Raw genomic sequence first — 60,948 nt, forward strand, 5'->3', positions numbered from 1 at the left:
AGAATCTTTTTCAATAAAAGACTGCAAAAAAAAATCCTGGAACTGTATACTCAGATTTATAAATGAAACAGTGAAATGTGTCTGTCGTGCACCCAAGGATATTTTGAGGACAGACTGCAAGAGTCACCAATTAAATGCAGGCCACTTTGTTTATCTGACCTAGTGAAGCTTCAAGAAACAACAATCCAAAACAAAATTAAATACAACTTGGATATGCTGAATTAATAGAAAACACTTCATAATTTGTAAAGACAAATCATATTTTACAAAAGCAATGGCTTCTCTACTTGAGGTAATGGATGCTTAATCCAGGTTGCTGCCACTAATAGCATTATGCTAACTTCTATGGTACTATGCCATCCATTACCATGTTAAGTGGATAGATGAAATTAAAACAAATGGATGCTGCCTATATGGACTTTAATAAGGCCTTTGACAAACTCACACCTGGCAGGCTGATCTGCAAGGTCAGGTCGCATGGGATTTAGAGAGCTATGTAAGTGAGGTGGATTCAGAATTGGCTCAATGACAGGAAGCAGAGGGTGATGGATGAAGACTGGAGGCTTGTGATGAGTGGGGTGCCCCAGGGGTCAGTGTTGGAACCTCATTCATATTGAAAATGGTCATAAATGACCATTACTAAATTTGCTGTTGATACTCAATCAGGGTCTTGTTGATAATGAAGCAAGTTTCAAAGAATTGTAAAGAGATGTTGATCATTTCAGGCAGGGGTTCCCAACCAAGGTCCACAAACACCTTGCTTAATGTAATTGGTCCATGGCATAAGGTTGAGAACCCCTAAATTTAAGGGAGATGGGCTGAGAAAAAAAAAAGGATTTCAACTATGTATGTTAGTGATGTATTTTGGAAGGACTCCTACAGTGAGTAGCAGGGCACAAGTGTTGTGGAACAAAGAGACCTGGAAGTACAAGTTCATAGTTTGCTGGAAGTGGATAGAGTGGTGAAGGCAGCCCTCAGCATTCAGGCCTTCATCAAACTTAGGAATAGGGACAGTTATCAGTGAGGACGCACTTGGGAGTATTGTGTATTGTCAGAAGGTTCAGACTTTAGGTTGCTGAGTTATAGAAAACAGTTGGCCATGCTGGAGTGCAGAGAATGAGGGGTGACCTCATAAGTTTATTAAAATGGATAAGGCTCAGATATGAGATTAAAGGTAAGAGATTCAAGAAAGACCATAAGACAAAGGAGAAAAATTATGCAATTTGGCCAATCAAGTCTGCCCTGCCATTCTGTCATGGCTTATTTATTATGCCTCTCAACCCCATTTTCCTCCTTCTCCCCATTTCCTTTGACAGCCTTACAAATCAAGAACCTAGCAACCTCTGCTTTAAATATACCCAACTGACTTAGCTTCCATTGCTATCTACGGCAATGAATTCCACAGACTAACCAGCTGATAAGTAACTTCTTTACAAAGAAGGGAGTGAGTAACCACAATGAGGAAGCAGCTGAGCATCTATAACAGCATTTATTTATTTAGAGATAGAGCAGGGAATAAGCCCTTCTGGCCCATCCAGTTGCACCCCCAGCAACCTGATTTAACCCAGGGACAATTTAAACTGGGATTGAATTCTCAACTCCCCACTCCCAAATTGCTTCACTGCACTGTATTCTCCATGCACATGTTTGTGCTCCCAACTATTTTTAACCTCTTTTCCTTGCTTGAAAAAAATATCAGGCAAAGATTTAAGTTCACAAACCTTAGCTAAATCACATTGGCTGATTGCTCAGAAAATTCCAGCAAATTTTGATTTTGTTTTCAAGGGCAACACTGAGACACATTGAAATCAATGACAACTAATTTGCTGTCCTCTTCCTGAAGTTTGGTGGTGACCTCATCCTTGTTGCCAGGTTTGAGCACAGCCATGGGTTTTCCTCATCTTTCCCCTTGCTGCTATTTATACAAAGCTTGCCAGGAGTTCTAACATTTAGAGGCATTTGGATAGAGCTGATTGCAGACAACCGGGGATAGCAGGGAGATTGTTGTGGATCTGTGGTGCTGAAAGGCCTGTTTCTATGCTGTATTACTAACTCCATGTAGGATGATGTGAAAGGACTCAGTGGACTGAAGTACCCGTTTCTATCCTGTATTTATCTCTGGCTCAGACTTAGATGTACACAAGCTCACATCTTTGATGGTGTCAGGGTGGGCTGAGAAAGGTAAGGGGGAAGCCTGGACTTGGAGGCAGAGTGGATACTTCTGATGCTGTACTTACAAATAGTAGTAAAGCATGCATTCTGCTCACAGGACTTCAGAAAGGATATGATCAGGGTGCAGAGGAGAAAGGATCTGGAAATAAGTAGTGTTGTGTGGATTTTCCTCTGCAAAGAGTAGGCTGGAAGTAGACGCAGTAAGGTGCAGAAAAGCTGTTCCTATTGGTGAAAGGGTCAAGAAGAGAGTCAGTAAAATAACCAGAGTGGAGACTATTTGGAATGCCTCAGAATACCAGACAGGGTGGTGGGTGTAGATTTAACTGGTACTTCACAATTTGAATTGCAGGGCTTCAGTGAAAGTGTAGAAGTGACTCTATACAGAAAAAATGTAAAGGACCAGCAGCTACACTGGCAAAGAGTTTATACTCTTACCATTTCATCATTTTGCATCTAGATACCCATCAGGTGCTCCATAGCCAGAGGACCATGCATCAGGTCCACTCCAGTGCAAGGATTGCTCTTTACTCCAGTTAACCAGCACGTGCTAGTCCACTAAACTATGATTATAAGGTTAGTAACTGCAGCCTACACATTCCCCAAAGGCAAATGCATCAACTACTAGAAAATACAAGGCAACAGAAACACTGAGCAGAACAGATGACATCTGTGGAAGATGGAACAAGTGTGTTGGATAATACACAAAGGAGGGCCTTTGTTTCAAGGAAGGCAACTAATATTTCTTCCTAGCTGAAGCACCCTAGTCCTGGCATACCCTTGTAAATTTCACTTGCCCCCTCATCTTTTCAGTAACAATGCCAGAAATCTAACTGTGGCTCAGCTGATATTATACAATTATCTTCCATGCATTCTGAAATGTTTTATTTACTGTTATGACTGAATCCATATTTCAACTTTCCGAAAGCCTTTGACAAGATGCCACACATGAGGCTGCTTACCAAGTTAAGAGCCCATGGTATTACAGGAAAAGTTACTGGCATGTTTAGAGCATTGACTGATTGGTAGGAGACAGTGAGTGGAAATAAAAGGAACCTTTTCTGGTTGGCTGCCAGTGACTAGTGGTGTTACATGGGGGGGGGGGGGGGGGTCCAGTGTTGGGACTGCTTCCTTTTATGCTGTATATAAATTATTTAGATGATGGAATAGATGGCTTTGTCGCCAAGTTTGAAGGTGATATGAAGATCGGTGGAGGCAGGTAGTGTTGAGGAAACAGGTAGGCTGCAGAAGGACTAGATTTAGAAGAATGGGCATGAAAGTGGCAAATGTTGGAAAAAGCAGAGCCAAGCACCTTGGTAGTAGAAATAAATGTGCAGACTATTTCCTAAACAGGGAGAAAAATTCAAAAATCTGAGATGCAAAGGCCGTGAGAGTCCTTCGCAGAACACCCTAAGGGTTAACTTGCAGGCTAAGTCAGTGGTGAGGAAGGCAAATGCAATGCTAGCATTCATTTCAAGAGGTCTAGGATACAAGAGCAGGGATGTGATGCTGAGGCCTTATAAGGCACTGGTGAGGGTTCAGAGAAGGTTCATAAGGATTATTCTGGGAATGAAAGGGTCATCATATGAAGAATATTTGATGGCTCTGGCCTGCACTCTGCCTTCAGAGCAGGTAACAAGGAAGCTCCAACAACAGCAAGGGCCAAACTGTCCCCAGCCATCAGAGGGGCAAAGTGTGCACACACCCAGCTAATCCACAGCCACTTCCAGGACAGCGGCGACACGAGGCGCATGTGGAAGGGCATCCAGGACATCACCTGACTGTGCAGGTGATGCCTCCCTCCCAGAAGCGCTGAATAACTTCTATGCCCGGTTTGAGGCAGAAAATGATGTGGCGGCGAGGAAGTCCACCGCTCCTACAAATGACCAGGTGCTGTGTCTCACCGTGGCCAACGTGAGAAGAACCCTGTGCAGGGTCAACCCACGGAAGGCTGCTGAACCAGACAACATCCCTGGTAGAGTGCTCAGAGGATGTGCAGACCAGCTAGCAGATGTTCTCACTGACATCTTCAACATCTCCCTGAGCAGCGCCACAGTTCCAATGTGCTTCAAGGCCGCCATCATCGTCCCCGTGTCGAAGAAGTCTTCAGTGTCCTGCCTAAATGACTACTGTCCCATTGCACTTACATCCATCATCAAGAAGTGTTTCGAGACGCTCGTCACATCAAGACCCTGCTGCCCCCCTCACTGGACCCCCTTCAGTTTGCGTACCGTCCCAACCACTCAACAGATGACGCCATTGCCACCACCCTCCACCTGGCCCCAACCCACCTGGACAAAAAAAGACACATACATTTGGATGCTGTTCATAGACTTCAGCACCGCTTGTACAATCTCTTCTCCCTCCTGCCATTTGGGAAAAGGCTCTGAAGCATTTGGGCTCTCACAGCCAGACTTTGTAACAGTTTCTTCCCCGAAACTATCAGACTCCTCAATACCCGAAGCCTGGACTGACACCTTGCCCTATTGTCCTGTTTATTATTTATTGTAATGCCTGCACTGTTTTGTGCACTTTATATAGTCCTGTGTAGGTCTGTAGTCTAGTGTAGCTTTCTCTGTGTTGTTTTTTTTTAACATAGTGCAGTCTAGTTTTTGTCACACCATAGTCCTGAAAAAAGTTGTCTCATTTTTACTATGTACTGTACCAGCAGTTATGGTCGAAATGACAATAAAAGTGACAACTTGGAATTTAGAAGGATTGGGGGGGGGGGGGGGATCTCATTGAAACCTTTTCAATGTTAAAAGGCCTGAACAGAGTAGATGTGGAAAGGATGGTTGTCTAGGACGAGAGGACACAGCCTCAGGATAGAGGGGCATCCATTTAAAACAGAAAAGTGGAGAAATTTCTTTAGCCAGTAGGTGGTGAACTTGTGGATTTTGTTACCACAGGCAGTTGTGGAGGCCAAGTCGTTGGGTGTATTTAAGGCAGAAATTGATAGGTTTTTGATTGGCCAAGGCATCAAAGGTTATGGGGAGAAGGCTGGGTTGTGGGGCTGAGGAGGGGAAAAAAGAGCAGCCATAATTGAATGGCACAGCAGACTTGATGGGCTGAATTGCCAACTCAAATTCCAGACAAGGATCTGCTGCAGATCAGAGGCAGTGACATTCTTGCATTAGGTCAGGTCTCAGATTTTAATGGTGGCCCTTGGTTTTCACAGGAACCAAATTATATGAAAAACTCAGACTTAAATTTATTGATCATGCATATATCAAAACAACGAAATACATCATTTACATTAACCACCACCACAAAAGACGTGCTGGAGGCAGCTTGCAAGTACTGCCACACATTCCTTTAGAACTAAGTTAAGGAGGGATTTCTTTAGCCAGAAGATGATCAGTCTGTGGAATTCATGGCCGTAGACAGCTATGAAGGCTAAGTCATTGGGCATATTTAAAACTGAGGTTGTTTCATTCTTGATTAGTCAGGGAGTCAAAGGTTATGGGGCTGAGGAGGAAAATAAGTCAGCCGTGGTTAAATGGCAGTGCAGTCTCAATGGGCCTAATGGCCTAACTCTGTTTCTCTATCTTAAATGCACCAGCTGGACAAATGTCCAGACCCAGGTTCCCTCAGTTTTTGGAAGGGATCTTGAATGTCTTATGGAAATAGTGCTGCTCATATCCAAGGCCAGTGAGTGTGGACATGCAGTGACAATATCAATCAGCGAACAAAGTGTGGACACTCAGATCTAAGTGAACTATGTTAGACCAGTAGAATTTACAAACTGATCACGTTAACCTGAAGAATACAAGAAATAGAAACAAGAATAAGCCAGTCAGTCCATTAAAACCTCAAGTTACAAAAAGAAATTTAATAAATTAAAGCAAAAGGAAAGATAGTGTTCATAGATCATTGAAAAATCTGAAGACAGAAGGGAAGAAACCCTTTGCAAGACACTGAATGTCAGTTTTCAGACTCCTATACTACCCCCCCCAATGATAGTAATGGGAAGGGGGCATGTGTCCTTAATGATGGATGCCATTTTCTTGAGGCAACACCTCTTGAACATCATTTTCCAGAAAGCAATTGATCTGCTTTGAATTCAGTGACTGAATTTTTACAACCTTCTGGGAGGTAAACTTTGCAATGAAATTCCTCCACATTTCAGTCTTAACAGCCTAACTCTTAAGAATCAATAACCCTGTGGAAATAGCCTCCCTCCACCTATAGTCAGGCCTATCAACCTGTTCTCATTAAGGCAGAGCCATCATACCTCGAAAAAAATCTAGTACATTCCATCATTAACAAGTAAAAATATTTTAGGCTTAAACTCCAAAGAAGCACAACTAATAAAGCCTTTGCCTCACAGTACCAGACAGCCAGGTTCTACCAGAATTAAGATCAGGTTTATCATCACAGACATATGTTGTGAAATTTATTGTTTTGTTGTGTGGAGTTTCCACATTCTCCCTATGACCAAAGTTTCTCTTCGTCCTCTGGCTCCCTCCCACATCCCAAAGACCAGATGGCTGGCCATTGTAAATAGACGATAGGCAGGTTACAGAATCAGGAGGAGAATGATCAGGTGAACAGGATCAGTGCTGATGGACAATGTATAACTATAATTCTATAAAATATCCCAGTTGATTGAAAATGATTTACTTCAAGCATATTAAAAAAGCCGTATGAGCCCGTACCACCCAATGTGTCAATAAACCTACTAACCCACACATCTTCTGGAATGTGAGCACCCGGAGGAAACCCACATGGTCACACACTTTTTTTTTACAACAACTACTTGCCCACTTTGATAAATTATTTTTGTTCAATAAAGTTCCTGGATATTACATCCGTCAGATCCAACATTTACTCGCCTTAATTAGCATGTCCATGCTGACTACATCGGGCTAATGGGTGTCTGGAACACAATCTATAGTTGTTATACCTTGGAGTAGATGTTATATTTACAAGTTTGCTGATGGCTTTAAACAAATAGAGATGATAACTATTTAGGAAAAACCCAACTTGCTGGAGGATCTCAACCCGAAATGTCTATTCCCCTTCAGATACTTCCTGCCTGCCGAGGCCCTCCAGCATTTTGTGTGTGCATGTGTTGTTCTGGATTTCCAGCTTCTGCAAAATTGCTTGTTTATGATAGCTATCAAGGATGCAGGGGTCCAAGAGAATATGAACAGGCTAAATTTGCAGGCACTAACATTAGAGAACGTGGAAAATTGCTAATTATCCATTTTGACACACTATGCAACCACTATACAGTGACAAAGTGGGATGTAAACTATTTATCATCATTTTTAATTAAAATATACACACATTAGCTAACAACCTAATTGTTAAATTCTATTTACATATAAATGGCCCTAAATGTTTTGAACTATTTGTAATGATGTTATTATTGAATTAGTTTCATCTTATTTCAATCCAATCATTTAGAACTAATATATACTAAAGTCTAAACTATTAAACATTTATAAGTATATGCTCAAGTTTTAAAATATTTTATATTAAATACCTAACATTATAACGCATTAAGCGCTGCTAGCTGTTTTTTTTAAAGGTAGTGTTTTGGAAAGTGGACATTTTAATTTGTAGTCAAAAATAAAGTTCTGCTTTAAGTAAACTTGCCAATTAAAAAGCTTCAAAAAAAATGCGATTTTGCTCCTCCCGAAAAGATGAGTAGCTTGATTTAAACGCATGTCGAAAACAATTTAAACAGAAAGGTATAAAAAGCTACGCCACAGCCACATTTTACTTGGAGGCATTTGTAGAGTTCCGATGATCGTTTCAGGGGGAGAAAAGAGACTTGGCCGTTAAAGAGTTTTGAAACTTGTAAATATTAACTTAGTATAAAAATAGCGTTTTATATCGGTTTAAAACTCGAAGACAAGACCTGCCTGTCCATTGTTGGTCAACGGCTACCAAACAACTTGCCACCATTTTCTCTACATGATCACAACCGGGGCCTTAACTAACAAATCACCCACCAAACCTTCTTCAAACGCGAATTTAATGGGGTTTTCATAATCTAATAGTTCGGTAAGTCAACTCCTTCACGTAAAGCCAGTTTTTTTCTCTTGGCTTCCATCCCTCCCATCAAAATAACTCACCGGTAGGCTCTCAGCGGACTTTCTTGATAACCACATACCGACTGGAGACAACAGGGATGCGGGTACCCGGGTAGGATAGACCGGGGCTCGGCTGAGATATGAGAATTTCGACGGAAATAGCACACAAGAGATACCGACCAACGGAAAATCAGAATTGGGCTTGATTCGATCCAATTTAACATCAAAATTTCTCTTTAGGAGTGTGAATTGGCGATAAAAACATAGCAAGTAAACGGCGCTTCCGGTGAAAAGAACCTAGGCCGCAAGCACTACAACGCCTCAGAACAGCCAAGCGTCGTCGCTTTCTCCCGTCTCTGGGTCCGCCAAAAAAAATCCCTTTCCCTATACTTCGGTAATTGTCGGGCATTTCCGTAGCAACCACGGAGGCGGGGTTCCGAAAATTAAAATATGCAATGATCCGAACGGCACGAGTGGAGCCAAATCCCACCCAGCTTCCCGTAGCTGGACCAATCGGCTACCCGCTGGCCTCGTTCGGCCGAGCTTATTTCCATATGGTGGGGTTCGAGTCCCTGCCGCAAAAGTTTGGTAACCCCGTAGCCATCTGAAATCTATATAATACGGCGCACAAGCCCGAGAGTCTTCAGATGCGCTTCGAGCGCATTCGATGCGGGAGGGAAAAAGGGGGCGAGTAGGGAGGTGTTGGTAGGGGTACTAGTTGAACGCGGAATCGCGGTTTCCTGATTCTTGCATTCAATGTGAGTGTTACTGTCGCGTTACCCAGTGGTTGTTTTATACGATTTTATACAATTTCCTCAAAGGAGAGTGAGAGTTATTTCTTACCCACCCCCTAACGAGACGTCGCTAGACTGCTGGGAGTTTGAACCATGCAAGGACCTCCTTCCGGAGACAGCGCATGCCCACTGCGCTCCATCAAAAGGGTTCAGTTTGGTATCCTGAGCCCAGATGAAATGGTATGTCCTTAGACTTGTATTTTGTTTTGTAGGGTTGGGCGATTCAATTTTAATCTGTATAAACGATGAAAGTGTGGTATTTATTAGTCGCACTTTGATTTCATTCTCTTAAGCTTTTTTCACTACATTGTGACACTTTGCGAACTTTTACCTAATTTTATATTTTTTTATATACTTGACCAAATTGTGTAAACAGAAATGACTAAATGGGTATGCTTTTAAGCTCCAGTTCTGCAAAGTGAATGATACTTTTATAACTCGTTAAATTCTACAAAGTATTTTCAGTATTTATTGAGGGAGCCTTGTATGCTGCATTTAAGATTTAAAGAAACAAATTCTTTTTTTCTTAAGACTTTTTCTTGGCATGTGTCCTAAATTTTTACCGTGAATTTAATGTGAAGTTTTTAAACCTGTGACATAGGCAGGACAACTCTTGTTATTTAAACTTTCTTGCAGGTGTTGAATGTAAGCAGAATAAACCTATTTGGCTTACTGTATACAAAACTGCTCCCCCTCACCATCCCTGTCTGCTGTGTTCCAGTATATTCTTCATAAATGGGTGGATTTCCACTCCCTCTTTTAATTCCCAGATATCTCCTAGGCTTCAATTTTTCCTGCCCCACTTCACCCACTTTGATTGTCAACCAATCAGATATTGATTTTAATCCATTTCAGTAATGCCAACAAATTGCTCTTCCAGTCTCGTGTGGATGTCCCATTCACTGCAGTAGGTTCTGTGCTCTTTAATCCAAGAGTTGTACTAAAAGTTTGTTCATCTGGGAAAGAGGGTGTCTTGAAAGCACAGTTGTGATTAGAGCTACACTACTTTATTATGAAAGATCGCTGCAGTTGGTGATTGGTTTTGGATTATTCATGAGCCTCTGTGTCACAGTAGTCCAATAAGGGAGACAAGCTGATGGATAATGAATACTAAGCCAAACATTGGCCTGCCTGCTTTAATGATGCCTCTGGTTTGAGTAGATTCAAGTGCCACCAAGGCTTTTCACGCAGATTAAAAGAGGTGAACCATCTGCAGTTGTTTAAGTATTGCAATCTAGGAACTGGCTTTGTTAGATTATTTGCTGCTTCCTGCTGTGATATTCTCCTTGGGGCAATTGGCCTTGTCATGCTGAACTACAGTGGGGCATGGGGCCACTCTACAGCTGCCCAGGATGGGATGTGCTTAAACACTTATTGGAATACTGGAAATGTTGAGCATTCTTCCAGGGGATTTGAGATGACTGCAATTGGCTTCATTTTTTTTCTTGTATTAAGGACTGCTTCACCTCCATCCCAGCTAATTACCTGCAGCACCTCAGACCTGCTGACAACAGCCTCTCCTGTGCAATTCCAGCCATAAAGATCAGGTCAGGAGGCATCAGTCCAGGACCACCTCATTTGAACTTGAGTTGACATTAACTGTAACATGGGAGTGATGAAATTGTTGTAACACATTCCAGCAAAGGCTTGTTTGCCCATGCAGTGATCATCTTGTACAATGCCGTAGGTATGGGTTTAGCTCTGGCACCATTTTTTATGTGACTGTTGATTTGGCATGTATGTTAGCATTTAAAGATTGTTTGCAATAAAAACAAATTGCCAATAAAACTTTCTGCTGTGAGTTTCTCCTGTTATTTTCCAGTTCCCCTGCCCACATCCCAAAATCAGCCACTGCTCATTAACATCTGCCAGTCAGTTGTAATAACACAAATGTAGGCTTTAGCCCATTGCCCAAAATGCCTCCTTAAAGTTCATGGCTGATGACCCTGGCCTCCACTTTCCTGCCTGTTTACTCCCCTAAGTGGCACCTCCTGAAGATCCTCAAATCCCTGCTTTTTTTTTTAAAGAAAAGCTGTCCATTTCAGCATTGACTATGTCACTCCATGGCTTGATAGATGATAAAGATTTGTGATCCATCAGTGAAGTGCCTTCTTGAAGGGGTCTGTCTGGAGAAAGCTTTGCAGTACTGAAGGGCACCATCGTAATGGGAATTCAGTAGGTGTGGTATTTGAGAATGCAGGGTTTTTAACCAGATATGAGACTATCAAGTGTCAAATTTTTAGTTTGGGCTTGAGTACTGCACGAGAGGCCCTTCATGCCTATTTACTCTGGTGTCTGTTTGGCCTCTCCCCTGTCAACTGGTAAATATTTCCCCTTGGAGTGCAGCCCTGCTTAGAAATCCAATCAAATAAATTCTATTTGCAAACAATTACAGTAATGAATGAGTCATTTGCAAAGGATGTGCACCAGCCTTTCTGGAGTTCTTTTCAGCTCCAATTCACAACAGTCTATAAGGTCTGCCCTGTGAATGTTTGCTTCTGGAGAGGACTGCCACACTGTATTGTGCAACGGATTACAATTGTGAACCCCTCAGCAGAAAAAGTTGGGAAATTTCCAAGTGGTTTCATGGCAGTAGGGTTGGTGGCTGAGAATAGCAAAGGAGTGATCCTTGTGGTGGGGGGCGGGGGGGGGGGGGTGGCAGAGCTCTGTATCATAAGGTAGCTTTGAGCATGGATCCAACAGTAATGTTTTCTATGTCCTTGAATTTTCCCTGTGGTTACATTTCCATTGAAAATGAGCACAGTGCCTCAAAACCTGGAACAACTTCCTAAAAATACTAAGTTTCCTGTGAATTGACTCAACTGGCATATCATACACAGCAAGAAGAGAATGGTCTAGTTGGGAGGAATGAGTAATTGTACAGATATAATTGGCTTAACTTTAACGATTACTAATGGTGGATGTCCATGTGAATGTTACCCAGTAGAGAGTCTTAACAGAGGTAGGGGCAGTAGAATCTAAACTAAGGATAAGTGTAACTGCCCTAATCACATTCTGGCCGCAAATGTCTTGATTTAGTGAGGAGGAGTGGATAATGGTGCTGCTGAGTATGGAAGTTATTTGGTAAAATTCCACTGAGTGTGGGGTCATAATTGGACAATGCTTCTAAGCAGAAGCACAGTGGGTTTCTTCCTACTAGAGGCAGCTGGAGTTGAGACCACTATGTTCCATCAAACTAAGACCAAAGTCCAGGCTGTGGAAAATGGGACGCAGTGAATTAAACAGTATAGGGTATAGTAGGATGGGTGATGGGTGTGGTGAGATTGATTGCCCTCACCTGATGAAGATAGTTCATTTACTGTGCATACATAGAAATGTATGGTGAAATTCCTTATTTATGTTGACAACCAACACCTAATCATGTGCTTGGGGTATCCTACAAGTCTTGCCACTTTCCAATAGCATAGTATGCCCACCCTGGCAGCACAACTTCTGCTTTCTGCCTGTCTAGAATTTGGCTTCCCCTATTGAAGAATCGTGCTACAGGAGACTGCTCCCATGTGTCTGACACCCAGGAATCATGTTGCCAGGTCTGTGAATCCATATGAAACCACAAATTGAAGTTTCAGCAGCACGCTTTACAAGATACTAATGTTTGATATGACTGCTCCTTGTGGAAAATGTACCTCTGTGCAGTGCTGTTAGTGGGTGTAGGATGCTGGCTGGTGGTTAACTGCCTCTACTGTCTCCTAATCTATAGGTATAACTTTGTGATACATCTTTTGTCAGTACTTGTGCCATCCACCGCAAAGCCCGATGCTGATCTTTTGCCCCTTGCCTGTTACGGTGTGATGGGGTCCAGTGGAAATCTGCAGCTGTTGAGGTGCTAATGCACCTGCTGCTCCACAGTAGATGGGGAGAAACAGCCAAAACAACTTGTATGATCTTATTCACTCAGGGAGTGACTGTGATATCTTTATTGCGATTCCTTGCCCAACTTGAGCAGTCAGCCTCACCAAAAGTAAATGGCATTGATGAAGATTATGCTTGAAAGTACATTACCATGTCTTGGCATGTATATTTGCACAAGAGTTTGTAAATCTGGCGGGAGCAGAGGTTGCTGGCAATGGCAAGAGTGGAGTGCTGCAGGAGGGCTGTTAGACAGGTGGCAGAGGAATGCCAGCCAGTGGGTGGTGCAGGTCTGCACCTGGAACACCAGAGGGGGTCATTTGATTCCAAACAGTTGGTTTATTGATCATTACAGAACGTCTCTCTGGTGCTTCCCACTACCTCCCCTCTCCTGCCCCCTTCCCACTCTCAGTCCACAATGGACCCATATCAGAATAATGTGTCATCACGCACCTGTATCATGAAATTGTTCTTTTGTGGAAACAATACATAAAATTACTATAGTAATGTAGTATACATCTTGGGAGAGGTGGAGTGTAAGTAATAATTGGATAATGAAGCAATAAGTTATGACAACCTCTGCTGAGTAGCATGATAGCTTAGCAGTTAGCCTCACACTTTACAGTGCCAGCATCCTGGGTTCAATCCTGCCTCTGTACAATATACAGTCGGCCCTCTTTATCCGTGAATTCTGCATCCAGGAATTCAACCAACTGCGAATAGTGAAAACCTGGAAGTGCTCTTCCAGCACTTGTTGTTTGAGCATGTACAGACTTTTTTTCTTGTCATTATTCCCTAAACTATGTAGTATAACAACCATTTTATATAGCATTTACATTGTATTTGGTATTATAAGTAATCTGGAGATGATTTAAAGTATACAGGAGGATGTGTGGGGGTTATCGTGGATCGGGATCGAAAAAAATTGGAAGTTCTCTTACTCATTAAGTCCAAACAGGTACTTCTGGTATTATTTAGCGTCAGTTAGTCAAACGTTTGTCTTGGTATATAGTATATATTTTACCTTTCTATGCATATAAAACACTTAAGAACATATGTTTCAGCGCCGAACTTGGGAACTTCTTCCTGAGTTCGATCCAGTGACAGACCACTATCGAGTGCACTCTCCACCATGCTGGGTTGATGTGAGGATCAAAAACCCAATAATTAAACCACTGTGTTGCTCAGTAATTGTAGCTTTCATCAGGGCACAGCCTTTCTCACTTTATCCATTAAAATTGCTCCTGTCGTTGACTGACTGTAGCCTAACGCTTTTGCAATGACCGACGGCGTTTTGCCTCTTTCCTATCGCTTTATTATTTCCATTTCATTTTTAATCGCGATCGTAATTATTTTCAAGAACTGAAACACTGCTGATTCACATCTCTGCCGCTGGGTCCTAATGTCCACTGCACTGAGACAGGTTAAGTCAGGTCTGGGGTTCCGCTGGGTCCTAAGGTCCACCGCATTGAGACAGGTTGAATAAGGGACTTGAGCATCCGTGAATTTTGGTATCTGCAAGGGGAGGTCCCAGAACCAATCCCTCACGGATAAGGAGGGCCGACTGTATAATGAATTTGTACCTTGTGATCGCATGGGTTTCCTCTGGGTGGTCCAGTTTCTTCCCATATTCTAGCTTCGAGTTAGTAAGTTGTGGGTATGGTACATCAGTGCTGGAAGTGTTGTGACCTTTGCGGGCTGCCTCCAGCACATCCTCAGACAACGCATTACACTTTGTAACTAATAAAGATCCTTATTGCGCCCAGGGGAGGTGTAAAGTCCAATGCAAAGCCTGCTGTTGGATGTACTGCTTCTCATCAGAAGAGTCTGAAGGCTCCAGACTACCTTTATTCCAAGGACTGTTAGTCTTGTCTTGTCCATACTGCACCAACAGCTGCCACTAGGCTATAAACATGCAAGAGCAGTGTGTGGTTACGTCTTGCTCAAGGACACACACTCTGCCTCGGCTGAGGCTCGAACTAACGACCTTAAGATCGCTGGTCCAAAGCCTTAACCACTTAGCACGAAGCTCACTCCTGCATGAAGTGAGGAAGTTGTCACATGAAGAGTGTTTGATGGCTCCGGGCTTGTATTCATTATAGAATTCAGAAGAATTGGGTTACCTCATTGAACCCTTGTGAAAGGCCTTGATACGAGTGAATGTGGAGAGAATCTTTCCAATGGTGGGGAGTCTAAGACCAGAGGACACAGCTTCAGAATAGAGGGCAGTCATTTTAGAACGGAGATGAGAGGAATGTCTTTATCCAGAGAGTGGTGAATCTGTGGAATTCATTGCTGTGGCGGCTGAGTCACTGGGTATATTTCAGGCAGAGGTTGATAGATTCTTGATTGGTCAGGGCATGAAGGGATACAGGGAGGAGACAGGAGATTGGGGCTGAGAGGAACAATGGATCAGTCATGATGAAGAGGCAAAACAAACTCAATGAGCCAAATGGCCTAATTCTGCTCATATATTGTATGGTCTTATGTTTTCTGTCATTCCCAGAAACGGATGTCTGTAACTGAAGGTGGAATCAAGTACTCAGAGACAACGGAGGGTGGCCGCCCAAAGCTGGGTGGGCTGATGGACCCCAGGCAAGGTGTAATTGAGAGGACTGGAAGGTGCCAGACTTGCGCAGGTAAGTGACTTGCTTAGAGAAGGAATATGGTAGTGTAGCGGTTAGCATAACACTGTTACAGCACCTGCAACACACTTTGAATTTCCACCACTGTCTAAGGATATTCATTCTCTTCATGACCGTGTAGGTTTCCTCTGGGTACTCAGGTTTTCTCCCACATTCCAAGACTGAGGGGTTAGTAGACTAATCATTCATATGGATGTAATTAGGTGGTGTAATTAGGCTCACTGGGTTAGTAGGGTCTGTTACCGTGCTGGATCTCGAAATAATTAATAACTGCACCATACTTGACTACTCTGTATATATAAAAAAAAACAAGGCTCAAACCCACATGATTTCCCTGCTTCCCATCCCTAATTGATCTGTTCGAAGCCTGGAGTCACTTTTCTGCTTATGGGATGGGATCTAATTAGTCTCTGTTTATGTTACGTAACTAGAGGGATTCCAGTTTAAATATAGTTGGTATCTTACTCTGGCAAGGCTGGGTCTCCAGGGATGCATGGCAATCTGTTGTTATTCTGAGCCAGATTTTCAGTCTAATCCCACCTCTGTATAATGGGGTAGTGAGATTGTAAACAGCAGTAATGAAGGGTTGGCAAGAGAAAAGTAAAAGTTTAGCAATATTGTGTTGGCAAGAGATTTACAGTCTGCATTTACACTCAGTGACCACTTTATTAGGTAAAAGAGTGGAGTCCTGAGCAGTCTTCTGTTGCTGTACGGTTTGATGTGCTGTGTGTTCAGAGAAGCTCTTATACGCAATGCTGTTGTATTCCCTTCTTATTTGAGTTACTGTTGCCTTCCTATCAGCTTGAACCAGTCTGGCTATTCTCCTCCGACCTCTCATTAACAATGCGTTTTCACTCACAGAAATGCCACTTTTTTAAAATGGTTCTTTGGATCATTCTCTGTAAACTCTAGAGCCTGTTGTGTGTTAAAATCCCAGGAGATCAGCACTTTGAGATACTCAAACCACCCTGTCTGACACTAACATTCCACAGTCAAAGGCATCTGGATCACATTTCGATGTTTGGTCCGAACAACAACTGAACCTCTTGACCATGTTGCATGCTTTTATGCAGTGAGTTTCTGCCACATGATTAGCTGATCTTTGAATTAATAAGCAGGTGTGCATAGTGAACTGGCCACTGAGTGTATGTAGCAAAGTTAATGTCATTGAACATTCCTAGGTACTTCATGGAAACAAAGCAACACCCAGATCAGATAACAGGCATTTTCGGAAGCATCTTGAAGGAAAAGATTGAAGAAGTTCCAGGGCTCAGGGTATAAATCGGGTATGTGAGAGAAGTCTGTCTTGGGGAATTCCAGTGTCCAGGAACTTGCTAGACAGAAAGTCAGAGGATGTTTGAATATAAGGTGTCCAAAATTCAACCTTCTGGTGTGGGTCAACTCATTGCAGAGTTGGTGGGTGAGCAGTGCCTGATGGAAGCTGGTCCTGTCTGGGTGCTGTGATGTGAGCTTTGATCTTGTTTGTGTTTGCAGGTAATATGACCGAGTGCCCAGGTCACTTCGGCCACATCGAGCTGGCAAAGCCTGTTTTTCATGTTGGTTTTCTGACAAAGACGATGAAAGTTCTGCGCTGCGTCTGTTTCTTCTGCTCCAAACTGCTGGTGGATTCAGTAAGTGGTGGTTTGCACCTCTATTTGTAAGTCTGGAGCACAGAGTATAAATCCTTTCAACTTCAGCTTCCCATAATTCCATACTTCCATATCTCCTTGCTCAGTGCTCTCCCATTCTGTCTAGTTTTACCTGAGAGTTTTTCTTCCAGCATCCTCCACCTCTCCTCACTTTCTCAACCCCTTCCCCAAAGCTGAAACACTTCAGGCAGTCATTAAACCCCCTGACCCTGTATGTCTTTGTTGGGGGAAAAATCTGGAGCACCCGGGATCATAGAGAATGCACAGACTCCCCACAGACAATACCAGTTTGGGAGGTGTTGAACCTGGGTCCCTGGAACTGAGAGGCAGCAGCATGACCAGCTAAGCCAATGTGCAACGCACAAGTGCTTCTGTGTTTACTTAGCAGTGTTGGATGAGGACTAACTGTTGGCCACAGAGCTAATGAGGGAAGTTTGAATGTACAACATAGATTAGTATGGTACAGGCCCTTCAGTCCAACCTTTTAACCTACTCTTGGATTGATCTGACTCAAACCTCCCACGTAGCCCTCCACTTTTCTTTCAACCATGTGTCTATCTGGTTAGTTGGCATCCGTCTGGCTCGGAGAACAATGGGTGATCATCATCCCAACCTGGGCAGAAGGTATGGAGATCCTGAGATACCCAGTTACCTCACCAGTGTAGTCCAAAGGAAACCTTATCAAGCAAGGTTCATACGTTTTGCACCAGGTTCGCTGCAAGATCTGCTGGAAGAATGTCCAATAATGTACAGCTGCCTTGGGGAATCCACCCCAGATTTGCTCTATGGGTTTACTCCTGTCGCCTTCGTCTCTCCCGAGGCTACCCACGAGGCAGTGGGCATCAGTGACTATCTCAGATTGTCGTGCCCTTAATGTTTTGCCTCTACCACCACACCTTGGCAGGGTGTTCCACGCATCTCCCATTCTGTTTCAAAGAAAACATTTCCTATGACATCACCCCCCACCCACCCCAGCAAGAGAGTTTCCTCCAATCACCTTAAAATTATGCCCCTTTGTATTAGCCATTTCTGCCCTGGGAAAAAGTCTCTGGCTGTCCACTCTCTGCCTCTTATCATATTGTACACCTCTATCAAGTCGCCTCATCCTCTTTTCCTCCAAAGAGAAAATCCCTAGAGCTTCACTCCAGTCTTTAAGTCGATGTGTCCTCTGTTCCAGCTCAGTTCCCCACAGCCATCAGATTCTTTCCCCTCTTCTCCGAAATGTTGGACAGCAGCCAATGCCTATGCTCCCGCCAGGTGGCTGGTCTGTGCACGTAGGCCTGGGCAATTAGTGTTGTTAGAGCCTTGTATTTTTCTTCCACAGAAGCAATGCCTCAAATCTGCAAGGTTCAGATAGAGACCAATGTCAAATTGTATTTCTAGTTCAATTCCCATGTAACGACGAGGCCACCCTACGCCATGGCAATGCTCAAACGCAGATGTGTGTGACTGATGGGCTGTGTATTCACTTGGCAATCTATAATAATCCCAGGTCATGAGCATTTGTCCCTGGGTCTGTACTTGAAGAGTTCAGAAGGATGCGTGAGGCAGATGTGTGTGGAACCTCATTGAAACCTAGATATTGAAAGCGCAAGATAGTCTGGATTTTAAATCCAGGGAAGCCCAGGATCTGAGGGGCCTCAGGAACATAAATGATTGTATACAGATTGGATTTGATAGGACATATGACTTAATTATGTTCCGCTGGTCTTGTGACTCTAGTCTGCAACCTGTAGCTAACCTGGAGGCTGTAGCCTTAATTATGGTGTGAAAACTCGGCATTCCTATTCGAGAATCGATATGCTGTAGAAGTCTGTTCAGCCCATCCTGCCTGTGTCTGCTGCATCTCTGTAGTTTATTTAGAGAAATTTTTCCACTCTCCCCATGTAGAATAATCCTAAAATCAAAGACATCTTGATCAAGTCGAAAGGACAGCCACGCAAACGTCTGACCCATGTGTACGACCTGTGCAAGGGCAAGAACATTTGTGAAGGAGGAGAGGAGATGGACAACAAGTTTGGAGTGGAGCAACCAGAGGGCGATGAGGACCTCAGCAAGGAGAAGGTAATGGGATTGGGTGGTTGTAACGCCTCCCTCCTTTTAACGCTAATCTTATCAGGTGCATGCAGAATCTACGTGTTGATACCTTGCTGAAGAAGTTCAGATAGTCCCAAGTTTTCCTGTCCAATACCCCCTTTTGAAATTTGCTGTTGACTTTGAGTGTGACTTCCAGACACTCCTTGTAGAAAAAGAGTCTGGGTTTACACTTGGATTAAACATTCTCTTTATTACAAGCTGGTGTCATCCTAGGGCAAAGCTTTCATCATTATTAATTATTTTCTTTTCCCCCCACTATCTCTATCCTGCATATGCTGTTTGCACTCAGTGGAAGGTATGCCTTTTGCAGTGTCAAGCTGCAGCACCTCTGTTCTGTGTGAGCTGTGTGCAGTTCCTCTTTTACCTTGCATGTGCAGTGGCAAGCTTCTGTCCTTTATGAACCTGTTGCCAGGCCAGTATTGAGCCATGTGTTTCCTGTAGTTCACCTTAGCCCAACAGTTTGTGGGTCAGGTTGGTTGAGCCTGTTACAGTTGTTCACTGCCTGGAATCAATCCTTTTATCTAAATAGTGCATGGTCATCCTGTATCTTTCACTGCTGTGCTGTAGAAATGTTCCCTGCTATGACTTTACTATTCACTATTACATTGTGGTAACAAGTTCCCCAACTTGCTGAGTGAAGAATTGGCCCTAAATTCCCAATTGAATTTCTTGGTGACCAATCTGATGGCCATTTGGCCTTCCCACGTCCAAATGTGTTTCCATAGAGAGCCACGGGTCTTTGCTGTGTTTTGATGCTCATCGTCTGTTTTCTTTCATCCTGTCTCCCCAGGGCCACGGGGGCTGCGGCCGGTACCAGCCTCGCATTCGGAGGGTGGGCTTGGAGCTGTATGCCGAGTGGAAACATGTGAATGAGGACTCGCAGGAGAAGAAGATCCTACTGAACCCAGAGCGCGTCTATGAGATCTTCAAGCGCATCACCGATGAGGAATGCGTTATCCTGGGCATGGACCCCAAGTATGCCAAGCCTGAGTGGATGATCCTGACCGTCCTCCCGGTGCCGCCTCTCTCTGTGCGTCCAGCTGTCGTCATGCAGGGCTCAGCGAGAAACCAGGTGCCAATCTGTGGGGTGAGGTGGGGTCAGGAAACTGAAGCACTAGACACTGGTAACTCAATACTATAGGTACTGGGGGCAAGAAGGAACAGCTACTCCGTTCAGAGCACAGAACCTAGCAATTCTCTTTTACTTCAGTCCTTAATTGGTGGGAAAAGATCTGGAGGAGAGGGCACATTCCAATCGGAGCCTGTTACACCAATCCCTCAGTAAAGCCTGTGCAGTCCAATTATGCCATGTGACTTACTAATCTTCGTAAGAGAGAGGAAACCCACACATTCACAGGGAGAACGCACAGACAGTGGGGGGAAAATTGCTGGTGCTGTAATGTTGCACCTAGTAGCCTCCAACTTTCTTGTGAGCTCTAAACTCTGTTCTGGGTGATTATCAACCAGCTTCCCCCTCTGCTAGATGCTAGTTCTATCATTTCCTACAGTTATGACTTTATTAAATTAGTAATGCTGCAGGTATTATTTATTTGCCCTCCTAATTCCTGCACCAGCCACCCCTTCCTCTATCAGTCTGTGTTAGAGGAGGGGGATTAGCCATGGTTAACAGGCATGTGGTGCCGCCCACAGACAGTTGGCTGTAGAGGCATCTGCAGACCTGCCCTGCCATTTAAGATCAGGAGATATTGGAGCAGAATTAGGGCCACTCAGCTCACTGAGTTTGCTCTGCCCTTCTATCATGGCTGATTTTTCTTCCCTCTCAACTCCATCTTTCTGCTTTTCCCTGTAACTTTTGAAGCCCTTACTAATAAAGAACATATCAACCTCTGCTTTAAGTATACCCGATAACCTGGCCTTCACGGCCATCTGTGCAAATGAATTCCACAGATTCACCACCTTCTGGCTAAAGAAATTCTTCCTTATCTCTCCACTCCTATTTTGTGGCTCTCTGAACCTAGCCTCTCCCACTATAGGAAACATCCTCTCAATGTCCAATCTGTCCAGGCCTTTCAATATTCAGTAGGTTTCGGTGGGAATCTCTTGTGGGGCCCCCCTTTATTCTATACTCCAGAGAGTAGACGCATATGCTTCTGTTAACCCTTTTATTCCTGGAGTCATTATTGTGCATGTCCTCTGAACCCTCTCCAATGCCTGCATGACCCACAATTGCCGATGTCTGGTAGATCCTCAACATTACATCCTTGCTTTTTATTCTAGGCCTCTTGAAATAAATGCTAACATTGCATTTGTTTTCCTTACTACCGACTCAACCTGTAAGTTCACTTTTAGAGAATCCTTTCAAGGACTCTCTCAAGTCCCTTTGCACTTCTGATTTCTGAATTTACTCCCTGTTTAGGAAAGTCTGTAGCTTTATTTCTTTACTGAAGTTTGGGCAAGGTATTGAGACTTGGCATCTCAAGAGCAGAAGGCAGTGGATTGGATGCACCAAGGTTGGAGCCTGGGAAGGGGTTGTTGGCTTTTGAGGTGCTGTAAACCCGTCCTGCATCTTGCTCACAGGATGACCTGACACACAAGCTGGCTGACATTGTGAAGATCAACAACCAGCTGCGACGCAATGAGCAGAATGGGGCAGCAGCTCACGTCATTGCGGAGGATGTCAAGCTACTGCAGTTCCATGTGGCTACCATGGTGGACAATGAGCTGCCCGGTCTACCCAGGGTGAGTGGAGCCAGGTCTGGTGGGTGTCTTTGTTCCAACTATTCTCAAGCAGTGGGATGGATTCAGATTCATTTAAGTACGTTGAAACAATTCCCCCCTCCCCCATGAAAGGGCAAGAGTTGGCCCTTCAAAGCTAAACTCCAACCCAAGGTATTTTGAGGTGTACATAATGGGCAAACCAATCGGGTTCAGTAAAGTTTTCTGGAAGCTAACCTTTAATATTTAAATGGGGAGATGCAGGAGATTTGGATTCATTTATCATGTGCAAAAGTTTTAGGCACATATAGCTAAGACTCTTGAGATGTTTGTTTGCTACTGTACTTCAAAACACAAGGCAAATGTTTGTGTTAATCATCTTCACAACCCAATGATGTACTGGGATGCCCCCAAGTGTCACCAATATAGCATGTCCACAAGCAACAAGACAACAGCAATTCAAAACAAGTCTTCCCTCCCCCTCACTCTCACGCAGCCATGAAACACTGTCAGCTGCTTGCTTGGACATTACTGCCTGTAGCATTATGGATTGCAGTAACTCAGCTGGGACATTGCTTTAAAGGAAAGTGCTTCAAATGCCCTGCTAATTGTGCTGCCAGGTGCAGGTGCGTGGGACCTGGTCATTTGTGGGAGCCTCGTCTCATCGCTTGTTGGAGTGTGGGTCTTTGCCCTATCAGCTGTGCAATTCTCAATTTCATCTTCTGATCAAAATGTTTCAGGCGATGCAGAAGTCAGGCCGTCCCCTGAAGTCCCTCAAACAGAGGCTTAAGGGGAAGGAAGGCCGGGTCCGTGGAAACCTGATGGGCAAGCGTGTGGATTTCTCGGCCCGTACTGTCATCACACCTGACCCCAACCTCTCCATCGATCAGGTCGGCGTGCCTCGATCGATTGCCGCCAACATGACCTTCCCCGAAATAGTCACTCCCTTCAATATTGACAGGTGGGTATACTGAGGCTTGTCCTCTACTTGTAGCTGAACTACTTGGGGTTGCAGTGTCCCTCATAACTGAAACAGCAATCGCGCTTCATTTTTGTTTAAAGAATGTACTGTCAGTGTTCAATGTTGATATTGCAGTGCAGTGTGATAAGTTCCAGCATAGACCTTGCTAGGTGGGGCTGGCAAAGGCTGTCTCTGTTTTCACTGCTTACTCGGGGCAGTCAGGTTACTGATGATAAGACCATCAGATATAGGAGCAGAGTTAGGCTGTTCAGCCCATTGAGTCTGCTCCGCCATTCCATCATGGCTAATCCCAATCCTTCTCGACCCATACACCACCTTCACGCCATATCCTTTGATACCTTGATTGATCAGGAAGCTATCAATTTCTGCTTTAAATAGACCCACAGAGTTGGCCTCCACCACGGCCTGTGGCAGAGCATTCCACAGATTCACTACTCACTGGTTATAAAGTTCCTCCTTACCTCTGTTCAAAAAGGTCACCCCCTCAATTTTGAGGCTGTGCTGTCTAGTTCTGTATACGCCCACCATAGGAAACATCCTCTCCACATTCACCCTATCTAGTCCTTTCAACATTCGGTAGGTTTCAATGAGGTCCCCACGCATTCTTCTAAGTTCCAGCGAGTACAGGTCCAAAGCTGCCAAACACTCCTCTGTTAACACAGCTTGGTACTAGCCAAGGGGGAAGAGCTAGGTGAGATTATGAACATTAAAGAAAAGATAAAGATGAGATTTATCTGGCACATGTACATTGAAAACATAACATGAAATCTGTTATTTGTGTCAAATCAAATCAGAATAGCACTGAGCAGCCCACAAACATCACCAAGCTTTTGGTGCCAACATTGTATGTACACAACTCAATAACTCTAACCGTACCTCTTGAATGTGGGAGGAAACCAGAGCACCTGGAGGAAACCCACATGGGCATAGGGAGAATGTTCTAGCTCCATACAGATGACAGTGGGAATTGGATCCTGATCTTCTAGCAAGTGCTGTAGAAGTGTTAGGGTGACCATCGCACTACAATTCACCATGGAAGGACCAATGGAGAGGGAAAGAAAGATTCAACAGAAGGAAAGAAAATAAATTTTGATGGAAATCTTGAGTAACACACAAAATTTGGAGAAATTCAGCAAATCAGGCAGCATCTGTGGAGGGGAATAAACAAACAGTCAATGTTTTGAGGGTTACAGCTCAGAGTTTGAACAATTTTTTTCCCCTAGAGCCTAATTGACTGTTGGAATTCAAATCCATCTTGGTGAGGGGCGCAAGTGTTTCAGTGGGCTTTGTAACAAGATTATCTCTTGATGTTTGTGCAGACTCCAAGAACTGGTGAGGAGAGGCAACAACCAGTATCCTGGTGCCAAATACATCATCCGGGACAATGGTGACAGAATCGACCTGCGCTTCCACCCCAAACCCAGTGACCTCCATCTCCAAATTGGATACAAGGTCAGTGAAGTTCTGGTTGGCAGCTTGCTTCACAGTGAAGCTGAGAATGTGGTTGTACTGCTACAAGTCAGCTTTCGTGTCCCATCTGAACCACAGTTTGACACTTGTGGGCTCCCTAGCACATCGTCAGACAATGTTGGTCACTGATGCAACAACATATTTCATTGTATAACCCTCGTCTGTAACTTTCCCTACTCCTGATTCAGTGCTCGTTCATCCCTGATTTCACCATGCCCTATCCGGGGGGAGAGGAGAAGATGCAGTGGTGGGTCCTGGGCTGATGAGGGAGAATTTCTGTGCTACTGGTTGGATAATCTGTTGGCTGACCTGTTGAACCAGCGACTCTTGTTGTGGCTTCAGTGGGTATCAACAGTGTCATAATCTGTTGTGAGCTACGATCTTCTCTCAGGCAGTCCTGAACCAATGACTTTCTCTTGATCAACATCAGTCTCCCCCCTCCCTCTTTCTGCTGTCTGAGACTCTACTGTGCACAAATAATTTGGCTGCAAGATAGTTTTGGACATCGTGAGTTTATTACGTGGAAACATCTTGGCTTGGTGTAGTTGAGCCAGTTTCCCCTGGAACTTAATAAGTATGATTGTTCTAAGAAAGTAGTCTATCTATCATTCCATACTCTTTTGTGACACGTATATCAAAACATTCAGTGAAATGCATCACTCTGCGTCAACAACCAACACAGTCCGAGAATGTGCTGGGGACATTCCTGTGATTCTGGCACCAACATAGCATGCCCATAACCTATTGCAATATGGGAAGAAACCAGTGCTTCTGGAGGAAACCCACGTAAGGAAGACGTGGAAGCTCCTAACAGAGAGCTGTGGTAATTGATACTCCATCACTGACACTATAAAGCATTAGACTAACTAGTGCACTAATAAGTTGCCCCTCCCAGCCCATGCATTCCACCCCTGAGTGTGTGAAGCTTCTCATGGCTGACATGGGTGTGGAGGTTGCTGTGTTTGAGGTGACACGTGGTTCTGTTTCCACTCTCTCCTGCCACTTACACTATAGCTTCTGTCCATTCATTGCAGGTGGAGAGGCACATGTGTGATGGTGACATTGTCATCTTCAACCGGCAGCCCACGCTGCACAAAATGTCCATGATGGGGCACAAGGTGCGCATCCTACCCTGGTCCACTTTTCGACTCAACCTCAGGTGAGTGTCTGACTCTCACTGAGGCGAGGGTTTCACAATTCCTCACGGAGATCTGCTTGCCTTTCTAGTTTACAAGCTCGGCACCACTAAACAATCAAGATGCTTGTCTATCCCATTGAATAGGTTCTGAGGGGCTGAATGGTCTCTCCAGTTCCATGTAACACTTAAGTGGCTGCCTGACATTCTGTTTGTGCGTGAAATTGGGAGGCAAATGTTTGAAATGTCTGTTTATCTGCTTGGGTGTATCTGAATCGGGTTTATTTCCACCATTTCTTAAATGAGACATTTGTTTTGTGGCCAAAGTACAGTGCAAAGGCAAAATTTTTATGAATTACAAAATAAATAATGCAAAAAAAAAGGGACTAATTGACTGAAAGGACTGATGTTCATGGACCATTCAAAAATCTAATGAAGAGGCAGAAGCTGTTTCAGAATTGAGTGTGGGTTTTCAGACTTCTGTAACTCTTCCCTGAAGGTAGTAAAAGAAAAGGGTATGCCCCTAATGTTGAGGGTCCTTAATGCTGCCTTCTTGTCACCCCATTACTTAACGGTATCCTTGATGGTAGAGGGTTGTGGCTGTGATGAAGCTGATTGAGTTCACAAATTCTGCAGCCTCTTGTAACCCTCCTTAGCGGATGCCCTGCACGGACACCCTCCGTAGCGGATGGTGATATTACTAGTCAGAATGCTCTATACCCATAGAGATTTGAAGGAGACTTTGATATACCAGATTCAGTTGTACCAACGGCTAAAATGTGTCATTGGAATAAGTGGTCAGAGTGCACCCTGTTACTTAAGAATTGGCATTGCAGTGGTGAACTTTACAATTTGAAAAGCGCGAATCAGTTGGTGGGAGCTGGACTGAACAGTCTGAGTATGGGGTGCTAAGCTGGGTCTGGTCTACACCACGGTCAGTCAGCACCATGTGACAGTGCTGATGGTAGAATCAGGCATGGTGCTTGGAAGAAGCAGCCCTTTCACCCTCGAACATAATGGTTTTCAATTACTGCAGTGTGACAACTCCATACAATGCGGATTTTGATGGTGATGAGATGAATCTCCACTTGCCTCAGTCACTGGAGACACGAGCAGAGATTCAGGAGCTGGCCATGGTACCCAGGATGATTGTCACGCCACAATCCAACAGGCCTGTCATGGGCATTGTGCAGGACACACTGACAGCTGTGCGCAAGTTCACCAAACGAGATGTTTTTATGAGCCGGGTAAGACTAGCTTATTTTTGGAAATGTTAATGTTTTGGGTTGATTTAGCTTTAAGCCTTCTCTATTAATTTCTCTTCTTGCTCAGTCTGTTTCCTGATTAGCAAAATTGGACAGCACGGTAGCATAATTTTTAGTGTAACAGTATCATGGTGCCAGCAACCCGAGTTCAATTCCCACCACTCTGTACAGACATTATATGTTCTGCCATGACAACGTGGGTTTTCTGTGAGTGCTCAAGTTTCCTCTGGCATTCCAATGACATACAGGTTTGTAGGTTAATGGTCATTGGGGTGTGAAGGGCTGTGACCCAACTATTTAAACAATCACTGAGATTATGGTGGTTATAGGGTGTTGATAAGGCATTGGGAGCTGGATCATTCAGTGTTGGGGGGGTGGGGGAGAGATAGTAAGGTTCCAGGCGTTGTGGAATTGAGGTATACTGCCCTCACCCCTCACCACCACCACCCTAGTGTCACCGGAGAGAGCATTTATCCCAAGCATTGTCACACCCCAGGTACAGAGGAGATTTACAGACAGACATACTTTATTGATCCCGAGGGAATCAATAAAGAATAATACCAATAAATTGATTATCAATAAATAATCAATTAGTTCCTGTGACCAACTAATTTACTTACCTGTGTGTCTTGGACAGTGGGAGGAAACGAACACCTGGAGGAAATTCAGTTATTGGCAGAACATACAAACTCTTATAAACAGCAGTGAGAATTGAACCCAGTCGCTGGTGTGTCCTGCTATTGCACTGCTACGCTACTGTGCTATTAAGTTGGGGTGATGTATTCAGCTTCTCTTTATGCACAGTCAGGTGTCTTGAGGGGAGTAATTGTTGACCCTGTGGTCTGTTCCAGGGTGAGGTGATGAACCTGTTGATGCATCTCTCGACCTGGGATGGCAAGGTGCCTCAGCCGTCCATCCTGAAACCTCGGCCCCTGTGGACGGGCAAGCAGATCTTCACACTGGTCATCCCAGGGCACATCAACTGCATCCGGACGCACAGCACTCACCCAGATGACGAGGACAATGGTCCTTACAAGCACATCTCGCCAGGAGACACCAAGGTCAGTATAAATTAAGTGAAGGGCCCTGCAGGCTTATAAAGTGTCTGTGTTGACCTCTTTACTTCCCCCTACTTTGTGTGCAGGTGATTGTGGAGAATGGGGAGCTGATCATGGGAATTCTGTGCAAGAAGTCGTTGGGTACCTCAGCTGGATCCCTGGTACACATCACCTTCCTGGAGATGGGCCATGACATCACGAGGCTGTTCTACAGCAACATCCAGACCGTCATCAACAACTGGCTGCTGATTGAAGGTGAGATGCAGGAGAATCTGCAAATGCTGGAAGTCTTGGAACTCAGCAGGTTAGGCAGCATCTAGTAAGAGAAATAGGCCATGCATGTGAGTGGTAGGGCATGGAAACTGTGGTAGAACTGAGGGATTTGGGAAAGCAGGTCCATAATTCCTTGAAATTGGCATCATAGGAAGATGGAGTTGTAAAGAGAGCTTTTGGCACAATTGCCTTCATAAATTGGGAATTGGGGTGTTAAATTGGCTGTTGGGATGTTTCATTGAAGTTGCAGAAGACATTGAGGCAAAATTTGGAATATTGTGTAGAGTTCTGGTCACCTACTACAGGAAAGATACCTATAAGATTGAAAGGGTGCAGGGGCAATTTACAAGAATGTTGCCAGGACTTGAGGGCCTGAGTAGGAGGGGAAGGTTGAGTAGGGTCAGGATTATAGGTCTTGGGATTGGAAGTGTAGAGAATGAGGGGAGATTTGATTGAGCAATATAGATAGGGTAAATGCAAGCAGGCATTTTCCACTGAAGTTGTGTCAGAGTAGAATTAAAGGTCATAAGTTTAGGGTGAAAGGTAAAATATTTAAGGGGAACTTGAGTGGGAATCTTCTTTACTCAGTGGGTGGTGTGAGTGAAGCAAGCTGCAAATGGATGACAGTTTGATTGCACCATTTAAGAGAAGTTTGGATAAATATATGATGGGGATATTAAGGGCTGTGGTCCAAGTACAATGGAACTAGGCAGAATTAGTTTGCCATGGACTAGATGGGCTGAAGGGCCTGTTTCTGTGCTATAGTAGTCTGACTCTTTGGAGGGAAATGGGCAGTTGACATTTCAGCCCAAGTCCAGATAAAGTATCTTGTCCCAAAGTGTTGACCATTTCCCACAATAGATGCTGCCTGACCTGCTAAATTCCTCTAGCATTTTGTAGTGCTCACTAAGTTGTGGCTGAGATACTTTACCTGCACTGCAGGCATTTTCTGCTGGAGATACTCATGATTTGGAGGAAAAAGGGCACTCCACCAACACCAAAACCTCATTCCAACTGTGAAGCATGATGGGAGGAGCATCATGGATTTGGGCTGCTTTGCTGCCTCAGGGCCTGGACAACTTGCAATCATTGAGGGAACAATGAATTCAAAATTGTTTCAAGACATCTTACAGGAGAATGTCAGGGTAGTGGTCCGTCACCTGAAGCTTATAGAAGTAGCAGAATTCAACAAGAAATACGAGTAAATCAACAACAGAATGGTTTAAAAAAAGAAAATGTGTTTTGTAATGGCCAAGTCAGAGTCCAGACCTTAACCCAATTGAGATGCTATGGCATGACCTGAAGAGAGCTGCTCATGCAAGGTATAGCAAAAATATTGATGAACTGAAATAGTTTTGCATAGAGGAATCATCTAAATTCCTCCTCATTGGTCAAGTTTATCAGCAGCTTCAGGAATCTTTTGGTAGAATCTTTTATTACTGTTAAAGGAGGTTCTACCAGTTATTAAATATAAGCATTCATGTACTTTTTCTATCCTGGATTGTGAATAATTCAACAATAAAGACATGAAAAGTTCAATAAAGATGTGAAAAGTGCAATTATTTGTGACATTTAGGTAGATTGTGTTTATCTATTATTGTGACTCAGAGGAAGATCAGACCACATTTTATGAGTAATACTATAAACCAGGTAATTGCAAAGGGGTCACATGCTTTTTTTTTTGCAACTGTAGGTAAATATAAGAGTTCATGGTCTGTTCTATAATCTGATAGCGGAGGAGAAGAAGCTGTTAAAACATTGACTGTGTCTTCAGTCCTCTTCCTCCTGCTAATGGTAGTCACCAAGTTCTGCCTCTCCACTACAGTCTCTCTGGTCTCTCCTCATAGCTGAGGCACACCATCCCAGTGTATCTCCTCTACACCTTCCCCAACACTACCTCATTCCTGGCTGCCACACTTAGAGGAGGGAGGTGGTAGAGTTCATGTGTTGACAGAATTTATAGGTGGTGTTGGAGCTGCACCTAGCCACAATCATAAGTATAGGGTGAGTGGAGCAGCAGTCTAAGCGCACATCCTTGACGTGTGCCTGTGAGGATTGTCAGAGAGGAGAAGACATTTCCGATCTGCACTGACTGCTTCTGTTGATGATAGCTGGCCTCCGCTGCAAGCTCACAGACTAAAGATAGTGGAATTGGGGCAGGGAGACCGGAGCAGTGTTTCGTTTTGCAAAGTTCTGATCTAGAATGGAGAACCTGAAAGTGGATTTCAGAAGTATTGTTTTCAGAAGCAGATTAAGCAAGTAGGTGGGAGGATAGTTACAGAGCTGAGGATGGGAGCTTCAAACTCGGGTGAGTAAGTCTCGTGTGCTGAGACATGGTGTCTCCCCACACCCCTCCTTCCCTCACATGGTTGTGCTTCTATCGCAGCTGTGTAGAATCACTCTGGAGGTACAGCAATACAGGAAGTAGATTTTGCTGCTGGCTTGGGATTCCGACCCATACCAGCGTTTCGCTTGCTTGACATGACCTGTAATTATGCTGATTGTGTCCTGGCAATGGAGCATGCTTTCCAGTCTGTGGGCCAAGGCCGTGAGATCTTCCCTGGATCAATAGCTTTGCTGCGTCTATTCTGACTAAAGCCATGATGCAGCATGGAATTGAATGCTGCTTCAGAATCTTTTTTATTCTCACTTACATTTGGTCATTAAGTTTGTTGTTTTATGGCAGCAGTACATAAAAAGTTACCATGTTACAATATATTTAAATAAAAATAGTGGAAAGCAGGAGAAATCTGATGGCATAGGGGAGGAAGCTGTTCCTTAAAATATTGACTGTGTACCACCTGTCTGGTGGCAAAAAGAAGAGGGCATGTGCCAGATGGTGAGGCTAGTGAGTGATCAGTCAAAAGGAGAGCCTTGAAGGGTGAATGTGGTCTTCCTGTTTTGCTCTCTGTAATACACTGATACTGTATGCACAGGCAGCACGAAGGTGGTGATACAAGTGGACAGGTTGCTGAGCCAGGATTTTGTTATTGGTTTATTGTTGCCTGAAAAGCTTTCCTTGCATATTGTTCATACAGATCTGATCATTATACAGTGCAGTGACCTAGAACGAGTTAAAACAATAACAACACAGAATAGTGTAGCAGCTACAGAGGAAGTGCAGTGTAGTCAACAGTAAAGTGCAAGATCATAACACAGTAGACTGGGAGGTCGTCCATTTTATCGTACATAAGGTCCATATCTGGGATAGAAGCTTCCCGTGGCCCTGGTGGGACACGCTTTGAGGTTCTTGTATCTTCTGGCCCAGAGGGAGGGAAAAGAGAATGTCTGGAGTGGCTGGGGTCTTTGATTGTGCTGCCTGCTTTACTGAGGCAGCCAGAAGATGGACAGTCCATGGCAGGGAGGCTGGTGCTGGTTTCTGTAACGTGCTGAGCCATGTCCACCAGTTACTGTGATACTTGTGGTCACATGCAGAGCCAGTGTCATACCAAGCCATTAGTCATCCAGATAGGGTGGTGCATCGGGGAAAAAATTGGTCGGTGTCAATGGCGATGTGCCAGATTTCTCTGGCCTCCTGAGGAAGCAGGGGCATTAGTGAGCTTTCTTTGTAGTGACTTTAGCATGGTTTCTTTAGCCATTTAGCACTGAGTATAGACATTGGGAGGTTATGTTGATGTTGTACAAAACAAGAGTGAGGCCACTTGCGGAATATTGTGTTCAGCTTTGGTCACCCTGCTATGGAAAGTTGTCAGTAGGCTGGAGTGAATATCAAAAAGATTTGAGGATGTTGCTGGGACTAAAAGGGATGAGTTAGATTGAACAAGCTTGAACTTTATTCATTGGAATTCAGGAGAGGTGTGATTGTATAGAGCTGGAGGGCACAGGTTTAAGATGGATAGAAACTTCATTGATCCCAAAGGAAATAAGTGTCACACAGCATTACAAATGCACACATTTACAAATGTTAGAAGAGAAGTACAAAAAATTTTTTTAAAGTAAGTTACTCTAACAGGAGGGGGTCATCACTTACCCAGCTTATAGGTTGACTCATAGAGCCTAATGGCCGAGGGTAAGAATGTTCTCGTAGTGCTGTTTGGAGCAGCACATTTGTTTTAGTCTATTAGTAGAAGTGCTCCTCTGTTCGGCCAAGAGGGTGAAAAACATTGTCTAGAGTTGCCAGGATTTTCCATAGGGTCCTTTGTTCTACCACAGCCTCCAGTGTGTCCAGTTTGACTCCTAAAACAGTCAGCCTTTGTAATCAGTTTATTGAGCCTGTTGGCATCTCCCGTGTCACCACTGCATAGAAGATTGTACTGGCAACAACAGACTGATAGAACGTGTGAAGGAGAGGCCTGCATACTCCAAAGGACCTCAATTTCCTTAAGAGGTAGAGGCAACTCTGACCCTTTTCATCCAGGCTTATCCAGGTGGCCCCCCCCCCCCCCCCCAGCTGCTTGTAGGTTCTCACCATCAATAGTAAAAGGGAGTGGTGCAGGCTTAGTCTTCCCAAAGTCCATCACCATCTCCTTTGTCTAAAGTTGAGCTGTATATAATTCAGCTTGCACGATTTGACAAAGTCTTCCACCAGGGCCCTGTATATATCCTTCCGACTTACCTTTACACACCCAACTATTGCTGAGTCATCAGAGAATTCCTGCAGATGATACGACTGTTGTGTCTAAAGTCCGAGGTATACAGGGTAAGCAGGAAAGGAGCCAACATAGTCCCCTGAGGGGCCCCAGTGCTGCTCATAACCATGTCTGACACACAGCTCTGAAGCTGCAAACTGTGCTATACTGGTCAGGTGGTTATTATCCAGGATACAATGAATGTGCCAACCAATTTTGAATGGAGCTTTTCCCCCAGCAGTGAAGACTGTATGGTATTGAAGGTATGATCCTCAGTTCTGCCCAGGGCAGCTTTCCTTTTCTTTCCTTTTTTGGAAAAGTATAGAAATGTTGAAGCAGGACAAGATTGTTCAATCCTTTGACTTCGGCTCTTCAGCATGATCCAGGCTGACCCTTCACCTGTTGTTTTGTGGCAGGTCACACCATTGGTATTGGTGACTCTATTGCTGATGCTAAGACCTACCAAGACATTCAGAATACCATCAAGAAGGCCAAGCAAGATGTCATAGAGGTGAGCCCTTTGAGTTTGCTGTGTATTGGATGGCAGTGACCTTTCTATTCCCAGTCCAGGTGTGTTAACCACTTTCCTCCAACCACAGGTCATCGAGAAAGCTCACAACAATGAGCTGGAGCCCACGCCAGGCAACACCCTGCGACAGACCTTTGAGAACCAGGTAAACCGAATCCTGAATGATGCTCGTGATAAGACTGGCTCATCTGCCCAGAAATCCCTTTCTGAGTACAACAACTTCAAGTCCATGGTGGTCGCTGGCTCCAAAGGATCAAAGATCAACATCTCACAGGTGAGCTTTAACCAGGCTACGAGTTGGGGGCTGGGTGTGTCCTGTACAGTCAATTCCTTGCTGCCTGTCAGTGCCTAATGTTTGGATGAAGATCCCTAGGGGTGGAGCTGTAGAATTCTGTGGTGGTTATTCAAATTCCATTTATCACATGTAACCCCCTGGGTCGCCTCAGGATCGCTCAGCTCGTTCTCGTCTAGGGGGAGCAGCCTTCGGCCCCGCCAAACTGGGTAATCAGCTGGTGTGGATGCTGTGTGATGTCCCCGCCTCGCCCGAAAACAGATAGTACACCATAAGCGATTAAAGGAGTACAATTTATAAAGGTTACTATAACTAAGTGATTAATAACGATACAGTATATATGAAGAGAAAATTAAAGAAAAGGCGCCAAACTTATCAAAGTCCAAACCACTACGTGCACAGCCGTTGGAGCTCAATTACTGAAGTCCTCTGGCCACCATTCGATCCCCTCCGAACTCCTCGACTCGCAGCTCAGGACCCTCCGAACTCCTCGGACTCTCCAAACAGCTCAGGACCCTCCGAGTGGTCAACCAAGCACATCTAGCTTCATCCCCCCCCCCCCCTCGGAGTACCTCCCCGCCTCGGACCCCCCCTTTGGGGTCCGATCCTCGCCCAGCTTAGAGCATTGCGTCCTCTCTCTCGACCCCCTCACGCCGATCTGCCCAAAAGCCCGTCAACAAAAGCTTACAGACTCAGAAGAAAGAACATTAATCCCCATTTGGTTTACAAAGGAATACCATTTTCGTTATCAGTAAATTAGCATTCCTGCTAGTTAACAAAAAAGAAGAAACCCTCTTTACACACATGTACATCGAAACATACAGTGAAATATGCCATTTGCGTCAATAGCCAACGCAACCTTAGTTTGTGCTGGGGGGTGCTCAGAAATATCACCATACATTCTGACACCAAAATAACATGCCTATGATGTTCAGTAAAATAACACAACAACAAAACAACGGCCAAACAAGCCCATTCTTCATTCTGTCAGCCACATTCACGCATAGACAGGCTGCCAACATCCAATCTCTGGATCAAGCTTTCAGATATCAGACCTCTAACTTCCAAATACCCTGACCCAGGACTTGGAATCCTGACTCAAACCTGGATATGGAAGGACTCATTGACTTTCATCTTCAGTGCCTACCAACCCAACGCTAAGATTGCTGGCCTCAACCGCAGAATACTCTAATCGGTCTCTGACCTTCATCTCCTGCCCCAACCTCTAGCTCCCCTTCGTCTCTGTAATTAAACACGATCCTGTTCCCAAATTCCAATCATACAGTGTGTTAGAAACACAGCAAAGGTCCCTGTGAGTAGTCCAGGAGGTGGGCAACTTGGGTTAGATGCAGAATAAAGCTCTGCATTGTCCTGTCACACTGCCTGAGTAAGTATAGACATGTTAAATTCAGTGAAGCTTCTTCAGTACTGTCCCGTCATCCACTACTGGAATGGGTCAGCAAACATAACTGGACCTTGTTTCTCCATCCCAGGTTATCGCCGTGGTGGGGCAGCAGAATGTGGAGGGGAAGCGGATTCCTTTCGGCTTTAAGCACCGCACTCTGCCGCACTTCATCAAGGATGACTACGGTCCGGAGAGCAGAGGTTTTGTGGAGAACTCTTACCTGGCTGGCCTGACCCCCACTGAATTCTTCTTCCATGCCATGGGAGGCAGAGAGGGGCTGATTGATACTGCTGTCAAGACTGCTGAGACAGGTAACTCTCCCATTCACTCTTAGTGCTCACGGGGACACATGAAATCTAAGATTTCCACTCTGCATTGATATAAAGAGATCTCAGTCCAGACTCCCTGAAACTGGCAACACAAGTAGATAAGGTAATGAAGAAAGTATACGGCTTGCTCATCTTCATCAATCACGGCATTAAGTTGTGTTACAACTGCATAAGACTTCGGTCATGCCACATTTGGAGTATTTTATGCAATTCTGGTCACTGAATTACAAGAAGGATATAGAGGGGGAGAAGAGGCTTGTGAGACCCTTGGGACTGAAAGGGAAGGGAGCAGAAGCTGAAATAAAGTGAGGGGAGGGGGCGGAGTCGAAGTTGGTAGGTGACAGGTTAAACCAGGTGAGGGCGCCTGGAGTGGGTGCGGAGGAGGAATAGAGAAAGAATCTGAGAGATGATTTGTGGAAGAGGTAGAGTGCTGAAGGAGGAATCCAATAGAGACAGTGGACCATGGGAGAAAGGGAAGGAGTAGAAGAACCAGAGGGTGGTGATCAGCTGAGGTTCAAGATGGTGCCGGGGTTGGAGAGTGTTAGCTGAAGATGGAGGTTGGGCAAACTTGTATCTTTTTCTCTGATTATTGAAGGCTGCGGAACAACTTGTTAGAGGATTTGAACTGAACTGATTATGAATTGACTTCCTTTCTTATATCCTTCACATACATGTGCAATTTATAGTAACTTGTAATAAATATTATGTACAACAGGGCGGTCAGTATAGCATAGAAATACAATTGTATCAGTGAGAATTAATAAGTCTGATGGCCTGGTGGAAGAAGCTGCCCCAGGTCCTGGCTTTTATGCTGTGCTATCATTTTCCGGATGGAAGCAGTTGTAACAGTTTCTGGTTGGGGTGACTTGGGTCCCGAGTGATCCTTTTTGTCTCTATAAATGTCCTGAATCATGGGAAGTTCACATCTACAGATGCGCTGCAGTGTCCTGCAATGGAGGGAAGTACAATTCCCAATCTGGTTGCCTCACTATAGGAAGGATGTGGAAGCATTGGAAAGGGTACAGAGGAGATTTACCAGGATGCTTCCTGGTTTAGAGTATGGATTATGATCAGAGATTAAGGGAGCTAGGGCTTCTCTCTTTGGAGAGGAGGATAAGAGGAGAGATGATAGAGGTGTACAAGATATTAAGAGGAATAGACAGAGTGGACAGCCAGTGCCTCTTCCCCAGGGCACCACTGCACAGTACAAGAGGACATGGCTTTAAGGTAAGGGGAGGGAAGCTAAAGGGGGATATTAGAGGAAGGTTTTTTACTCAATGGTTGGTGTGTGGAATGCACTGCCTGAGTCAGTGGTGGAGGCAGATACACTAGTGAAGTTTAAGAGACTACTAGACAGGTATATGGAGGAATTTAAGGCGGGGGGGGGGGTTATATGGGAGGCAGGGTTTGAGTGTCGGCACAACATTGTGGGCCAAAGGGCCTGTAATGTGCTGTACTATTCTATGTTCTATACCAGTCAGGATGCTCTCAATTGTGCCCCTGTAGAAAGTCCTCGGGATTTGGGGGCCCATATCAAACAACTTCAGCTGTCTGAGGTGAAAGAAGCACTATTGTGCTTCTTTCACCACACAGCCGGTGTGTACAGACCATGTGAGATCCTCAGTGATGTTTATACCAAGGAACTTGCTGTTCATCCTCTCAACCCCAGATTCATTGATGTCAATAGGGGCTAGTCTGTCTCCATTCCTCCTGTAATCCACAACCAGCTCCTTTGTTTTTGCAATGTTAAGGGAGAGGTTGTTTTCTTGACACTGTCAGGGTAATGACTTCTCTGTAGGCTGTCTTGTTATAAGACCAATAAATGTAGTATCGTCTGCAAATTTTATTAGCAGATTGGAGCTGTGGGTGGCGTCACAGACATGGATATACAGAGAGTAAAGGAGGGTGTTTGGGGCACAGCCCTGAGTGGCACCTGTGTTGAGGGGCAGAGGTGAGGGAGCCCACTCTTGCCACCGAGCAGTGATCTGACAGTAAGTCCAGGATCCAGCTGCATAAGGCAGGGTCAGGCTGAGGTCTCTGAGCTTCTTGTCAAGCCTGGAAGAAATTATGGTGTTGACTGCTGAACTGTAGTACAAGAACAGCTTCTCACATAAGCATCCCTCTTCTCCAGATGTGCAAGCAATGTGGAGCAATGGCTATTGCGTCATCTGTCAATTGGTTGTGTCAGGTGAATTGTAGAGAGTCCAGTGTGGGTGGCAGCACGCTGCAGATATAGTCCTTGACCTGGCCCTCAAAGCATCTGCTTAGTGTGACAGGAGGCCAGTTGTTCAGACATGTTACCTTGGTCTTTTTAGGTACAGGAATAACGGTGGATGTATTGAAGCAGGAGGGCACTCTCCACTGGGAGAGGGAGAGATTAAAAATGTCGGTAAACACACCTGCCATTTGTGCTGCACACATCCTGAGTACCCAGCCTGGGATGCCGTCTGGTCCCACAGCCTTGTGACTGTCTACTTGTTGGAAACACATGCAAACTTCAGCCTCAGAGATGACCAGGCTGCAGGTCACATCAGCAGCTCTCCTCAGGGGCTCAGTGTTGGCGACATTGAACCAAGCATATTTTTTTTAAAAAAACAGATTTAGCTGATCTGGGAGAGAGGTAGTGATGTTGGCAGCACCACTGCACTTAGCTTTGAGGTCTGTGATGGTGTGTAGACCTTGCCATAAGCTGCATGTGTTGTTGGTGGAGAGTTGTGTCTGGATCTTGTTCCTGTATTGTCGTTTTGCTGCCTTGATGACCTTGCATAGATCATAGCTGCATTTCTTGAGATTTATGAAATTCAAAATGTATTTATAGAGTAGTCGGTGTTTTTCAATGTAGAAATTTTAAATACTAAAGGTTTAAGATGATGGGGAAGGCTTGAAGGGGGTGTGCAGAAGTTTTTTAACAGATCAATCTGGGGAGGTGGTGGAAGCACATGTTTAAGAGGCATTTGGACAGGCAGGAAATGGAAGATAGGGCCATGTGCAAATAATGAGTTTATATTGACACGAGAGTTTCTGCAGGTGCTGGAAATCTTGAGCAACTCAAAATGCGGGAGGAGTTCAGCAGGTCGGGCGGCACCTTTGGAGGGGAATATTTTGTGCCGAGATTCTTCTTGTCATCTCCTATTCCCCTCCATAGATGCTGTCTGACCTGAGTTTCTCCGGCATTGAGTTTAGATTAACACAAGGTTGGTGCAGTCATGGCATGCCAATTGGCCTATTGTGGTACAGGGTCACACAACATCCCCTCTCACAGCTGATACCACAGCCTGGAGTTCAGCTGCCAGTTTCCAGATGGAAGTGTTGACCGTGGGTTTCCACCTCCTCACCAGGTTACATCCAGAGACGTCTGATCAAGTCCATGGAGTCTGTGATGGTGAAGTACGATGCAACCGTGCGGAACTCTATTAATCAGGTGATCCAGCTGCGGTATGGCGAGGATGGGCTGGCAGGAGAGAATGTGGAATTCCAGAACCTGGCATCAGTGAAGCCATCCAACAAAGCCTTTGAGAAGAAGTAAGCAAATTCATTTCTTTCTTGGAATCAAAGAAAACTACAGCAGAGAAACAGGCCCTTCAGCCCATCTAGTCCATGCCAGCCTGATCTTCTGCCTCGTCCCATTCACATGCACCTGGATCACAGCCTTATGTACTCCTATTTACTTATCCACACTTTATCTACATGTTGAAACCAAACCCATGTCCACCACTTCTCCTGGCAGCTCGTTCTACAATCACCGCTCTCTAAAGAAATTCACCCTCAGGTTCCCCTGAAGTTATACCCATTAAACATTTCACCTTTCACCCTTAACCTATGACATCTAGTTCTAGTCTCACCCAATCTCAGAGGCTAAAACCAATATGCATCTACCTTATCTATACCGTCATAATTTTGTATACCTCTATCAAATCTCCCCTCATTTTCCTACACTCTATGGAATAAAGTCCTAATGCATTCAACCTTTACCTAAACTTAGGTTCTCAAGTCCAGGCAACATCCTTGTAATTTTTATCTGTACTACTGCTACTTCTCCTGTAGTAGAATCAGAATCCTGTTTATTATTACAGACATGAGTTGTGAAATTTGTAGCAGCAGTAGTAGATTTTGGAACAAAGGGTTGAGAGTAAAGTTGTTGGAATACCTGACATTGAAGACCAGGTATCAACAAGAAATCTGCACTTGATTAAAAAGTACTGGGGATCCTGAGGGAGGCTGAAGAGTTAAAACCGAACCAGTCTGAGTCTGTGTGCAGCCTCTTCCATGCCAATTCTCTGAGGACACTGGGCAAAGCACTTGGCCTCTCACCATCTTGTTCTCTGACAGGTTCAAGCTGGAGTACACTAATGAGCGAAGTCTGCGCAGGACCCTGCAGGAGGACATTGTCAAGGAGATCCTCAGCAATGCTGCCATCCAGAATGAGCTGGAAGTGGAGTTTGAGAAAATGAAGGAAGACAGGGAAGTTCTGAGAGCAGTCTTCCCCACTGGAGACAGCAAGGTAGGCTGTGTGTGGTTCCACTGCATTCTCCTGGAATCTCAAAGTATTACATACAGTGAAATGCAGACCATCCTGATGAGATGATAAACATCTTGTTTCAGTTCTTGTCCTGAGCTGCACTGGAAGTGTGGCTTGCTCAGACAGCTGAAGCTTGAGCTACAGGGCCATAGGCATCTGAAACAAGGCAGTATTTCATTCATATGAAAAGCCATTGGGATCGTTTATTGCATCCGGCTCTCCTGATGCAGCCTCTATTGGTGAGATCCATTACAGATTGGAGGACTACTCCGTCCACTCTAATAGATGGGATCTCCCTATGATCAGCATTAAAATTCCACTTTCTTATTCCTACACTGACATGTCTGTCCAGAATCTCTTCTACTGCTATGTTGAGGCAGATTGAAGAAGCAACACCTCGAATTCAGTCTGGGGAGTCTCAAACCTGATGGCATTGAACATTGATTTCTCTAACTTCCAGTAAACCACCCTGCCTACCCTGTTTTCCCTTGTACGTCTGCTGCCTTACCTCCCCTTTATTCCGTGGTCTTTACTGTCCTCTCCTATCAGACTTGTCCTTCAGCCCTCATCCTCTCACTATTCACTTCCCAGCTTCTCGTAAAATTTCCTGCTCACCTGGATTCACCTGTCACCTGCCAGCTTGTGCTCTTCCCCCACCCACTTCTGGTATCTGTCCTCTTCTTTCCAGCCCAAAATGTGTACTATTCATGACCTGCAGCGTTTACTGTGAGATTTGCCGTTGACCTCTCCCCCTTCTGGCCTTCAGCGTTTACTGTGAGATTTGCCATTGACCTCTCCTCCCTCTGCCCTGCAGCGTTTACTGTGAGATTTTCTATTGACCTCCCTCTGCCCTGCAGCATTTACTGTGAGATTTGCCATTGACCTCTCCTCCCTCTGCCCTGCAGCATTTACTGTGAGATTTGTCATTGACCTCTCCTCCCTCTGCCCTGCAGCGTTTAGTGTGAGATTTTCTATTGACCTCCCTCTGCCCTGCAGCATTTACTGTGAGATTTGCCATTGACCTCTCCTCCCTCTGCCCTGCAGCATTTACTGTGAGATTTGTCATTGACCTCTCCTCCCTCTGCCCTGCAGCGTTTAGTGTGAGATTTGATGTTGACCTCTCTTCCCTCTGGCCTTCAGGTGGTTCTTCCCTGCAACCTGCTGCGGATGATCTGGAATGCCCAGAAAATCTTCCACATTAACACAAGAACGGCAACCGACCTGCACCCCATCCGTGTGATTGAAGGTAAGTTCTGGCTGAGTGACAGGAATTACTCACCTGTACTCTGGGCTTCACATTCCCCCACACCCAGAATAGAATTCAAAACAGTATAACAGTCAAGGTCCTTTGCCCCATAATGTTGTGCTGACCTTCCCCATACTTCAACCACCTTAAAATGATCTCCTTCGTATTAGCCACAGCCTCCCTGGGGGGTGGGGTGGGGCAGGGAGATGAAATCTGGCTATCCATTCAATTTATCCCACTAATCATCTGGCACTCATTTATCAAATCACCTCACATCCTCCTTCCTTTACAAAGAGAAAAGTCCTAGTTCACTCAGCCTGTCCTCGTAGGATGCACTCTCTAATCCAGGGAGCATCCTGTTAAATCTCATCAGCATCCTCTGTAAAGCTTTTACATCCGTACTATAATGAGGTGACCAGAACTGAACACAATATTCCAAATGTGGTCTAACCAGCATTTTATAGAGCTGCAACATTACCTCGTGGCTCTTGAACTCAATCCTCTAACAAATGAAAGCCAACACACCATATGCCTTCCCAACAGCACTATCTACTTGTGTGGCATTTTTGAGGGATCTGTGGACATGGACCCAAGATCCCTCTTCACACTGCTAAGAATCCTGCCATTAGCCCTGTATTCTGCCTTGACATTTAAACTTTCAAAGTGAATCACTTCACACTTTTCTGATTGAACTCCTTCTGCTACTTCTCAGCCCAGCTCTGCCTCCTAACAATGTCTCATTGTAATCTACAACAACCTTCACTATCCACAAGATCAAAAATCATCTGCCAACTTGCCACTTCTGCATCCAAGTCATTTATAAAAATCACAAAGAACAGTAGCTCAGAGCGGCCTCTGCAGAACAGCTCTATTTATTGACCTCAGGGCATTAACCTTCACAGTCTCTCTGTTCAAAGTTTGGGTCTGAGTTTATGGATGTTGGCTCTTTATTAGCCAAGACTCAGAACTCAGCCACAGGAATACACGCAACCACACTCGAGTTCTGGTCAACATACTGCAGGGCTCATAACAGTGTGAGTGACAATGCAGAGGATAGGGCAGGAGTGGGCATGGCTTCCCTTGGAATTAAGCTGGCTGGTGGGAGATTTAACCAGTAATTACAATGGAGAAAAATTATCCCAGACATCACAGGGTAACCAATGTGGACTTACCCTGACATTGGGTCACTGGGGACAAAGATTATCTGACATGGTACGATTGGAGCTTCTAATCGTATGGCGCTCGCTGCCTGTAGGGTTACAACCGAGAGTTTTTCTCTTTATAAAATAAATAAAACTGCAGATGCTGGAAGAACTCACCTAGCATCTGTGGCAAGGAACCAGCTGTATATTTTGGGTTGACCTCACTATCCCAGTACATTAGTTGCTTTATCTTGTCACAGATTGGTTCCTCCTATCCTGTTTCTTTCTCCCGCTTATCGAGTGCCTGAATAAGTCATGACTTGCAGGCGATGGGAAGTAGCCCAGGTTTTGGCCAGTGCGGGGAAGGGTGCGCCCTAAATTTAATGAAAAAACAAACTGCCGAGGATACGGAAACTTGCAGAGGGATATAGGTAGATTGAGTGGGCAAGGGCGCAACATTGGTAAATGCAAGAACATCCATTTTGTAAGGAAAAACAGAAGATTAGATTATTTAAATGAAAGATTACAGCATACTCTTGTGCAGAACATCTCGTGCTTATGCATGAATCGCAAAAGATCGGTTTGCAGGTGCAACAGGTTATAGAGAAGGCAAATGGAATGGTGCCTTTTGTTGCTAGACAGAATTAATTTAAATGAAGAGATTCTCCTGCAAGGTAATGACTGTACAAGGTATTGGTGAAGTTGGACCTGGTGTACTGTGTGCAGATCAGCCTTCCTTAAGGAAAAATGTACTGGCTTTGGAGGCAATGCAAAAGTAGTTCACCAGGTTAATTCTGGAGGTCAGGGTGTTAACCTTTGAGAAGAGATTAAGTTGCCTGGGACAATACTCACTGGAATTCAGAAGAATGAGAGGAAATGTTATTCCTGTTCTTGTGCCTAGTCTGCATTTTGGGAAGTCTGATCACTGGCTGTCTTGCTCCTACCTGCATACAGACAAGCTAAAGAGCAAGGCTCCAGAGATGAGGGCACCAGAGAGGTGGTCACAGGAGGTAGAGGAGTAGCTACGGGATTGCTATGAGTCGATGGATTGGGTCATGTTCAAGGACTCATCAGAAGATTTGAACCAATCACGGACTTAATAAAGAACAGTTGGCGAAAAGTGTTCCCTGCAATATCATTCAGTCTTAACAAGATCCAGCTCAACCATGAGATGTGCAATCTGCTAAGGGTCAGGTCAGTGGCATTCAGATCTGGTGACCAAATGCAAAGTCCTGATGGATCTCCAGAAAGCCACCTCACATGCAATGTGGCAATTCTAGAACAAACTTGAAAGACCGAAGGATGCTTGACTGCTGTTTTAGGGCTTGAATGTTATCACCACCTGCAGAGTGAACCAAGCAATGTATGTGACAACAAGGTTTCGCTCCCAGATGAAATCAATGCCTTTATGCTCACTTTGTCAGTCAAAGCATGGAGGCACCTTTACCAACTCCAACAACCCCTGATGAATCTGATTTCAGTTTCTGAGGTCAAGGTGAAAGCATCCTTCTTGCTGGTGAACCCACGGAAAGCATCCAGCCTAGGCATGGTGACTGGCTGGCGTGTTCACCGATATCTTTAACCTCTCTTTGGCAGTCTGAGGTACCCACCTGCTTCGAAGCAGGCTTCAATTATACCAGTGCCAACGAAGAAAGTGGTAGCCTGTTTTAATGACTGTTGTCCAGTTGCACTCACATCCACTGTAACGAATTGCTTTGAGAGGTTGGTGATATCAACTCCTGAGAAGCAACTTGGGTCCCTTGAGTTTGCCTTCAGTTGCAACAGGTCAAAAGCAGATGCCACTTCATTGGCTCTTCACTCAACTCTGGAACATCTAGACAGCAAAGATTGGCATTCTGTACTATCATCCCCTCAAAACTAGTTGATGTGGCTTCAATACCTGGTGGATTCTAGATTTCCTCACTTGTAGGCCCTTGTCAGTTTGTATTGGCAATATCTTGACAATCTCCATCAGCACAGGAACCACCTTAGTCCCCTGCTTTGTCACTTTATGCTTCGCACAACTCTAGTGCCATATTCAAATTTGTTTAACAACACCACTCAAGTTGTCAAATCAAAGGTGGTGATGAATCAGCATATTGGAGAGAGGTGGAAGATCTGGCTGAGTGGTGCCATAACAACCTCTCACTCCTGGTCAACAAGCTGATTATTGATGTCAAGAGGAGGAAAACAGTTCTCATCAAGAATCTGAGGCGGACAGGGTGAGCAATTTTAAATTCCATTCCTGAGGATCTGTCCTGGGCCCAGCACACAAGTGCCATTATGAAGAAAGCACAGCAGCACCTCTACTTAGAAGTTTGTGAAGACTTAGCACGTCAGAGTTTTAGATGACAGCTTGTGTAGATGTATATCTGAGAGTATACTGACTGGTTGCTTCACGGCCTAATATGGGTCCTCCAATGCCCTTGAAAGGAAAATCCCACAAAAAAAGTAGTGGATACAGCCCAGTCCATCACAGGTAAAGCCCTCCCCACCATTAACCACATCTACACAAAGTGCTATCACAGGAAAAGAGCATCAATCAGGGATCTCCACCACACAGGACACATACTGTTCTGACTGCTACCATCAGGAAGGTGGTACAGGAGCCTTGGGACTCACCACCTGGTTTGTCAACAGTTACTACCCCTCAGTCATCAGGCTCTTGAACGAGAGGGGATAACTTCACTCAAATTCACTCGCCCCATCACTGAACTGTTCCCATAACCTATTGACTCCTCATTTTGTGTTCTTTATTGCTTATTTATTATTATTTTCTTTTTGTATTTGCACAGTTTGTCTTTTACACGTTGTGTTTTGTGTATTTACTGTGAATGTTCACAAGAAAATAAATCTTGGGTTTGTGTGTGGTGACGTATATGTACTTTATAATGAATTTACTGAAAGGAAAGCTGTAAAATTATGAAAGGAACTGATGAGGCAGGAAAGTTGTTTTACTGGTGGGTAAGACCAGAACTAGGGGACATAGCCTCAAGATTCAGGGGAGTAGATTTAGTTTGGAGATGAAGATAAACTGTTTTCCCAGGGTAGTGAATCTGGAATTCTCTGCTAACCTTATTAAATGTGTTTAAGGCAGAGTTTGTAGATCTTTGTATTACAGGGGAATTAAGGGTTCTGCAAAAAGGCAGGAAGGTGGAGTCAGATCAGCCATGATCTTATAGACCGGTGGAGCAGGCTCAACAGCCCAGATGGCTGACTCCTACTCCTACTTGTGTTCTTAGCTGTGCTGCACAATCCCAGAAGCTGCTCTTTGTCTCCCCAGGGGTGAAGGAGCTGAGTAAGAAGCTGATCATTGTTAATGGCGATGACCCCCTCAGCCGGCAGGCCCAGGAAAATGCAACACTGCTCTTCAACATCCACTTGCGCTCCACCCTCTGCAGCCGCCGCATGACTGAGGAATTCCGCCTCACTAGCGAGGCCTTCGAGTGGCTGCTGGGGGAAATAGAGGCCAAGTTCAACCAGTCCATTGTAAGTACCTTGCCTGTCCCTGGCATCTTTCTTCCTGTGCTTCAGAGTAAGGGATGAGTGTGGTCAGATCTCCTCTCCACTTGTTCCCACCTCAGCAGAAAGTGAGAGCAGCCCATGTCATCTCTAATGTATCCTACCTCAACGTGCCCAAGCTGTGGTTTATTTTTCTGTTCTTTCATACATCAGAAATGTTCCCAATAGCAGGAGAGTTTAGGACCAGAAGGCACGGCCTCAGAATAAGAGTGTGCCTTTAGAACAGATGAGGAAGAATGTCTTTAGCCAGAGGGTAGTGCATTTGGTATTCATTGCCACCAACAACTGTGGCAGACATTGGTTATATTTAAAGTGGAAGTTTGTGATTAGTAAGGTTATGGGAGAAGGAAGGAGACTGGGGTGAGAGGGATAATAAATCAGCCATGATTAAACAGTGGAGCAGACTCGATGAGCCAAATTAACTAATTCTGCTCCTCTTATCTTCTGGCTTTAAATGCACCAGTTGGAGGGTCACTCACAAATGTTTAGGCCCAAGTTGCATTGGTTTTTTTTGAGAAGGAAGGATTTCAAGGTTCCTACTGCCCTCCTGTCAGAAAAATGCCATGCACCAGCAGGGTTTCAGTCTCGCGGCTGTGGATTCCTTATTCTGGTTCCACTCTCCCCTGCATTCCTCTTCCTCCCCCATCGCCCCCTTTGGTCTCCTCCTCTGTCTTGAACACTTTAATCACCAGAACACCTCAAAAGTTCATCCATAAATCATGTCTGCTCAGTAATGTGTTGGAATACTCAGCACAAGTTTGTATTCCACCCAGTCTGTCTGTGTAGCCTTCAGTGACTGAATTCCTTGCACTTCCCTTTGCTTAATTTCATTCTGTCAAACCCACCAGAGTCAATTTGGTGGCCAGCCTGTTACTCCTTTCTCCTCCTACACCAATGCCTCTAATATACAACATAGTCCATTTTGTATCAATAACTTCCACCGTGCTGTTCTAAAGCCGGAAGGTATTCTCCCTGGGGGAAGTAGGGCATGTCTGTTTCTGAAAGAGTTAAGGGGACAGATAACTGCAGACATGTTCTCTCTTGCCTTTGCTGTCTGTCTCCGTCTTCCCCTTGAACTGGATTTTCCATTACCTGTGTTCCATTGGTGAAATACCTCACCGGTACTTGTAAAAGCCCACATGTAAGGGCTGGTGGATTGGTTGGGGCAGGAACATGATTGAGGTATGGGCCAATGCTGTGTGGCTCTGGTTTGTGTAGGATCGTTTGCAGTGAATCACTGTCCTTGACTGGCAATAGCAGGGTTTATGCATGTAGAATGCTAATGTTTCTCACTGCCCTCCAGGCCCACCCTGGGGAGATGGTGGGTGCTCTAGCTGCCCAGTCACTGGGAGAGCCTGCCACTCAGATGACCTTGAACACCTTCCACTATGCCGGTGTGTCAGCCAAGAACGTCACCCTGGGTGTTCCACGTCTGAAGGAGCTGATCAACATTTCAAAGAAGCCCAAGACGCCCTCACTCACTGTCTTCCTGCTGGGACAGTCTGCCAGGGACGCTGAGCGTGCCAAGGTATGTGACGCAGTGGGGTTAGGGAGGAGAAAACTCTTTGGTGTTGTGAACCTTTGGTAATATTTTCCCCAGTAGCCCGTGGAGACCAGCTCAATGTGGACACTCAGTGGAAAAGCAGGAGGGTGAATACAGAGTCAATGGCAGAATTCTCAGTGTGGAGAACAGGAATATTGGGGTCCAAGTCCATAGATCCCTCAAAGGTGCCTTACAGTTAACTGGGTGGTTAAGAAGGCTTTAGGCATGTTGGGCTTCATTAGTTGAGGGATTGAGCTCAAGAACCGTGAAGTAACGTTGTAGCTCTGTAAAACCCTGTTGAACCTCACTTGGAGTATTGTGTTCAGTTCTGGTTGCCTCATTGTAGGAAGGATGTGGAAGCTTTAAGGATGGTGTAGAGGATATTTCCCAGGATGCTGCCTGGATTAGAGAGCATGGCTTATAAAGATGGGCTGAGTGAGCTAGGGCTTCTCTCTTTGGAGTGAAGGAGAATGAGAGGTGACTGGGGGTGTACAAGATGATGTATGTGCCAGTGATATTAAGCTTGATTCTGATAATGAACTGCCAGACTTTTTCCCCAGGGCAGAAAAGGCTAATACAAGGAGCATAACTTTGGCGAGTACTGGGAGGAAATCAGAACTTTTTTTTTACAGTGGTGCATGTGTGGATTGTGCTGCCAGAGGTGTTGATAGATTAGGGACATTTAAGAAACTCTTAGATAGGCACGTGGAGGGTAGTGTAGGAAGGAGAAGTTGGAGTAGATTAAAAAGTCAGCACAGCATTGCAGACCATGTTCTCTGTGCTGTAGGTACAGGATTAGGTAGAGTGCGTGAGGTAAGGGTTGAGTCAAGATCATGTTGAATGGGATGGAGCAGTTTCAATCGGCTGTACATGGTTAATTAAAGCCTCCAGGGTTGGGGAAGGTTTGCCTGTGTGAGGCACCAGTGTGCTGGGGGTGTGCTGCATGGCTCGAGACAGAAAACTACTACTTCATCAGGGAATGTCGTTCCAATTAACTGGACTCCTTCCTCATACTTTATTTAGTAGTGCACAAAGAGAACAGCCTGACCCTGTCACCAAACTGCTCTTAAGCCTGAACAAAATGCCAGTTTTATACAGAAATTGACCAACTGGTAATCTTATATATGTTCAAATTCCTTATTTGCATATTCAGTCTCTAATCACACTAATAGCCCATAGGATCTCCACTTTAAAGGATTAGTGAAATAACTGTCCTTTAGTATCACTTTGGTTTGCGTCCTTCCCTTGTCTCGATATGCTGAGTGGCTCCGGTCCCCTGTGTTTTGAAGCTATGCTTTTCAAACACACATGAGAAAGTCTGCAGATGCTGGAAATCCAAGCCACACAAAATGCTGGAGGAACTCAGCAGGCCAGACAGCATTTATGGAAAAAAGTACAGTTGGCATTTTGAGCCAAGACCCTTCAACAGGAGAGGGAAAAAAGGATGGAGTCAGATGTTGCTATACTTTTCAAAGACCTTTCCTAGGGTTGACTGCATGCTGTCTGTAAAATATCCTTGCCTGGACGTTGTCTTAACCCTTGCCTTCCCACAGCCTCAATAGTAGGTGTGACAGATTCCACCATTCAAAGGGTGATCAAGGCAGTTTTCCCCAGTGCTATCCCCACCCAAGTCATGATCAGATGACCTTTTTTAGGGAGCTAGCACTGTAACAGACCCATCTGGCCCAACGAGGGTCTAATTAATCTACTAACATGTAGGGGAGGAAACTGGAGCATTGGGAGGAAGATGCATGTTGTCATACTCTTTTGTATGTTTGCATGGATGTACAGACAGCAGCAGGAATTGTTACTGGGTTACTGGTGCTGCCCCTAAGTAATTGCTTTTCTGGTATTGCAGCTTATGGGTGCTTGCTGTGCATATTGACAGCATTGTACTTGAGCAGATACCCCCTTTGGAAGAGCCTGAAGTGTGGGTGAATCACTATCCCACCCAGGGTGGGGTGGGGTAGTGGACTCCAGCATCCTACCCCATCTCCACACTGCCAGATAGGGTACCCTCTGTGCTGACAAGTGTTGGTTTTGCAGGACATCCTTTGTCGCCTGGAACACACCACGCTGAGGAAAGTCACTGCCAACACAGCCATCTATTACGACCCAGATCCCCAGAACACAGTGGTGTCTGAGGACCAAGAGTGGGTCAACGTCTACTATGAGATGCCGGACTTCGATGTGACGCGCATCTCCCCCTGGCTCCTGCGCATCGAGCTGGATCGGAAGCATATGACAGACCGGAAGCTGACCATGGAGCAGATCGCTGAGAAAATCAATGCTGGTGAGAATAACTTTATTTTTCACATGTACTGTACATTGAAACATATTATGCCCAACACAGTCCCAGGTTGTGCAGGGGACAGCCAACTTCCAGCGTCCACGACTTACTAACCCTAACCCACACATCTATGGAATAGCCTGTAAACCGGAGCATCAGAGGAAACCCACATATTCACCCCGTGACCGTACAAACTTTGCGGACCGAGGTGGGAATTGAATCCGGTTGCCTGGTACTATAGAGTATTACCATGTCGCCTTTGGTCTTTCCAATCCTTGCTACACTTTTTGAGTCAGTCATGCGCAGTGCAGGGTTCCTGCCTTCACCCTCTCCCTTGTCCTTGTTCCCATGCCCACCAGCACAGCATATCCTCTCTCCAGCTTCTTGGAGGAGCTCTGTGCTTTTGATGGTAACCCTAGCAATTTGTGTTGCAATCTCCTGTCCGCCATCTCCAGGTTTCTGTCCAGGCTTCCTGACTGACCATTTCCTCCTCTCCCAATTTTGCAGAGATGCAGACTGGTAATGCCAAGTTAGGTTTACAGCTAGATCCTTCAATGTAAGCAGGATCAGGGTTTGACCCCCCCCCCCCCCCCCACTCCTGGAATAATGCAAATGCCTCTAATTGGTGTGGCTACTGTCAAGGTCAGTCTGTTTGGCACTTTACAGTGTTTATGGAAAGAAAAATCTGTGACTCTCTGTACTCAACAGGTTTTGGTGATGACTTAAACTGCATTTTTAACGATGACAACGCAGAGAAACTGGTGTTGCGAATTCGTATCATGAACAGCGACGAGAATAAGTTCCAGGAGGTGAGACATGAGCTGTGGCACTGAGCCAATTTTCTGGTTCACTCTAGGGAAGTGGTGGATCAGCTCAGAGCTTCTGACACTGCAAATATATATTGGGACAGTGTGGAGGGAGCTTCATTCAGTGTCTGACCCCGCGAGTGTGTGATGGGACAGTGTGGAGGGAGCTTCATTCAGTGTCTGACCCTGGGAGTGTGTGATGGGACGGTGTGGAGGGAGCTTCATTCAGTGTCTGACCCTGGGAGTGTGTGATGGGACAGTGTAGAGGGAGTTTCACTCTGTGTCTGACCCTGGGAGTGTGTGATGGGACAGTGTGGAGGGAGGTTCACTCTGTGTCTGACCCTGGAAGTGTGTGATGGGACGGTGTGGAGGGAGCTTCATTCAGTGTCTGACACTGGGAGTGTGTGATGGGACAGTGTGGAGGGAGATTCACTCTGTGTCTGACCCCGGGAGTGTGTGATGGGACGGTGTGGAGGGAGCTTCATTCAGTGTCTGACCCTGGGAGTGTGTGATGGGACAGTGTGGAGGGAGATTCACTCTGTGTCTGACCCCGGGAGTGTGTGATGGGACAGTGTGGAGGGAGATTCACTCTGTGTCTGACCCCGGGAGTGTGTGATGGGACGGTGTGGAGGGAGATTCACTCTGTGTCTGACCCCGGGAGTGTGTGATGGGACGTTGTGGAGGGAGATTCACTCTGTGTCTGACCCCGGGAGTGTGTGATGGGACGTTGTGGAGGGAGATTCACTCTGTGTCTGACCCCGGGAGTTTGTGATGGGACGGTGTGGAGGGAGCTTCATTCAGTGTCTGACCCTGGGAGTGTGTGATGGGACAGTGTGGAGGGAGATTCACTTTGTGTCTGACACTGGGGGTGTGTGATGGGACAGTGTGGAGGGAGATTCACTCTGTGTCTGACCCCGGGAGTGTGTGATGGGACGGTGTGGAGGGAGCTTCATTCAGTGTCTGACCCTGGGAGTGTGTGATGGGACAGTGTGGAGGGAGCTTCACTCTGTGACCCCAGGAGTGTGTGATGGGATGATGCAGATGGATCTTCACTCTCTCACCTGAGAGTGTGTGATGGGACTGTGAAGCGTTGGTGATGTCCAGCTGTGCTGCCTGACAGATGAGGTGACCATGAGCTACCTACAGAATGCTGAATATACACGCTGCCCACTGTGGTTCCCTTGTCAGGCTTTCACTGATGTACTTCTCCTTGCAGCAAGAAGAGGAGGTGGTGGACAAGATGGACGATGACGTCTTCCTGCGGTGCATTGAGTCCAACATGTTGACAGACATGACACTACAGGGGATTGAGCAGATCAGTAAGGTGAGTGCATTCACCTTCCCCAATGATCTGACATGAAATCGGACTCTGCTCAGGCAAGCTCTCTACTTCAGAATGGGGTCTTTCCTTGACCACTGTCCCAGCAGCTTGGATATTTGCCAGCCCGTCTGTTCCTCTCTCAGGTTTCCAGTACCTGTCCTGAACCTCACTAAACCACCCTCAGCCCTGAATTGATTGAACAACATATGGTCTCGCTTTCAAGGACACTCCAATTCATGTTTTTACCATTCATCTATCTACCATTTGTCTTTTGCACATTGATTGTCAGTCTTTGTAGCTTTTCATTGATTGTATTTCTTGTTCCACTGTGAATGCCTGCAAGAAAATCATCCTCTGGGGCCATCTGGTACTTTGATCTTTCAGGGTCAAGAGTCCAATGTTGCAGCACTGGACTGGTTATTGGCAATCTATTTTATGCAGGCTCTCCTCATCCCTCCTTATCTTTACACTTGTGCTTAAGGTAGAACCATCTCTGCTGCTCTCTCTGACAGCTCCATATCTCTGCTCTCCCCTTGAACTTCAGTTTTGTTCTTTCCTGTGGTCTCTTCCCTATCGGTAATTCAGTGAAGCCCACCCTGGTCTAAATGCTCATCTGTCTGAATTAGTGTAATGCTACATATAAGTGTCAGCAGCCCAGGTTCGATTCCAGCCACTGCTTATAAAGAATCTGCACATTCTTCCCATGTCTACGTGGGTTCTCTCTAGGTGCCGTGGGTTTCCTCCCACGTGCCAAAGACATATGGGTTATTATGTTAATTGGTCACAGGTGTCATTGGGCTGGAGGGATCCTCAGCAAATAGTACTGTTGGTCCGTGGCTCCAGAGACCTGACCTCCACTGCTGCATGTAGACACCCTCCCTGCTGCTCCACTCCCCGTATTCTCCCATTCCTCCCACGTCTTACACAAATCAATGCGTTACATGCCTGTGGTAAGTTCCCCTGGTGGATAGGAGTGAGAGGGAGAACAAAAATGAGTTCAGTGTGAAAGGTACTTGGAACAACTTGGCTTGAGCAGCTTCTGTGGGTGCTCCAGAATCGAGTGTGTGACTGACTCTGTAAAGGGCATGAGAGAGGTCCATATAGACCTAGTGGGCCAACAGGCCTTAATCCAAGCTAAATGCCCTGGAATCAGAGTCTAGCCCAAGGACTGGAGACTTGTCCTGGGTTTTTGTGTGTGTGTGCGGGACAGAGAGCGAGAAAGGGGCTACTTTTGTTGTCTTTGTGATCTGCTGAACATTATGTGCACCAGAATGTGAGCTGCCCCCAGCACCATGTCAGGTAGTGTCAGTCGTTGTTAAAAACAGCACATTTCACTATATTTCAATGCACGTGCCTCTCCATTCTGCAAGTGCTCCACATTTCACTGTCTGAATGGATGTGATAAATATGAATGTGCCTCAGTGTGGTGCATTAATACTTTCTCTGTGCTCCAGGTTTACATGCACCTTCCCCAGACTGACAACAAGAAGAAGATCATCATTACAGAGGAGGGGGAGTTCAAAGCTCTGCAGGAGTGGATTTTGGAGACAGACGGCGTCAGCCTGATGCGGGTGCTGAGTGAGAAGGATGTGGACCCTGTCCGCACCACCTCCAATGATATTGTAGAGATCTTCACGGTAAATGTTTGGCTTCTGCTGCCCATTCTGATGGGTTGGTGTTTGGGGGAGGGTTGCTGTCTATTCTAAATTGCACTGCACTGCTGCTGCACAGCTGATTGTGGCTGTGATGACCACATGTAGGAGCAGGCCATTCAGACTGTGGTGCTCTGCTAGTTGATTTAGGCAGCGCTGTCCTTCAGTCCTTTCCGCAATCCCGGGATACTGTCTGATAACAGTGCTGGGCCAGCATGCTAGTGTAGCAGTTAGCATTACACTTTACAGCTTCAGCTGCAATATTAGGGTTCACTTCCCAGTGCAATCTGAAAGGAGTTTGTCCGTTCTCCCCGAGACTGTGTGCATTTCCTCCCACTTTCTAAGACGTATGAGTTATGAATTGTGGGCATGCAATGTTGGTAGTTGATGTAAACGACACATTTCACTTTTATTGTACATGTGACAAATAAAACTCGTCTCTTTTAAGTCGTGATGTATTTGTCACCAAGATACAGTGAAAAGCTTGTCCTGCACACTTCACGCAGAACAGATAATTACACAGTGCACTGAGGTAGAACAAGGTAAAACAACAGAATGCAGACTCGGTGTAACAGCTACAGAGAAAGTGCAGGATCACAATGAGGTAGATTGTGAGGTGAAAGCTCCATCTTATTGTACAAGAGATCTGTTCAAAAGTTTGACAGAGGGATAGAAGCTATCCTCAAGCCTGGTGGTATGTGCTTTTTGTCTTCTGTCCCTTCTGCCTGATGGGAGCGGAAGAGAGAATGTCTGGGGTAAGTGGGGTCTTTGATTATGCTGTCTGCTTTCCTGAGACAATGAGAAGTGCAGACAGTCTATGGAGAGGAGGCTGGTTCCTGTGCACACAGTCTATGGGGAGGCAGGCTGGTTCCTGTGATGTGCTGAGCTGTGTCCACAACTCTCTGCAGTTTCTTCTTGTCACAACAGTACCAAGCTGTGGTGTACACAGGGTGTTGTCTGTAATGCATCTGTAAAAATGTGTGGGTCAATGGGGACATGCTGAATTTCTTTAGCCTGCAAGGGAAGTAATACTGCTAGATAAAAAAGTTGTTCAATCCCAGTTCGGGCATTGCATTGTAGTCTCTGAACTGTCGCTGGGTGATGGTTTAAAGGATATTTACCAATCTTTGTTCACCTGTCTGTGTCTGTTCCAGGTCCTGGGCATCGAGGCTGTACGGAAAGCCTTGGAACGGGAACTGTACCATGTCATCTCCTTTGATGGTTCCTACGTCAACTACCGCCACTTGTCCCTGCTGTGCGACACTATGACATGCCGTGGACACTTGATGGCCATCACCCGGCACGGAGTGAACCGCCAAGACACAGGGCCGCTCATGAAGTGCTCCTTCGAGGAAACGGTAATGTCGGAGTCCTGTTTGGCAGGGTCTGTCCCAGAAATCCGTTTCCCCTCAGGGTCTTGGCATGTGGTGGGTGGGAGTAGTCTGATCAGTAACAGGCCCTTGTTAGCACCACCTCCCAGGGTAAAGAACCAGGCCTTCCGTGGGGGTCTGCAGAGTGACCACCGTGTTCCGTGGCTTAGTGGGCAGTACTGGGAGCTCCCAGGACTCTGCAGTTTTCTATTGCAGTATCAAGGGAGGGCTGCCTTAGCTTTGAAATAGGGTGAGAGAGGGATGACTCGCGGGTGGAGTGAGGCAGCACCACCTTGCCACTGGAGGAGGGTGAAGGGGGCTCTGTGGCTCTAATGAGCAGGAGTGTTGCAGTGGGTAGGATGGGCCTTGGGGCAGTGTTCCTTTGACCACCTCATTTTTGGGTGACCCAATCATTAGCGGGAGCGCATTGTGCTGAAGCAACTTGTATCAAAAACACTGGAAGACCAATCACAAATGAGAAAATCTGTAGATGTTGGAAATCCAAGCAACACACACACAATGCTGGAAGCCAGTCCCTATGTTTTTGGGCTGAGACCCTTCATCAGGATTGAATTAAAAAAGAGAGACTCTGGTCTCAGCCTGAAGCTGTTTAATTCCCCATCTTAGATACTACCTAACTTGCTGAGTTCTGCCAGCATCTCTTTCTGCATCTGTGTTTACAATGGAAGCTTTTTGGTGGTTGAGAGTGGGTGGGTCATAGAGCACTACAGCACAGAAGTCTGTACCTGGACTGTAGCCCACCTGTGTTCGAATCCAGGCTAGTCTTACATGCTGCAATCAAATCCACATCCACTGACATCTCGTCCCACACTTACCACCCTCTGAGCAAAGGCTCTCCCTAAATATTTCACTGTTTACCATTAAACCCATGACCCCTAGTTCTAGTCTCACCCAGCCTCAGTAAGAAAACCCTGCTGGCACTTACACTACCCCTCTATCAAACCTCCCTTCCTTCTCTTGTGTTCCAGGGAATGAAGTCCTAACTTATTCAACCTTTCACTTTCACTCAGGAACATTCCCACTTTCTGTACTCAAGACTAGTGTGTCTTCATAAATGTTTATGACCCACCCACTCCAGTAACCCTGGTCGGCCTGTGTCTGCCCTCAGGTGGATGTCCTGATGGAGGCTTCGGCCCATGGTGAGATGGACCCCATGAAAGGGGTGTCTGAGAACATCATGCTAGGGCAGCTGGCTCCTGCGGGCACCGGTGCCTTCGACTTACTGCTAGACGCTGAGAAGTGCAAGTACGGCATGGAGATCCCCACCAACATCGGCGGGCTGGGGATTGGAGGACGTGAGTACTGTGAACTATCTGGTGCAGGCACTGGAGGAGAGAGCATGTGAGGGGTGGGGGTGGAAAGGAGAGGAGGGGAGATTGGAGAGCTGTGTGATGGTGCCAGTGTGATGAACCAAGAGCATTTCATAAATATTATGAATTTATGAAATATTAGTATCCAAGATCTTAACACAGCAATGGGCTCTGGCCTCAATTGCACAGCTTGCATTGCATTCCTGAACTGTTGCTGTCGATACAATGTTATGATATATAAAGCTAATCTTTAATTTTGTTTTCCCAGCCACTGGGATGTTCTTTGGCTCTGCTCCCAGCCCAATGGGAGGGATGTCTCCAGCCATGACTCCGTGGAACCAGGGAGCCACTCCTGCGTATGGAGCCTGGTCACCGAGTGTGGGTGAGTGTTAAGACCATGGTAAGAAGGCAAACTCTCTTACCTTCACCCCGTAATACTTTGCTCTTACTAATCAAGAACCTGTTAACCTCCCCTTTCATACATTCAGTGAGTTTGCATTCACAATAGTCTGTGGCAACGATTCCACAGATTCGCTACCCTCTGGCTAAAGAAACTCCTTTTCTGTTCCAAGGGGATGTCCTTGCATTCTGAACCTGTGTCCTCGGGGCCTTGACTTGACACTAAAGGGAATGTCCTCACACATCTGTTCTATTGAGGCCTTTGGATATTCGATAGATTTCAGTGAGATCCCCACCACCCCTTCTTCTAAACTCTAGTGAGTACAGGCCCAGAGCCAGCAAACCCTCGTGTTAACCCTTTCATTCCCAGGATCATTTGCATAATCCTCCTTTGGACCAGCTCATTCTTAGATGAGGGGCCCTAAACTGCTCCCAATACAGCCTGACCAATCCTTAGAAAGCCTCGGAATCACATTTATATTCTAGCCCTCTGGAAATGAACTAATTCCCTGCGTGCATGTTTGACACTGTTACACAACTAAGTGTGCTGGCCCTCTGCTTGCACTGTGATCATGTGATTGTGTTTTTTGTGTTTCAGGTAGTGGGATGACTCCGGGAGCTGCTGGCTTCTCTCCCAGCGCAGCTTCTGATGCCAGCGGATTCAGTCCGGGATACTCTCCAGCCTGGTCCCCAACCCCTGGATCACCGGGGTCCCCCGGGCCCTCCAGTCCCTACATCCCATCACCAGGTCAGTACCACCCATAGGGCTCTCCTCTGAATATTGACTGCTTCTTCCCCTCCATAGATGCTGCCCGACTTGAGTTGCTCCTGTGTGTGTGAGTGTTACTCTGAATTTACAACATCTGCAGAATCTCTTGTTTATAATCTTTTTTTACTCCTTTTCACCAGGAGGGGCAATGTCCCCCAGCTACTCGCCAACCTCTCCTGCCTATGAGCCAAGGTCTCCGGGCGGTTACACCCCGCAGAGCCCCAGCTACTCGCCAACGTCCCCCTCCTACTCCCCCACCTCACCCTCCTACTCTCCCACCAGTCCAAACTACTCCCCCACCTCGCCCTCCTACTCTCCCACCAGCCCCAGTTACAGCCCCACCTCTCCCAGTTACAGCCCCACCAGCCCCTCCTACTCTCCCACCTCGCCTTCTTACTCTCCAACATCACCTTCCTACTCTCCCACCTCACCAAGCTACTCTCCTACCTCGCCCAGCTACTCACCCACCTCACCCAGCTACTCGCCCACTTCTCCTTCCTACTCTCCTACATCGCCCTCCTATTCTCCTACGTCACCCTCCTATTCGCCCACATCACCCTCTTACTCCCCGACAAGCCCAAGCTATTCTCCCACCTCACCCAACTACACTCCCACCTCACCCAACTACAGCCCCACTTCTCCAAGTTACAGCCCCACCTCACCCAGCTACACTCCTACCTCTCCCAATTACAGCCCCACCTCACCCAGCTATAGCCCCACATCACCCAGTTACAGCCCCACCTCACCCAGCTACTCTCCTTCCAGCCCTCGCTACACACCCCAGTCCCCCACGTACACACCCAGCTCTCCCAGCTACAGCCCCAGCAGCCCAAGCTACTCCCCGACCAGTCCCAAGTACTCTCCCACCAGTCCCTCCTACAGCCCTAGCTCTCCGGAGTACACCCCCACCTCTCCCAAGTACAGCCCTACTAGTCCCAAGTACTCGCCCACTTCCCCAAAATACTCTCCCACCTCTCCCACATACTCGCCCACAACCCCCAAGTATTCACCCACCAGCCCTACTTACTCACCTACCTCCCCCGTGTACACCCCCACCTCCCCAAAGTACTCGCCCACCTCACCCACCTACTCGCCCACTTCCCCAAAGTACTCGCCCACTTCTCCCACCTACTCACCCACCAGCCCCAAGGGCTCCACCTACTCACCCACCTCCCCTGGTTACAGCCCCACCTCCCCCACATACAGCCTCACCAGCCCTGCCATCAGTCCAGAGGACAGCGACGAGGAGAACTAAAGGAGCGAGGGAGGGGAGAGTGAGCCAGCAAGCCATGCCCTCTGCCATGTGTACACGGACTATGCCAGGCTCCTCTCCTTGGCACACGTCTTCTTGGACGTGAACTCGTCTTTTATACTGACGTTGCGGGATAGAAATGGAGGAACAATGAATTTCTGGAAGGATTTTTAACAACCAAGAAGATTTGGAATGAATGGAAATTCAAACTGTACAATTTGAATATGTATATTTTTTGGACCTTTTTCAATTGCGGGTGCATTAATGGGTTTTAATTGAAGGTTTCGGTCAACCTTTTTTCTTTTTCCTGCTTTAATGCACCAGGATGTGTGAATTTCATTTTTTTGGAAATGACTCTACTGAACTTGTTTGTGGGCCTTCCTGGTACCCCAAGGGCAACAGGCTGGCTTTGTCTGTCAAGCCGAACTGATTTATTTATACAATGTGATTTGAGCTTTAAGGACATCAGCTATGAGAGACTTCATTCTATCTGGAAAGAAGCTGCTCATGGGGGATGGTGGGTACAGTAGCTCAGATGATGGCTGGAAGAAGTCCCTCCCTTCCACACCTCTGCAGTGTAGTTAGAGGTGGGTCCTTTTGGTTTTTTTGAGGATAATGTGAGGGAGGGGTGAGTTGGTTTTTCTTAACCATCAAACTGTAAATCCTGTGACTTCAGCTGTACAAAGTTGGGTGGGAGGGTGGCTGGGGGCTAAGAAAGTGATTTAATAAGCAGCACCAATCAGCTGCTAGTTTGTGTACAGATCATTTACTAGTCTTTTTCTGGTTTTCTCTTTGGAAATGTTGAAAAAGTGCTTAACAATAAAAGTTTTACTAATTTTTGTGGAGTTCTGGACTGCTGTTCCTATTTTCTACAAAATGTACTTTCTGAAATGTCATTTGTCATTTCGTGGTTTATAGTGTCAATGTTCAAAACACTTGGTCACGGGGACATTCGTATTCAACCCATACCATAAAAATTAGCTTTTAGCAGCAGCAGGACAATGTATGACAAACAGCAGTTAAACCTCACAATTGCAATACAGTAGGAGATACAGATGTCCGCTGTCCACTTGAGGCTGAAGAAGGCTGCTTATCCTGTGGTGGAAGGATGTGTGTGTCAGTGTGACAAAGCTTGTTTTGCTGGTATTATTTCGTGCATTGTATTGTTCTGCCAAACAAGTGAACATGCTATGTTGGTGCCAGAATGTGGGCTCTCCACCACTTCATTGAGTGTGTTGCTTCTGAATGTAGAAAAACATAGAAAACATAACAGCACAATACAGGCCCTTCAGCCCACAAAGCTGTGCCAAACATGTCCCTACCTTAGAACTACCTCGGCTTTACCCATAACCCTCTTTTTTTAAGCTCCATGTAGCCATCCAGGACTCTCTTAAAAGACCCTATCATTTCCGCCTCCACCACCACCACTGGCAGCCCATTCCACACACTCAACACTCTACGTTTTTTTAAAAAAAAACTTACCCCTGACATCTCCTCTGTACCAACTTCCAAGTAAATGACGCATTCCACTATGTCCACGTACATGTGAACTTCAGTTCTGAATGCCCTTTTAATGTTTGCACGATTTGTGGGTTTTTTTCATGCATGTTGGGTGTTTGGCCTATATTTTTAATAGGATCTGTTGGATTCCTTTGTTTTGTGGCTGCAAAGAGACAAATATCAAAGTTGTATAAAGTATAATACTTTTATAATGTACTTTGAACTTTGAAACTGAAGTCCCACACCACCAGGTTCAAGTACAGCAACTTATCCAACTTTATTCTTGAACCACTAGGCACTAAAACAGACTTTGCTTTTTCTTGTACAGTGTATAATTTGTTCTTGTCAGTGCTCCAATACTATGTACCTGTGCTACTGTAGATGCAGTTCTCATTGCCCCTGTGCATACATGCATATGGCAATAAGTTCTATTTTATTAGAAGCTATTTAGAAATCACACCAAGTAAATAATGATACATGTACGTAGAGTGTGGAAAAGCTAGGGGAGACTCTAAGATTAATGAGATTATCTGTCACATGTACAGTGCCTATAAAAGAGTATTTGCCCCTCTAAGTTTTCATGTTTTAATGTTTTTACAACATTGAATCAGAGGATGTAATTTGGGTTTTTTGATACAGATCAACAGAAAAGTCTCAGGTCAAATGATTTTCTACAAACTTATCTAAATGCATTACAATTGCTAAACACAAAATAATTGATTGCATAATTACCATCCTTGAGTAAGTATTTAGTAGATACACTTTGGCAGCATTTACAGCCTTGAGTCTCTGGATAGGTCTGCATCAGCTTTACACATACCCTCTCCCCTTTCTTTACAAAACTGCTCGAGATATTGTCAAATTGCATGGAGATCATGAGTGAACAGCCTTTTCAAGTCCAGCCACAAATTCTCAATGGGATTGAGGACTGGATTCTGACCTGGCCTTTCCAGGACATTAATGCTGTTGTTCTTAAGCCATTCCTGTGTTATAGCTTTGGCTTTATGCTTAGGGT

General features: G+C 45.6%; 1 protein-coding gene across 1 annotated transcript; it reads left to right on the top strand.

Moving 5' to 3' along the window:
• The first annotated feature begins 8,871 nt into the window (after positions 1–8,871).
• Positions 8,872–59,278, top strand: polr2a (RNA polymerase II subunit A). The gene is made up of 29 exons (XM_059975320.1): positions 8,872–9,187; positions 15,384–15,516; positions 17,017–17,153; positions 19,062–19,235; positions 20,059–20,340; positions 21,807–21,968; positions 22,685–22,905; positions 24,246–24,378; positions 25,431–25,555; positions 26,568–26,778; positions 27,648–27,857; positions 27,941–28,109; positions 33,133–33,227; positions 33,316–33,519; positions 35,031–35,253; positions 38,610–38,793; positions 39,601–39,772; positions 40,931–41,036; positions 45,462–45,667; positions 47,004–47,228; positions 49,290–49,536; positions 50,242–50,342; positions 51,556–51,663; positions 53,115–53,297; positions 54,467–54,670; positions 55,812–55,998; positions 56,282–56,395; positions 57,011–57,160; positions 57,322–59,278. The coding sequence occupies exons 1-29, from the start codon at positions 9,101–9,103 to the stop codon at positions 58,434–58,436; spliced, it is 5,868 nt and encodes a 1,955-aa protein (XP_059831303.1). The 5' UTR covers positions 8,872–9,100; the 3' UTR covers positions 58,437–59,278.
• The last annotated feature ends 1,670 nt before the right edge of the window (positions 59,279–60,948 follow it).

This window comes from Hypanus sabinus, chromosome 7 (genome assembly GCF_030144855.1).
Source record: "Hypanus sabinus isolate sHypSab1 chromosome 7, sHypSab1.hap1, whole genome shotgun sequence".
NCBI classification, from domain to species: Eukaryota; Metazoa; Chordata; class Chondrichthyes; order Myliobatiformes; family Dasyatidae; genus Hypanus; species Hypanus sabinus.

What these genes read in the sequence shown, in the direction of transcription:
- polr2a (XM_059975320.1), top strand. Translation starts at nt 9,101, where the DNA reads ATGCAAGGACCTCCTTCCGGAGACAGCGCATGCCCACTGCGCTCCATC. An exon ending in ATCTCCAAATTGGATACAAG is followed by an intron (nt 24,379 to 25,430) that starts GTCAGTGAAGTT and finishes CATTCATTGCAG; the next exon opens with GTGGAGAGGCACATGTGTGA. An exon ending in CAAAGATCAACATCTCACAG is followed by an intron (nt 33,520 to 35,030) that starts GTGAGCTTTAAC and finishes TCTCCATCCCAG; the next exon opens with GTTATCGCCGTGGTGGGGCA.